General features: G+C 40.0%; 2 protein-coding genes across 2 annotated transcripts; one reads left to right on the top strand and one right to left on the bottom strand.

Annotated features, from left to right (window-relative positions):
- The first annotated feature begins 23,672 nt into the window (after positions 1–23,672).
- LOC121050932 (dixin-like) lies at positions 23,673–26,255 on the top strand. The gene is made up of 5 exons (XM_040512456.1): positions 23,673–23,788; positions 24,748–24,803; positions 24,935–25,488; positions 25,801–25,869; positions 26,009–26,255. Exons 2-5 carry the CDS (start codon positions 24,770–24,772, stop codon positions 26,141–26,143), a joined length of 792 nt encoding a protein of 263 aa, XP_040368390.1. The 5' UTR covers positions 23,673–23,788; positions 24,748–24,769; the 3' UTR covers positions 26,144–26,255.
- Positions 26,256–52,202: 25,947 nt separating this feature from the next.
- Positions 52,203–56,062, bottom strand: LOC121051066. The gene is made up of 6 exons (XM_040512972.1): positions 55,831–56,062; positions 55,475–55,553; positions 55,264–55,388; positions 54,829–54,910; positions 54,597–54,746; positions 52,203–53,104 (listed from the first exon to the last, which is right to left on the bottom strand). The coding sequence occupies exons 1-6, from the start codon at positions 55,841–55,843 to the stop codon at positions 52,957–52,959; spliced, it is 597 nt and encodes a 198-aa protein (XP_040368906.1). The 5' UTR covers positions 55,844–56,062; the 3' UTR covers positions 52,203–52,956.
- Positions 56,063–60,948: the final 4,886 nt, after the last annotated feature.

The following is a 60,948-nucleotide window of genomic DNA, read 5'->3' as shown; positions in this document are numbered from 1 at the left end:
TTTGTATATATATATATATCCCTCTTAATGAAATAATGAGATAAGACCAAGCTATTGTGGTGAGAAGAAGAATTACGAGTGAATAACTTCAAGTGGTCTTCTTTTGATCATAATCAAGAGTTCAACTTCTAGTGGGTTTCATTTGAAAAAGAAAGGACTCTAGCTAGCTTTGAGATTAACAAGGAGGAGTCAAACCCCGTTGAAAATTTAAGGTGGGTCAATTACAAATCTTGCATTTGAAAGTAAGCTTGATCTTCCAAATATTTCAAATACATTGTGGCTTATCCACCGAATGAGATTGGCTCCACCTCTTGGAAATTCAAGATAAGAATTGTGGCAGCTCATAAGTCAGCCATGTTGAAAAGAAAGAAGTCAGCAAGCTCAATCTTCACGCGGAGATATGGAGATTATTTCTGATCAAGTTTCAAATTTGAAACTTACAGTTTCAATTCACATTCAAAAATTGAGATATCCTTATCTCGAGCTGACCGGAGCTGCCTATTTAAAGACACGTTCTCTACAAGAAACAGAGAGGAGGAAGAGAGCAGAAAGACTAGAGAGCAAAACAAAAAAGAGGTGAAAGCTCTACAACATTAATGTACATACATGTGCATTTGCAAGCATAATTAGCTATAATGAGCCACGCTCATTGTACCGCCAGGGGCACCAACGCCCACCATATTAGTGACTGGCGTAAAGACAGCTAGCCGGGTTACCGCCTGAGCCCCGGATCAACCCCAAAGCACCGCCGACGCGCCGCCACGCGCCGTGTCAAGTTAGCATCAGAAGCTACTGAAACTGGGAACTGAAGCACATCAGTCCCACATCGAAAACAAGGAGAAGATCATCCTCTCCCTCACCTATAAAAGGTCCTCTCCTCTCTCCTCATTTATTACGCATTCAATACTTACCTACTGTTACTTTGTCAACATAAATACATTGACTAACTTAGGCATCGGAGAGTTGAAGACCGCCCAGCGCGGTCTCCCTCTGACGCCCATTGTATTTTACTTGACAGGTAACGGGAACCACTAACAACAGAAGTATCGATCCGCCCGCCGGATCAGCGTTAACTAAAGTCCAGTTACCGCTAGACTTTTAAGACATTAACATTGGCGCCGTCTGTGGGAAACCTTGAACAAAAGGTCATCCCATCACAATTACCATGACTAACGGTAGCGGGGGAAATGTCGAGGAGCAGGCAGACCAGTCCGCCGTTCCCCAACCCACCCACCCAGCGGTAAGCATCAACCGCGCACTATTCAGCACTCCAGTCAACCCTGGCGGTGAAACAAATCCAAGCAGCAGCCGCCCCCCAGGTCAGGACCTCACCGCCTTGTATGAGCTGGCGCTGGCGGACCTCCACAAAGCAAACAGAGAGCGCGAGCAGGAGCGCAAGGAAAAGGCTGAGGCCCAAGAGTGGGTGGCCACGCTGATGACACGTTTCGACGAGCTAAAGCGGGCGCTGGACGCAAACGCCAACCCAGCACGAAGTGAGCAGTCACACAGCACCAGACACAGCCGGCCTACCGCTGGTATAGGACCTATTGTGCAAATGCAGGTACCGCTAAACCCACCTGAGCTGGCAGGAATGGGACCACCCCCTATCCCCAACTGTTGGAGCAGGAGGCGGAGTCATCGCTGCGCACCCATCCCTCGAGGACTAGAGCAAGGACTGAGGACAATCTACCCATTCCCGGGCGAGGGTCAGTTCCGCGAAGCGCCCGAGCAGGCCCGCTAGCAACGCAACCGCCCAAATTTTGGAGAGGATACAGCAGTTAGAGCAGCGGCTAATCCTGGCGGAGGCAGGCACCCCGGCGCCAGCCCCAAACCCACTCTTCGCGTCCAGGCCAGGACCATTCACCGCTACAATTTTGCAAGCCGTCAGACCAGCGTTTGCAAAGACCCCAAAAATGTCACATTATAGCGATAGGACTGATCCCTTCGTCCACATGGACACGTTCAAGAAGGTCACCAACAACAAGGGATTTGATGACGCCACCCTGTGCCACTTGTTCAGCGAAACGCTGGATAGTGAGGCAATGAGTTGGTTTTTCGAGTGTCCGCCAGGGTCCATCGGCTCATTCCAGGCGTTATCTCATGCTTTCCTCTCTCGATTCATCTTGTTGTCCGCCGGTCATCACAACACGAGCCAGTTGTTTGGCGTCCGGCAGGGAGAGGACGAATCATTGAAGGCATTCGTCACAAGGCCTCGGCGGCTTTCAAGCAGGGACTCCTCAAGGGACCATTCCTCTATCACCTCAACTACAATCATCCAAACGCGGCGTATGATCACCTTATGAGTGAGGCGGTCATTCATGCCCAGGCAGAGTTTATCACATATGGAGAAACCCCACCGCCACCAGCAACACCAACAAAATCATCTCAACCCTCCTCCAGCCATCAGGAGACCGCCAGCAAGGCCCCACTGCACAGCCAGCTGACAAGAAGAGGGAGTGGCAACAGGGCAGTTATCAAAGCAAGAGGCAGAAAGACAACCACTACAAGGGCAACCGCCCATCCCATGGGGACAATCGCAACAAGCAGACGGAGTCCTCTCAGCGGTATGCGGTATTTACGGTCCTCACAGCCTCGTACGAGGAAATTTACAATCAGTGCAAGGATCAGATACCACCGCCACCCTCACCGAAATTCCCCAAAAAGGGCAAGCCAAGAAACACCGGCATGTGGTGCAAATACCACGAGGACAGCGGTCACAATACCAACAGTTGCAACGCTCTCAAAACGGCCATTGAGACCTTGTACCGTGACGGCAAGATGGATCAATTCAAGGTGCGCCAACCGCCACCTGTAATTGCCAGCATTGAGCCACTGGGCCGCATCAACACCATCGATGGCGGAGCTCTAATCACCAACATGTCTCACAGGGCAAGAAAGCGTTACGCACGCGCCAATCACCCAAAGGAAGTCTGTAACATCCGCTACGAGAGATCCGCCAAACTCCCAAAGTCTGGTTGGGAGCCCATCACCTTCTCAGAGGAGGAGGAGCGCGGAGCACATCTACCCCATGACGACCCATTTCTGATCGATGCCATTCTCGACAGATGGTCAGTGGGAAGAATCCTGGTGGATAGCGGATCTGCTGTCAATGTCATATTCAGCGGTTGTTACAACAACCTTAAGCGGAACAAGAAACTACTACAAGACCATGAGCCATTGCTTAGCTTCTCCGGCGATATCACTCAACCGCTAGGTTCTGACTACATGCGGTTAACCATCGGCTCCAGTCCATGTATGGCGGAGGTACATACTGAGTTTATAATTGTGGATTGTTTCAGTTCATATAACGCCATCGTAGGACGACCAGCACTCAACAAGCTCAAATGCATCATCGCCGGATACATGCTTCTCATGAAGTTCCCCACACCCAACGGCACGGGCTGCGTCAAGGGAAGTCAGCAATTGGCAAGAGAGTGCTACTCAACCACCATTGCGCGGTCAACCCGCCGCCACGAAATCCTAACGGTAGGAAATCAGGCACCGCCACCAGATATCTTCGAGGATCCTAGGGATGAGGAGAAGAAATATGTGAAGAAGGAACCGGTCAATCCAGAAACATCGTTGAAGGTCATCAGCATATCCGACGAGCACCCAGAGCTGACAGTCCGCATAGGAGCTCAGCTAGACCCAGAGGTGGCGGCAGAACTCACTCAATTCCTACGGAACAACGCCGCCGTCTTTGCATGGTCATATGCGGACATGCCAGGTATCTCTCCTGAAATCATCACACACAAGCTAACCATCAAGCCATCCTTCTATCCTATCAAGCAGAAGCGAAGGGCCTTTGACGAGGAGAAATACCGCGCCATAGGGGAGGAGGTCGCCAAGCTCCAGGGCATGGGATTCATCCGCCAGGTAGTCTATCCCTAGTGGATCTCCAACCTGGTCATGGTCAAGAAACCTAGCGGCAAGTGGCGGATGTGTGTCGACTTCAAAAATCTCAACAAGGCGTGCCCAAAGGACAGTTTCCCTCTACCACGCATTGATCAGCTGGTTGACGCAACAGCCGGGCATGAACTCCTCAGCATGATGGACGCTTTCTCCGGCTACAATCAGATCAAGATGCATCCCAGCGATCAGGAGTGTACCACCTTCACCACCGACAAAGGCCTGTACTGCTACAACGTTATGCCTTTCGGTCTGAAGAACGCCGGTGCAACTTATCAGCGGTTGATGAATGCTATGTTCGCTGAACATTTGGGCAAGATAATCGAAGTCTACGTGGACGACATGTTGGTCAAGAGTATAAAGGCCAGCGGACATGTGGCAAACCTCAAGATCATAGTTACCATCCTCCTGGCCTATGGCATGCGTCTCAACCCAGAAAAGTGCTTCTTTGGCGTCACCGCCAGCAAATTTCTGGGTTATATCGTCAGTGAACGAGGAATCGAGGCTAACCCGGACAAAGTACAGGCCATACTCGACCTGGCGGACCCTGAGTATAAGGTACATGTCCAGTGCCTCCAAGGCAAGTTAACCGCCCTTTCTCGATTCATCTCCAGGCTCACTGACAGGTGTGCCCCATTTTTCAAACTCCTCAAAACGACTCACAAGAAAGTCATCAACTGGAACCCAGAATGTCAGACGACATTTCAGGGCTTGAAGGATTACCTAGCGGCAGTCCCACTACTCTCTATCCCTGTGCAAGGAGAGACATTGTTCATATACCTAGCGGTATCGATATCAGCGGTGAGCTGCGCCATTGTCCGGCGGGAGGGACAGGACGAGCTCCCAGTTTTCTACGCCGGCAGAGGCATGAACGGGGCAGAAACAAGATATCCGCCCTTGGAGCAGCTAGCTCTCGCACTCATCGTTGCCGCCAGGCGCCTCCGCCAATATTTTCAAGCGCACACAATCCATGTGCTAACTAATCAACCGCTGAGACAGGTGATGCAGAACCCTGAACATTCAGGGCGCCTCAGCAAGTGGGCCATCGAGCTCAGTGAATTTGACATAGATTACAAGCCAAGAGCCGCCATGAAGGGCCAGGCAGTAGCGGATTTCATCGCTGAACTTACCGAGCGTCAGCCGGAACCCAGTACTCAAACAAAGTCCGCAACAGAAATGGTAGCCAGTGCAGAGGCAACTCCCCCACAGTCCGATTGGAACCTCCACGTGGACGGATCCGCCTGTGCCAAGGCCAGGGGCGCCGGAGTCATCTTAACCGGACCCGGGGGACTGAACGCAGAGTACGCGTTGAAATTCAACTTCAAAGCTTCAAACAATATGGCGGAGTACGAGGCGCTCATAGCCGGTTTACTCCTCGCCATTGACTCCGGAGCTGACAACGTCAACATATTCAGCGACTCCCAACTAGTCGTCAATCAGGTCAACGACAGCTTCCAAGCCAAGGACCAGCAGCTAGCGGCATATTTGGGGTACGTAAAGACGTTGCTAAAGAAGTTCAAATTTCACACAATCACACAAATCCCCAGGGAAAAGAACGCCAAGGCCGATTCACTGGCGAGACTGGCAACCGCCCAACCGCATCAGAGTCCAGCGGATACAAGGGTGGAGTATCTTGATTCTTGACAAGCCAAGTATCACAAAGACCCTGGCGGAAATCTTCAACGTTCAGATCAACCCCAGCTGGATGGACGAGATCATTACATATAAACGCAACGGAACGTTGCCAGAAGACAAGGTACAGGCAAGACAGCTCCAGCGAAGAGCAACCCGCTACAACATCCAGCACGGCAAGCTCTACCGCCAGGGGTTCACCCATCCTAACCTCCGCTGTCTGACCCCAGAGGAAGGAAGGGTTGTCCTAGCAGAAATCCATGGCGGGGAATGCGGAAACCACTCGGGCGCCAGATCCCTGGCCAACCGCACAATGCGACAAGGGTACTTCTGGTCCACACTTGGTGATGACGCCCGGCGGATTTCGAGGTCTTGCCACAAATGCCAACAGTTTGCAGATCTCCCACACGCACCGGCGGAACCACTGTCAGTCATCGTGGGCCCATGGATTCATTCCACGTGGGACCTTGATCTAATGGGAAAATTCCAAACTGCCAAGGGTCAGTTCAAATACATCATTGTTGCCATCGATTACAACAGCAAGTGGATAGAGGCAGAGCCACTGACGGCAATAATTACCGCCAAGGTAATGCGCTTCCTTTGGAAGAATATCTACTGCCGTTACGGTGTCCCACACACAATCATTACAGACAACGGCACACAGTTCAACAATGACGAGCTCATCTCCTTCACCACCAACTTAGGCACCAAGTTGAGGTTTGCATCTGTCGCCCACCCCCAGACCAACGGCCAGGTCGAAGCGGCAAATAAGATAATCAAAAAGTTGTTAAAAAAGAAGCTCGACAACGCCAAGGGTTTATGGGCGGAAAAGCTCCCAGAGGTTCTGTGGGCCATACGAACAACTCCAACCTCCGCCACCGGAGAAACTCCTTTTTGTATGATGTTCGGCACAGAGGCTGTCTTACCCATTGAAGTTACTCAACCTACCGCTAGAGTCGAAGGCTACTGCCCAGAGAACAACAGCGCCGGCGTCAACTTGGACAAGGACCTCCTAGAAGAGAAAAGACGCAGGGCCCACTTACACAATCTACAAAACAAACAACGGGTATCACGTTTCTACAACGCCAGAGTCAAGGCCCGAAACCTCCAGTTGGGGGACTCGGTCATGAAGGAAGTCATTCCGCCGCCGACAAAACTCCGCCCAACTTGGGAAGGCCCGTACAAAATTGTGGAAGTCGTTAGCCCAGGCACCTTCTACTTAATGGACAAGGACGGCGTCACATCGGCCCGCCCTTGGAATACTGAACACCTTCGGTATTACTACAAATAGTCAGAACGCTACCCAGGAGCATCTTGACTTAGCTAAATTTTTTGTTCAAATATTTAGCTAAGGGAAGCTACCCAACGGGTACTACCCCGCTTTTGTACACTGATCAGTCAGCTATCAATGAAACGAGGAATTATTCAAACCATTGTTACCAAGTCTAGCACTGAGGGCAACTGGCAACGCCAGCAATCGTCGGCGGACCTCGTCCACTACGAGGTGCACTTGGACCAATTTTAATTCCTTTAATGTTTCATTGATCGACAAAAGAAAAATATAACTTAAAAACACTACATGGCAAACCAAGTCAGAAATTTATGTTACGCCCCAAAATTCTTTAGAAACTGATATGCCTCAGCGGCTACAAAAAAGCGGAAAGCAAAAAAAAAAAAAAAAACTATGGAAGTCTCAGCTAGCTTCAGCGGTTGGCTTCGACCTCGGCGGCTTCAACAGGCGGCGGCGCGACCGATCGGCTCGCTTGATCGGACCCTCGAGCTGTCGGACTGGGGGTCTCTATGGTACCATCCACCCGGGTGTGTGCCTCCAGAAATCCGGCACGTGACACCTCCGACGGGGTCTGCTGGGGAGTCTGCTGGGACCCTTCCGGCGGATGTGGGCCACTTTCCCCCCTGCCCGAATGAGTACCCGCAGCTGGGGCAGGCACGACGTCTGTCTCCGGCGGGACACTCCCGGCTGCCGGCACGTCAGGCTGTGACGCCTTTGCAAAGTCAATGGCACCTTTCCGCTTCAACATTTCTATATTGGCCCGGGCCCCAGACTTCGCCGCTTCGGTCAGTGTCTTCTTAAATTCTGCCGACTGCTTGAACGCTTCGACAGCGGCGGCCGCAGCGGTACTCCCTTCAGCTCTCAGGCGGGTAACTTCACCCCCCAGCCGCTTCATTTCGGCCATCCTATCGGCAGACTCTCGCTGCACTATAATGAGTTTTTTGTCCTTAGCGGCTATCCGCTCCTGCAGCAATGCGATCTCCTGCTCCAACTGGGAGACGCGTTCATTCCTCTCCAAGTCCCGCCTGATGGCCGCATTAAGCTTGCCGCGGGCGTCCGCATAATCAGACTCCACCTTGACCAGCCCCCGCTCAACCTCCGCCAGTCTCTCCTTTGCCTCCGCCAACTCCCTCTGGAGACCTCCGATTTCTTCCCGGAGCTCTCCCTCAATCCGGGGCTGCTTCGACGCCGCCACGAACATATCATGTAACCCCGCCGATATTTGGCCAAAGGCCGAGCTGAAGGGCGATTGATCAATTGCCGTCGGGCGCGATATGCCCGCCAGACCGCCGAACCCCAGCCGCTCGCACAGGTGGAACAGGAACTCCCGCTCCCCTTCTGTCATAAATGGCGCATACTCGGCGAACGAGTCTAGCTCACCGACGGCGGGCGCCTCTCCCTCCACCACCGCAGTCTTTGAGGGAGCCTGTCGGGCCTTCTTCTGACGACGGGACCCGATCACCACCTCGTCTCCCTCTTCCTCGTCAGGAGACTCAGCCGTCTGGCGCTTTCTCTCCAGCGCCCTCTGACTCCCAGCGACGGCCCTCATCACCCTCACTGGCGGCTCCTCCCTTGTCACAATGACATCTTCCGTCGGTTGCACAACCTTTTGAGGACCCCGCCTGTGAGCAGGCATCCGCTCCATCTCTGGCCCGGCCGCAACACTTCCCCTCTGATCCACGCCGACCGTCTGAGTCCCCGCCTGCACCGTAGGCAGACCATCCTCACCAAGGTGAGACTGGTGCGGCATCGGCATCACCACCGGAACATCGGACTGGCTCAGCGCCAATGTCTCCGGGTTCACCACGGTCTGCTGGGCCGCCAGCCCCTCGGCATACATGGCCTCCAAAAAATTGTCTATCTCCGCCCGATCCATCGCCTTCTCAAATGCGTCGCGACTCGATTTGTTGCCCGGCGGAGTTTCTAAAAAAAAAAAAAAAAAAGCGACAGCCATCAGTCAAACAATTCAAAAGTATAGTACGATATGACAGGGTAGACTCCTCACCAATGGAGCGTGTTAGTCGCAGGTCAACCAACAATTCCCAACCAGTCAGCAGGCGGAAATCAAGCAAGTTTCGGTTCCACCAGCAACCCCTGATCCTCGCCACGCGACACTCTTCTTCACGCGTCAGCGTGTACCGAAGCCCGCTACCAAAAAAAAAAAAAAAAAAAAAAAAACCCGTCGTTAGTAGGAATACAGGTGCAAGTGCGTCAACACGCCAAATACTTTCAGCGGAAACCGGACACCAACCTCGAATAGGTTGGAACTCAGACTTGATCCTAAACGTCGGCCCTTCCTCATTCGATCTGGCGTGGTACTCCCAACCGTCTGTAGCGACGCAGAAGGTTTGCCGCCAGTAGGACATTGAGTCCCTTAGATTCTCAATTAGCTTGGGCGCTCCCTGCCGGCGACTCAAGTTCACTTGCCCTCTGCAGCTTCGGCGCTTCACATACACTAACTCGTAGAAGTAAAGCACTTCCGCCACAGTCGGCCCCTCGCAACCGGATAACCGCCAAAGGGAGTTCAGGGCCAACATTAACCGCCACATATTGGGGCAAATCTGACCAAACGCAAGGCCAAATTCGCACACCAATATCTGGAGGTTGGGCACCAGCGGGAATGTCAGTCCTTGACGGAATATCGCCTCGTGAACGGCAGCAAATCCCGCTGGGAGAATCGAGGCCTTTTCATCCGCTGTCGGTGGGCGCAGCTTCACCGACCCCGGCAACCGAAACGTCTGTTTCATCCGGTTAACGGCAGCGGCGGTCATCCGCCCACCTGCCTCGTCGACGGCGGTGCCATCTGAGAGAAACCACGCTGATTCAGCATTCTGCCCCGCTACTTCCTCTTCGCCAGCAGAGCCGCTAGCAGCACTATTGCTTGACAAGCGCTCGTCGCGCCTAGTTTTGGCGGCAGCGGCCTCACCTGCCCTAGAGCTCTCTGGACGCGAACCACGGCCCATAGCTACGTCCCAGAGGATGGTCTGAAGAGGCTCAACTTCTAGCGGTTCTGGCAGTGAGGTTCCTGCATCGGCAGACGGACGCAACGAATCAATAAAAATCCTATCTGCCGCGCTGAACGACACGTCAGACCCGGAATCCTCACTGCTCGAAATCGCTATAACGTTAGCCATCCCAAACCCTAAAACCCACATCAGTTAGCACAAATACAGATCTAACCTACTCTCGCATCAGATATGGCCAGGGGTATCAACAACAAAACCCAGAAAACTCCAAAGTACAAAACAGACGCACTCAACCCAGATTCGGCTATCTATTCCTTAACCACCAACGCTTAGCCAACCATAATCCAACCCCCCAAAAGAAATCCCATTCACACCTCAAAACACACCCAGCAAAACCAGCAGTCATCTCAGAAAGGCAAAAACAGCAAAACCCAGAAATAAACAGACCCAATAAAACAAAAACAAAAGGGGAAATCCAGGTACCAACCTCAATGGCGCAATCTTCTGCACGGTCGTGCACGGTGACGGTCGACGTCTCTCTGGAAACGGTATACCCACGCTCCGGCAAGCTCTCTCTTCGGTCTCGGACAAACAGAACTCGAAGACGTCGACTAGGTTTTCAAATTTTCGTAAAGTGGCAAATCTCCCAAGGTTCCCCCCCCCCCCCCCCACCCTTTTTATCTCGGCATCAACGCATCCTAAGCCGTCCGCTCCATAACGGCATCACGTACCAGCCGTACACGTGTCATCAGTCTCCACTCACTCTCCGGAGTACCCGAGGCGTTACCTCGGTTATGAAACCCACAATTAATATCATTAAAAGCTAGAAGATGGACAGGCTTATGAGGCAAGCCTACGCACGCTAACCCGCTATAGGTTCGACACGTGTTAAACAGTTGGGATGACTTCGTAAGGAACCGCCTGAAGTCTCCACTGAGCGAAACCCCGCTAGCGGAACTTCTCCCTCGTCATTTCTCGAGACCAGGTCTCCGCTGAGCGAAACTCCGCCAGCAGATCTTCACTTGTCATCCAAGTGACGGAGTCTCCGCTGAGCGAAACCCCGCCAGCGGATCTTCACTTGTCATCCGCCAAGTGACGGACTCTCCGCTGAGCGAAACCCCGCCAGCGGACCTTCACTTGTCATCCGCCAAGTGACGGACTCTCCGCTGAGCGAAACCCCTCCAGCGGATCTTCACTTGTCATCCGCCAAGTGACGGAGTCTCCGCTGAGCGAAACCCCGCCAGCGGATCTTCACTTGTCATCCGCCAAGTGACGGAGTCTCCGCTGAGCGAAACCCCGCCAGCGGATCTTCACTTGTCATCCGCCAAGTGACGGAGTCTCCGCTGAGCGAAACCCCGCCAGCGGATCTTCACTTGTCATCCGCCAAGTAACGGAGTCTCCGCTGAGCGAAACCCCGCCAGCGGATCTTCACTTGTCACCATCTAAGTCTCCAACGGAACTTCTCGTCATTCCGTGAACGGGGCGCCCTCTGCTACACGGCACACCGCTAGCGAACCCCCTTTCTCATCTGACAAACTGCGTACTTTATTCAGCGCAGTACCGCTCAATAAAATACCACCAAGCACGTCTACTTGACGCTGCTTCCTGCTACATCTAGCGGGGGGACTTCCGCCAGCGGTGGATCCCGAGGCCACGCCTCTCTGACAACGCCGCCACGCGGAGTTACGGTCAGAATGTCCCTACGGGACACGGGGACTAGTCAACAGTCTACGACAGCCCTGATCAGGTACGTTGACCCCCGTCACTTGGGTGCTAAGATTGGGCTCGCAACCCAACACCCTCTGCTCCGTGCAGCGCTGCTCCGTGCAGCTCCCCCTCAACAAACAATAATAGCGACCATCCGGAGGTCCATCTTAGCCGGGGAGTGGGGGACTCCCTGGGGGGCCTAGCAGGGGCCCACCCGAAAGGGCACAAAGCGTTTGCTCAGTAAATCCATGGTTGACGACGCACTGACGCTAATTATGCTTCTGCAAAGTCTAGAGGGAGAAACGCTTCAAACCGCCGATCAACTCCCCAACCAAGATTGCCCTCCTTGACTGGGGATTTGGGGGACTTGTACATACATGTGCATTTGCAAGCATAATTAGCTATAATGAGCCACGCTCATTGTACCGCCAGGGGCACCAACGCCCACCATATTAGTGACTGGCGTAAAGACAGCTAGCCGGGTTACCGCCTGAGCCCCGGATCAACCCCAAAGCACCGCCGACGCGCCGCCACGTGCCGTGTCAAGTTAGCATCAGAAGCTACTGAAACTGGGAACTGAAGCACATCAGTCCCACATCGAAAACAAGGAGAAGATCATCCTCTCCCTCACCTATAAAAGGTCCTCTCCTCTCTCCTCATTTATTACGCATTCAATACTTACCTACTGTTACTTTGTCAACATAAATACATTGACTAACTTAGGCATCGGAGAGTTGAAGACCGCCCAGCGCGGTCTCCCTCTGACGCCCATTGTATTTTACTTGACAGGTAACGGGAACCACTAACAACAGAAGTATCGATCCGCCCGCCGGATCAGCGTTAACTAAAGTCCAGTTACCGCTAGACTTTTAAGACATTAACAATTAAAGAGTAAAAGCCAACAACACGGAGGAACACAAAACATGAGAGAAGAAAGGAGAGAGTTCAAACAATAACGTTGAAGCTCTACAGCATTCCATCAGCTTTCCAAGATAAGCCAGACAGGGAACCATGTTGTAATAGAAGAAGCTTCATAAATCACATATATATAATTATAGTTATCACCTGAAGTTACTGAGCTTTCTCTTTCATGTGCAGCCATTGGTAAATGTCATCTTTAACGTCGCCACAATGATGTAGAACGCCTTGCAGAAGAATTCGAAGAGCAGCTTGGGAAACGCATTGATAAACAACGTCGTAAGCAAGCATAAGTTTCCTATAATTCTTAGGTTTATTTTCCTTATCTTCATAGCCTTATACATTTACTATTTCAATAAGGACTTCCAGTCCAGCAAGTTTGTTATTTCCTAGTTCTAAAATAAATAGGATTATGAGTTAGAGCCTATATAAGGCACCCTCTACGTTGTATTAGGCATTCAACAATTCAATAACAATTCAGTTTCTCAGGAATTTATCTCTCTTATTGTTCCATATTCGGTTTGACGCTTGTCTACCATTTTCATCTATCATCCTTTTAGCTTTCACTGCGTTAGTTGGTATCAGAGCATGGTTTCGCCTGTATTGATGGCAAACGACGAAGCGAGAGTTAATATATGAAACAAGATATTGGGAATTTTCATCAAGACACCAGCAGGAATTTGGCAAATCTAACAAATCTTGTGGATCAATTGGCGAATAACGTTCAGTAGCTTACAGTGGCAATGCGAGCCGGAGGAGTTGCCCGAGGCCAACACCGTCAACAAGAACGAAACTACGATTCTGAGGAAGAAGACGAAAGGGGCCCACCAAACAATCAACAACAAAACCACCAAGAAGAAAATTATAGAATGAAAGCTGACATATCTTTCTTCTATGGAAACTTACAGATAGAAGATTTTATTGATTGGCTTTCTGAAGTGGATAGGTTCTTCAGTTTAATGGATGTTCCAGAAAACAAGCAAGTGAAGACAGTTGCTTGGAAGCTAAAAAGCACCGCTGCTTGTTGGTGGGATGATTTGCAGGAGTCACGAATTCGACAAGGAAAAGAGCCTGTCAGAACATGGCGGAAGATGAAAACCCTTCTCAGAGGACGTTTCTTACCTCGAGATTATGAGCAGACTTTATTTGAGAAGTACTACGATTGCGCTCAGCAAAATCGATCTGTATTTGACTATAACCATGAGTTTATGCGACTTAGCGAGCGTAACAGATTGGAAGAAAGGGAAACTCAAAAAGTTGCAAGGTATCTACATGGTTTGAAGCCGGAAATCCGAGACAAGATAGGGTTGCAAGTGATATGGACTCTAGCAGAAGCCATGAACCTAGCATTAAAAGCGGAAACCTTACTAGCAAAAACTAAATTCAATCAACAGACTACCATGGGCTATCGTAAAAATTGGGCTGAGTCATCTACTTCAAAAGGGTTGCAAATTAAAGAACCTTCAAAAGAGTAGTACATTAGAATAGAAACAAGTGGTGGAGACCGAGGAAAGGCTACTGTTCCGTTTCGAAAACAAGGGCAACCAGGTGGTTTAGGAGATTATGCCAAACCAAGGGGTGAAAAGTGTAATCGATGCGGTATTCCTGGTCATACTTCTGATAAATGTACTCAACGAAAATGATTGCATTATGTGGAGGAATATGAAGATGATGAAGAGCAGAATGAAGTGCAACTACTGAAATCGAAGACCAAGATTTTGATGATATCCCACCGTTTCTAGTTTGCCAACGACTTTTGTTAACAAAGCAAGGATTGGAAACTCAAAGGCATAACATATTTCGCTCTGAGTGTATCATTGGAGGCATGGCATGCATTCTAATCATTGACACTGGCAGTTGCGAAAACTTTGTGTCCAAGAAAGTGGTTGACTGTTTTAAGCTTCCAACAACAAAGCATCCGACTCCTTATTCCATGGGTTGGATTAAAAAAGGGCCTGCAGAGCCTGTGACAGAAACTTGCAGAGTTCCTATAATTATAGGACCATACAAGGACAATGTCATATGTGATGTTATAGACATGGATGCCTCACATATTTTACTTTGAAGACCATGGCAGTATGATGTAAGAGTTGGATTTGATGGCTACAAAATTATCTACAGTTTTGTTTGGGATAAAAACAAAATTGTCTTGAAGCCTACTAGCCCACGTGAGAATAAATATGTTGAGAAATTGGAGGCAACAAACTTTCTCACTCTATCAAGGTCAGAACGTGAACTAGAAGTTGAAATTAGGGAAGCACTAGCTTGTTGTCCTATTGTGATGAAAGGTATCTTAACCACTGAACAAGAATTAAAGGAGACACAAATTCCAGAAAAGGTTCAGCCTATAATTTGTGCTTTCCAAAAGTTGGTGTCAGAAGACTTGCCAGATGAACTACCACCTATGAGAAACATTCAACATCGAATTGATTTAATTCCTGGAGCTAGCTTGCCCAATCTTCCAAAGCATGAGTCCGAAAGAGAATGAAATCTTGAGGGAGAAAATTGAAGACTTACTACGAAAAGGGTTTATTCGCGAAAGCATAAGTCCTTGTGCAGTGCCAGTATTGTTGGTACCAAAGAAAGATGGCAGCTGGCGTATGTGTGTTGATAGTCGAGCCATTAATAAAATCACCATCAGGTACAGATTTCCAATTCCGCGCTTAGAAGACATGCTTGATGTTCTGGGGGGGGGGGGGGGGGGGTCTAAGTTTTTCTCTAAAATTGATTTGCGGAGTGGATACCACCAAATTCGAATTAGACCCGGAGATGAATGGAAGACAGCTTTCAAGAGCAAGGATGGTCTGTATGAGTGGATGGTGATGCCGTTTGGGCTTTCCAATGCCCCAAGTACTTTTATGCATCTTATGAATCAAGTGTTACGCCCATTTATTGGTACGTTCGTGGTCGTCTACTTTGATGATATTCTCATATATAGTAGGTCCGAGGAAGAACACCTAGATCATCTAAGACAAGTCTTTGAAGTTTTACAAGAGAATCAATTATACATCAATTTGAAGAAGTGTACCTTCCTCACCGACAAGTTATTATTCTTGGGTTATGTTGTCAACTCCGAAGGAATACATGTTGATGAAGATAAAGTCAAAGCAATCAGGGAATGGCCTACTCCAAAAACTGTTAGTGATGTGCGAAGCTTTCATGGATTAGCAACTTTTTATCGACGATTTGTTCCAAATTTCAGTACCATTACGGCACCTCTTACCGAGTGTTTAAAGAAAGGAAAATTTCAATGGGGAGAAGAGCAAGTGAAAAGTTTTGCCTTGATCAAGCAAAAATTGTGCACTGCTCTAGTATTGGCCTTACCAAATTTTGATAAAGTTTTTGAGGTAGAGTGTGATGCTTGTGGAATAGGAGTTGGTGCTGTCTTATCTCAAGAACGGAAGCTGGTAGCATATTTCAGTGAAAAGCTCAGCGAAGCTCGACAAAAGTGGAGTACCTATGATCAAGAATTCTATGCCGTGGTTCGAGCATTGAAGCAATGGGAGCATTACTTAGTGCAACGAGAATTTGTTCTCTACACCGATCATCAAGCTTTGAAGTACATTAATAGCCAAAAGAGTGTGAGTAAGATGCATGTTCGTTGGGCTACTTTTCTACAAAAATTTCCTTTCGTGATTAAGCACAAATCCGGGACCCTAAATCATGTGGCCGATGCATTAAGTCGAAGAAGCCAATTATTGGTTACTTTGTCTCACGAAGTTATAGGGTTTGAATTTTTGAAGGAGTTATATGAGGAGGATGATGATTTCAAAGAAATTTGGGGCAAGTGCATGAAACAAGAGCCATGCAGTGACTTTTTTGTGAATGAAGGATATCTTTTTAGAGGCAATACATTATGTATACCACAATCATCATTAAGAGAGATGTTAGTACGTGATATGCATGGGGGAGGGCTAAGTGGTCATCTTGGAAGAGACAAGACAATTGCAAGCTTGGAAGAAAGATATTACTGGCCCCAATTAAAGAAAGATGTTGGCAACATTATTCGAAAGTGCTATATTTGTCAAGCCTCAAAAGGGCAAACGCAAAACACTGGTCTTTATATGCCTCTACCGGTTCCTAACGGCATTTGGGAAGATCTTAGCATGGACTTCATTCTTGGGTTACCTCGAACACAACGTGGGGTCGACTCCGTCTTCGTGGTGGTTGATAGGTTTTCTAAAATGGCACACTTCATTCCTTGCAGAAAGACCTCCAACTCTTCTCACATTGCCAAGTTGTTTTTTCGAGAAGTTGTTCGTTTGCATGGAGTACCTCATAGTATCACCTCCGATCGAGATACTAAGTTTCTGAGTCATTTTTGGATTACCTTGTGGAAGATGTTTGGAACTTCTCTTAACCGTAGTAGCACTGCTCACCCACAAACCGATGGCCAAACCGAGGTTACGAATAGAACATTAGGAAATATGATTCAGAGTACTTGTGGAGATAACCGAAGCAATGGGACTATGTCTTGCCACAAGTTGAGTTTGCCTACTGTTTCCGTACATCGATCCGTTGGAAGGACTCTATTTTCTGTGGTATATGTCTCTCCGCCAAAGCATGTTGTAGACTTAACAAATATTCCAAAAGACAAAGGCTTTAGTGTGGCTGCAGAATCTATGGCTAAAGAAGTGCATGGAGTTCATGAAGAGGTCAAGAAGAAGCTAGAATCAAGCAATGCAAAATATAAGGCCCATGCAGATTCTGATAGACGAGAGAAAGTATTCAAAGAAGGAGATTATGTTATGATCTACTTGCGCAAAGAAAGGTTTCCCATTGGCACTTATAACAAGCTTCAACCCCGCAAGTATGGTCCATACAAAGTGCTACAAAAGATAAATGATAATGCCTATGTCATTGACTTGCCCGAATCCATGGGAATTTCAAAGACTTTCAATGTGAGTGATATGCATGAGTTTCGGGCCAATGACCACGCTTCTTATCCTGATGTAAACTCGAGGACGAGTTCTTTTCAAGTGGGGGAGACTGATGTAGAACACCTTGCAGAAGAATTCGAAGAGCAGCTTGAGAAACGCATTGATGAACAACGTCGTAAGCAAGCATAAGTTTCCTATAATTCTTAGGTTTATTTTCCTTATCTTCATAGCCTTAGCATACATTTACTATTTCAATAAGGACTTCCAGTCTAGCAAGTTTGTTATTTCCTAGTTCTAAAATAAATAGGATTATGAGTTAGAGCCTATATAAGGCACCCTCTACGTTGTATTAGGCATTCAACAATTCAATAACAATTCAGTTTCTCAGGAATTGATCTCTCTTATTGTTCCATATTCAGTTCGACGCTTGTCTACCGTTTTCATCTATCATCCTTTTAGCTTTCACTGCGTTACACAAATACAATAATCCATGAAGCATGGCCAAAATCTCTATGGAGTGTTTGTTGTTGAGCTCACACGCTCTCATAATCTCCTGCTGGTGACCAACGCAATTACCACATTAGCGATAACGGAGTCGTCAAGCTGCTGCCCACAATAGTCGTGATGCGTCCTGCGTATGATGGTGCTCTCCTGGCGAATAAATGCAGCATCTTTTTTACTTGTCTCATCATGGAGCTGTGGAGATCCCCGAGCGGTCGCAATCTCGTTTACGGTACATTATGTATCAACGAGTGTGTGACCAATCCGGTGAAATTTTTTAAGCCTTGTTTGCAGTACTCTAGAGTATCAACAAGTGCCTTGCAATAGCAAATAAAGGGTCGACATAGCTCTAAACAGTGTGGAAATAAGGCTAGCTCCAATGCCTTTCTACTTCCACAAGAACTCTCATATGTTCTGAAAACCAACAACAATCAGCGTCGAAAGCCTTCTACCACTGTAACAAAACAAATGGCCTTGCATCATTTGCAAAACAAACAACACGAAAGCATATGTCTCTCCCTCAAAAAGCACATGAAGCCTGCTAGTAGCATGATCATCACAGAAAGCCAAGCATACACAGTGATCAACAAAGCCGAGGCAAGCTGAAAGAATGTAGCGGTGAGTTGTCATCAAATGAATGTTTGACTCGGCTCACCTTCAATCACTACATGGCAGCCACGAAAATGGGTACCTGCACAAAATGAAAGATACATTGTCATCATCAAACCCAAATAGTTGCAGAGGTGCTTAAGCGGTGGAGGCAGCAAATATCAATGCTAACAACCTGCCGCAAATGGAGTAGCCCAGTTGGCACAGAGGATGGAACAAGCTCGATCAATCCCAAAAGTTATGTCAAAGCTTCAATAGTCGTGACTGCCTCTTGTGGAAAGATAGTTTGTATGATGTCTGCAAGTCAACATTATAGTCAAAAGCAAAAAAGGAAAAAATAAAGCCTTCGCTATTGGTTTCATATTGTTGGCTTAATTATATTCAAACCTGCACATAAGGACAGAAGCAACAAAACATATATCATTGAAAGTGTGATTGTCAAAGTGTGCCTTGCTACATGGTTCTTTCTCAATCAAAAGGAAGCCATGCAAAATCAATATTCAAGGCTTAGTACAACATTAATGCTCAATATGTGGCTTGAATTTATGTCTGCATAACTGAACAACGTAATAATTAATCTTGGTTGATAAAACCTTTGGGGCAAAGAGACAAAGATCAATGGAAAGAAAGGAGACTAACAATAAAATTCCTTGGCTTTTCTACTCTTTGGTGGTGACACAGACAAGTATAACCAAGCTAATCAATTGGTCTTGACAAAATAAATCTCAAGACATACATGACAGCAAGAACTCAACCTGATGATCACGCCAAAGCTACTCCCTAGAAAAAGCTTATCAATTCTTTCAAAATGTTCAGAGGATGTTATCAGATGGCATCGGGGACTGAGGCAGAGATATAAGCCAAAAAAAATTGATGATGTCCAAATTAGCTACACATTCCTTTTTGGAGTTTCGGGCTTCATCATATTACTTGCAGCCAACTTCAAAGCATAAAATAGAACAATGCAAGGCCTATTCTCAAGTCTCAAGGCCCAATTGCAAAGCACGGCAACCTTGCCTATGAGTTTATAAGAGTTTGGGTCACTCCATCTATTGCCAATTAGTTTTGGATGTGAACTCCTGATTACTTTATCATGGTATCAGAGCATATTATCCCACGTGTGCATGTCTCATGGCCACACGAGCTCCACTTCACCCAAAGTTGTCCACATGTATGGCTTGAAAATTCACCACACGTGCGGGAGCGTGTTGAGGGTATATACATCCCATATGGGAAAAATGAGACCTTGCTAGTGGGTTTATAAGGGTTTGGGTCACTCCATCCATTGCCAATTGGTTTTGCATGTGAACCCCAGATTACTTTATCATGGTATCAGAGCGGGTTATCCCACGTGTGCATGTTTCACGGCCACAAGTCACCCAAAGTTGTCCACAAGTATGGCTTGAAAATTTTCCACACGTGCGGGGGCGTGTTGAGAATATATAGATCCCACATGGGAAAAATGGGATTTTGTTAGTGAGTATATAAGGGTTTGGACCACTCCATCCCTTGCCAAATAGTTTTAGATGTTAACCCCAGATTACTTTATCATGGTATCAGAGCGGGTTATCCCACATGTGCACGACTCATGGCTACAGGGGCTCCACGTCACCCAAAGTTGTCCAAGTATATGGCTTGAAAATTCGCCACACGTGCGGGGACATATTGAGAATATATAAATCCCACACGGGAAAAATGGGACCTTGTTAGTGAGTTTATAAGGGTTTAGGCCACTTCATCCATTGCCAATTGATTTTGGATGTGAACCCCAAATTACTTTATCATGCGGGTGCCCAAATCAAATCAATGGACACTCTACCAAATTGAGTGTCCACCTAAAGAAAAAAGTTTATTTGACGGATTCAAATTATGTATACATCTGTCTAACCCAAAGTCAGTACAAAACCGAAAATTTAAATCTTGAACTATGAGTGACTTGATCCCTCTCTAAGGGTATGTAGGCAACCCATTCAAATATCCGAGTGCAGCCGCAAAAACAAACAGACACACATCCCTCATTTAGCTTCTTCATAAATGGAATAAGAGGGTAAATCTTGAACTACGAGTGACTTGATCCCTCTCCAAGGGTACATAGGCAACCCATTCAAATATCCGAGTGCAGCCGCAAAAACAAACAGACACACATCCCTCATTTGGCTTCTTCATAAATGGAAATGGAATAAGAGGGTGTTTCCTGTAATAAGGGATTGTAATTAAGAGACACATTCGGTCTTGAATGGGTCTAATTTTTTTTCTTTTCTTTTTTCTCTTTTTTAAAAGATGATCAAAGGGTTTCACTCATGCCCCCATGGTGACTCGAATCCATGACTTCGTACATAGGTAGTGGGTGCTCTAACCACTAAGCTAACACCACTTCGTCTTGAATAGGTCGAATCTAAAATAATAAAAACTCTATTTACTAAATGAATACGAGTGAAATTATATTGAATGACATTTTCGCTCGTTGTGTGCAATTTTTACTCAACAAACATTAATAAATTTTTCTGCAAATGAAGCCAAAACGTGTTTCTCAGTAAAAACACGTCAATTTTCAAAATGCATAGTTTTGTTCTTCTTTTTAATAGATCTTACAAGCTTGTAGCTACAACTCTCTCTCTCTCTCTCTCTCTCTCTCTCTCTCTCTCTCTCTCTCTGTGAAATCCCTTCTACTCTCCCAATCTCCTCATTCACTTCGATGCAATTAAAAGTTGATAGATTGATGGATGATTGTAAGTCATATTTGACGTCTTTTCACTCTTTTCAGATTAGACACATCTTCTGTGATCGAAGCAAATGGTGCTGCAAATAGATTGACGCACCTTGCTAGTTTTAATTATCTTTCTGATGTTTGGTTAGATGAGTCTCCTATTATTATTCGGGATGTACTCTACGAGGACTTTTGTACTGATGCTCGAGGTCAAGGTGTTATGTCCCCCTCGACGCATTCTAATTATTCTAATATAATAAATTAGGCGTGGGGATGAGCCTCCCAACTTGGCTGAGTTACAAACCCCTTTCTCAAAAAAAAAAAAAAACGTTGATATATAGAATGAGATATAGTTCAGAGATATCCAAATCTCTCGAATTTGACATATAGAAAGCTAGGATCAGAAATCAGAGCATTGAAAAATGTCGGTACAGATGATGATGGTTAGCGAGGCAGAAGTTCCTTTTATGTACCACCGTCCTCTAGTCCCTTTTGCAGCGAATTTCGTCTTTACAACCCTATGGTCCCTCGTATTTAATTTCAGAGGCCTACTCTAACTCCTAATTCTGATCATGTTAAGGTTCGACAGGTTTGCCGCTACAATCTGAAAAAAAAAAATAGCCTATTTCATACTATGTTGAGGAGATGGTATTGTTTCGCTTCCGTTATACAGAATTTGCCGGCACAATTTTTCCATCCATAATTGAAAGGAAGCTTCTTTCACAAGCTCTCCTTGATGATATTTACCAAATGATGAAGGAAAATGTTAACAAAATGCACATTATCCAACTGGGTCTCACTGTCAGACCCAAATGAATATATACCTGCCCATTCGTAACCGTGCTCATCAGTGGCGGACTGGTGCAAGATAAAAAATTCCTTACAAGTCTTGAAACTTTGTGTAAGATTGCATATCATCAATATAAATCTCAAGCTGAGACTCTGTAACAACTTTGATGTCTTGATAAAATTGAGCAAGAAGCATCAAACATTGCTTGTTGAAAGCAGCAAAAGAATGATGTGGACTTCATGTCAAACAAAGGAGTAGCTCAGTATTAGCCTCATTGAAACAATTGCTTAGCTCCTGAAGTTGGAGAATTATCACATCACAAAAAAAAAAAGCGATAATAGGGCAGATTTGTGATTTCGATCTGGACTTCTGCGTTTTTATTTCCATTGACCTAGATGCTAATCACTCATGTTGGGAGCCATAATATTTTCTTTGCCACAAAAAAACAATAACTTGCTATAAGATGAGCAACTACTCGCACCTTGTGGAATTCAACCACCAAAGCTCTTACCTCCTCCACAAGAACTCCCTCCACTGCAAAGCCAGCCAATTTGGTTTCTAGTGTCGATACAATCATACAAGCATAACGAGTAGAATCCTTCCATCGATCTTTAATTAGTTCCAGACTCACCTTAGATTCTTAAAAGCATGCAGCTCCACGTACAGTTGACAATGACAAACCAATAACAAGCTGCTACCCGCCTACCCCAGCAAGGCAAATAATTAAAACCATCCCACATCACCTATACTAGCATCACCTTGTGCTGCTAAACTTGCATACCGGTGGCTTTCACAATGCAAACCTATATAATGCCAGCTAATTAACTAGCTAGCTCGCTTTCTCATATAAATTCATTGCAGTCAGAGATGAAAGACTCATGCATGATATCAATCATTTCAGTCCAGATATACCTACTGATAACCACCACTAATTGGAGCTCCGATTGAGATAAAATTGCCACTGCCTTATCAAACCAAGCAATAAAATTGTGGAAATTCTACTACCTCAGCCAGCATTTTTGGAAATGAAGGATAGCTTCTCCTTTTTTTTTTTTTTTTCCTTCTCTCTGTGTATGTCCTGACCATAGGCTTTCCCGACAAAAACTTAGCACTATATTATTTAGAGTACGTAGTCTTGTCCAAAAGATTTGTGCAGTGAACCCAAAGAAAGAGCTAATGAAGGTTGTTAATAGGTATTGTCCTACGTGTTGGGTTCAGATCGTGTCAATGTATTAAACGTGTCAAAATACGCAAATTCAAATTTGACCCAATTAATAATCATCTTGGAGATTCAAAACCAAATTTGACCTTATTTGGCGACCCGCATAACCCATTTAGTAAAAAAGAATTGTGCCCGTATTAATTATAGCAGACTAATTTCACACATATAAAGAATTTGGTTGACCCATTTAATACATTTTAGGGTACGAGAATGCACAAAATATGAGTTTACAAGAATCATCATTAAAGATTTTTGTGTATAACTTCGAGTAGGAAAAAAAAACAAAATAAGCGTGTCTTGAATTTTGGCATAGTCTAATAAAATAAAGGGGTTATTTACAAAAAAAAAAAAAAAAGATAAATAAATAAACTGGTTAGGCGGGTCATTCTCCGAAACACGTACACTGATAATGAAGGTACGTATGAGGTTTTCTAATTTGAAATTTGCGTGAATTTCATAAAAGTGAGATCCGCAAAATTTTCCTAATTTTTCTATTGGGCTGATTGTCTCAACGTAGGTCGGCTAGGAAAAAAGAAAGGGTTAAATGTCCAAGTTAAAAAGAAAAGTGATATCTTTGTCGCCAAAAACCTAGCTCTCTCTCCATTCAAAGCCAAGAAGAAGGGGAAAACCCAAGATTTGCGTCTCTTCTTTCTACTGTAAGTGAAGTCCCTCCTCTCTATGTGTGTATTTCATGTTTGGCTGTATTATTTCATGCATAAAATCATGTATTGCTTGTAATCAATAGAAGCTAGCAGTTCTTGCTGTAGAATTAAATCTGAGGAATAGGTGAATATTGTTGTCTGCAATTTTTCTTATCTATTCCAGCCATGAATCTCAAAATGGGAGCTATTCATTAATATAGAATCGTTATACTATTTACTTGATAGGATGAGAAACTAAAGAGAGTTCAGAATCTTTAAGATGAATTCAGATATTTTCTTCTGGGTGATTCGATGCCTTTATTTTTATCATATGTAATTGCCTAGTTTTTATCAAGTTCATGAGGGCTTTTCCTCCCTCGGTAGGTATTATGGCTCTGCAAGTTTGATAGCACAAAAAACTAATGTGATGTTGCCATATCACGTTGACCTTAACTTTGACGAGCCAAGGGCCTAAACCATAGAACCCTAAACCCTCCATTTTGGTGTAATACAACTTTTTTACCATATTTCTGTAACAACAACTTATGTCGCTTAGTAGTACAATATTGGCCTGTAGATAGTATATTTGTAGGGATGTGAGATTTCCCATGTTGATAAATGATATCCTTGAGATGATAAAAATTAGGGTTTAGGATTTGCAGGCCATGTTGATGGCTGAAATCGTCTTTGTACAAAAAAGTGATGATCATTGTACTAGTTATCATGATAAGCATGAACTTTACTTGATGATGATAGATAGATTACTGAACACGAGACTCATTCTGTATATATTTCAAAAAGATTGATTTGCTGTTGCTAAGTTGTAATATGTATTGTTTGGAAATTAAACATCAGCAATAAGAAAGTCAGTGGTTCTGATAGTCATGTATACACATGTACCATTCCCTGTTTAGTTAGTTGTTCGTTGAATTTGAATCTTATTATGATTTATTTATTTTTATTTTTTTCTTCAGTTTTTCAGGTTTCAAGTCTGACATGCAGTATCATAGCCCAGAAGAAATGGAAATTGGTGAGTTTGACCTCTTTTCTTAATTTAATCAAGTTTAAAAGTTTGGTATGAACTCTAAGATTGCTTTTTCCTTAAAAGAGGTGGCAAGATAGTCGACTTATTTTCTTTCTCATGCTATGTTGTGAAAATAGGAAATTTAACACAAAGTGTGCCAAGAAGTCTAGGCTTGTTAAAATATGTAGCTCAAAGGAAAGAGCTTGAGAGGATAGAAGCCAAGAGGAATGAACTTACGAAATTGTACCATCAGACTGAAGCAAAGCTTTTGGCTAAAATCTTAGACCTCAAGATCAGTGAAGGAAAGCTCTTGGCTAAAACTGAAGACCTCAAGAAGAGTGAAGCAAATCTCTTGGCTAAAACCGAAGAGCTCAAGAAGAGTGTAGCAGAGAACTTGGCTAAAAACGAAGAGCTCATGATCAGTGAAGCTCAGAAGGAGGAGCTTTCAAATTTGCTTCGGCAAAGTGAAAGTCGAAACAAACAACTTGAGAAAGTTCTTGAGCAGATCATTGGGGATGAAGTGGAAGATCTGAAGAGAGCACATGCACACTGTGAACAAGTCAAAAAGTTTGAGCTTGAGCAGACTAGAGCTGTAAGGAAAGATCTTGAGGAAAAGCTTACACAAAGTGAAGCTCAAGTGGAAGATCTTAAGGAGGCACTTGGCAAGAGTGAAGCCGAGAAAATAGAGATGGTATTCTTCTATCCCCGACTCAAATGAATATTCTTAGGTTTTCTTCTTGTTTAATTAAGTGGTTAACTAGTGTTATATTTCAGTGGAGGAAAATGATGGTACATTATATGTACGTGTGTGTGTGTGTAAATGTATATATTGTCTTGGACCGTTAATGACTTGGTTTGATAATCTAGTTGTCTCCTAATTTGCGAATTAGACATAATTTGCTTGTTTGACATTATCATGGAAATTAATCTATGTTAATTGGAGCTCTCTGGCCCAAAAAATAACGTAGTGGTAGCTGATGTATTGATCTTGTATGTGTTTCAGAAGGAGAGGGTTATTTTAGAGCAAAAGAAAGCTGATGAATTAGTGGCATGGTTAGCAGAAGCGCGCAAGGTTTGATTTAATTCCATTATTATTGCTGTTATTATTATTTGTAATTATCTTGAAGGTTTGGATCGATCAAATATATGAATATGAATATATATGCATGAACCTTTAAATTAGTGTATTCTTTTATCTCTTTTCACTACAGAAATGGGAGAGTGAAAAAGAAAGACTTCGCTGTATAAACACCGAACTAGCGAAGCAGCTTGAAGATGCCAAGATGAAAAGCATTGATGATGAGTTCGAAGTTGTTGATGATGAGTTTGATGTTAAAGTGATTTAATTCAATAAGATAATTGTAAGTATTGGATTTGGTACACATACCAACTACAAAAATTATTTGTCATATTCTTTCTTTTTGAACAGGAAATAATTGTTATATTGATTTTATATATTGTTTGATGACTGATCAATTTATCAGTGGATGTACATTACATATATATTTTCATTTTTCCAATCTTTGAAGAGAAGAAATTTAATTCTTTTATGCCATTGAATGAATAATCATCTTGGTGTGAAAACGATCATGACCAAAAATAAATTTTACTATACAAATTGTTCTATACAACTATGCGCAGCCTGTTTAAGAGGTACAGGCATTCCTAGTGTCAATTGCTGCTTGTTCATCCACAATTCCGTGCCATCATCTGCAGCCTCTTACCTCTATATTTAAGCATGTAAATATTAAGCTTCACAATAGCTAGCATTTGACTGTCAACTCTCTATCTCCAGCTAATCTGCATTGTATTGTACGTAGGACTTTGACCTAAGCCACGTATGTAGTTGATTGCATGCAGAACCCCGAAGGGCGAAGGTCCCTTCTTCGATCCATACAACGTACCCTTTTACTTGCTATTGAAACCAAAAAATTCACATATCCGATTATTTTGAGGCCCGTCTCATTGAGCCAAAATGTGAGTGCTTTATTTGTTAAAAATATTTTTAAAAAAAATGTTGTAAATATTACTATCTATGTGGTTGTCCACGGAAATACTCATTAGTTATGTACTTTGATATAAACTCTACTTTTATATAAAGGAAGCTAATAAGACTGAATGAGAACACTTCTACTTCCTCCTAACTATTCTCTCTTTATATTTTCTCTACTTTATAACACGTTATCAACACATTTTTCCTTCTTTTTTCTTAAAAACTCAATGATGATCTAAGACGTCTTGGCGCAACATTGTTGCTTTTGACCATGATTTATGATCTATGAGTTTAATTTTCATAATTATAGCGGTTGATTTTGTTTAACCTATATTGGCAAGTTATGTAATTATGCAAACAAATTGTTTTAATTTGGATATACTACCATGTTTCCTAACATATCTTGATTTAGGGACGGCTAGCTGCAGACTTGCTATCAAATAATCATTTGGTTCGATTGGATTTAGCAACCCTTTGTTAAGGGTAGTCAAAGCAATTACATCTGGCAAATATATTATTGTATTCCTTATTTTGTGTCTGCATGACTGCATACATATCGCAAAGCACGCTCTATCAAACATTTCATATATATCAATACATTTTTGTCTTCTATTATGGAAGCATTGAGGTATGCACAAACGCAGATATATGTTTATCGCAAGCATAATTTTCACTACTACAGAAATTGAATCAGACAACACCTTTCAGACGACAGTATGCAATTTTCTGTCGTGTGATTGAATTTTTTTTTCCAGACGTCATTTTTGTAAGAGCCGTTGTGTGATAAGGACTTAGAAATTAGTTTAGAAGATGTTTAAGATAAAAAATGTTGTGTGACGCTCAAAAAAATTGAGCGGCAAGTTTCCCACCGTGTTAGTGGTGCCATACCCCATATGAAACCCAAAATTTTCTCCAACATGTATTGATCAGAAGATGAGAAATAATATAACTGTGGTCTAATCAGATAGTTTGACAAAAAGGAGGGAGATTTCCTATCACCATTTTTCTCCAACTCCCCAAATGGAGAAGTCAAGTTAACACTAGACAAATCCCAAATTTAAAACTCATGCATTCAGACTACATTGTTTTTAATTTCTGTTGTGTAAGTCCTTGTAGGGCTTGTCCAAATTGATATGGCCGGACTTGAAACCCTACACTTAAAGCGAAAAAAATTAACAAAAATAACAAAACAGATCGACCCAAACCAAAATCGTCACTCCTCACTCTCTCGAACAAAAACTTACAGCCAAAATCAATCTTCGCTCGCGCCTCACCTTAAAACCAAAACCAGTCTCTCTTCCTCAAACCTCTAGAAGCCAACAACCCCAATTTTCTCGATACCCTTTTGGCGAAACTGAAGCACTTTCTTTCCCTTGCACTTGTTCACTTCTACCAGCTCGCAGGTCAAGAAAGAACAAGACCCTCATCTCTACTTCGTCTATGTGGATTGCAGCAATATCCTCGGAGTTTGACAGCTTGATGCCCTAAATCCAAAACGAGTTGTCGTCCGATGTCCCTTCCAGATCCCCATCACACTCTGCTGAATTCAAAATTCCTAGTTTTCTAGGGTTTCAATTTTCAATCTCAAGAGGAAAATTTTGAAGCGGAAGGCGTCACAGAAGAAGATGTTCTCCCCCATCATCTCCGGTACGAGCCCCTCAAGGCCATCACCGACCATAAAACAGAAGAACAAAAAATCACAATCCATAAAGCTGCAGCCGAACACATTGAGAGAGTGAAATCTAGAAAGCAAAGGTCGCAACTTTCTGCAATCATGTTGAGAGTGAAAACTCCCCAGAAGGCCAGGGCCAGAAGAGCGCTCGAGAAGCGTTCCCCCAAGCTCGTAAGTATTCCCCATCCCCATATGTTCAAAACCAAAGCTTTAATTTCATTGTGCCTTTTGGGGTATGATTTCTACGAATTGGGGTTTTGTTTTATTTTTGAAGATCGAGACCGGGAAGAAGACTCTGATACTTCACGGCATGAGAACCAGTGCCGTCTTGAACGCGTTTAAAGAAGGAGAGTTATGTGAAGTTCAGTCGGAGGAATAAGGATGTCTGCCCTTTCGAAAATGGTGGTGAGACCTCGCTTGAGTTCTTTTCGCATCAAACCGATTGCAGTCTTTTTGTTGTAAGTACAAAACCCACTCAGCCTTTTTGCTTCTTCTACCTTTCCTTTTCATTTAGGTTTATATATGTATATGTTGTGCAATTGTTTCTATTTGGGCTATGAAAGATGATCGGAGTTCAGTTGTGCTGACAATTTGTATAATTTTACAAGCTGAGAGTGTGTGAGGTTTGTATATAGATACAAACAAAGAGGGACAGTGAGGTAGAGAGAGAAGGGAGGTTTGGGGAGAGACTAGCTAGAAGCGGAGAAAGAGGAGCTTTATGTAGGAAACGAGCATGTGTGTTACTGAAAATGTGTCTGTTTTTGTGAATGAAGTGTTATGCATTGATTTTTCAGTACAATTTGTACTGACTCGCATTCCTTATAGTTTGGCATTTATGGTCATTTTGCTCTTGTCATTGTATGATGATGCTGTTCTTGGTTTTCATGTGCATATTAGTCATGTTCTAGAATTTTACAACTGGGCAATTGATTCAGTGCCGCAGACTGTAACAAAATAGGTTTACCAATCCTTCCAAAGTATCTTGGTGGATAGTGGGGACGCTTAGAGTTTCTGGTTTTGACTAGTTTCTGTTGGATTATGTGCTTTGTTGTGATGGTTTGTTCTTGTAATTTTTGGGTGTCATTTGAGCCAGAGCATATTGGCACTCAAATTGTTGCTCGTATATTTTGGTTAAGGTTTGCATTTCAATCTTGAAAAGCTTTCGACTTTTGATTTAGATTGTTATTGATTAAGTGGTGGAATAAGAAATTTGTTTGAAGTTTTCTGTATGTTAATGTGTGGGCATTGATGGCAATGCCTGCTCCCAATTTCAACCTTTGTCTCTTCCTAATTCCAGAAAGAGTGGTATTGTTCTATTCTCTACCGATTTACAATTTAATTGTTTCCATGAACAATTGAGTAGTGCACTAGTTGTTTGTAACTCATTAGTGGTGGAATTTCTTCTGCAATTGTGGTTGGATTTCTCTTCTGCAATTGATTATGGTGTTTTATTTTCTTCTCTTAGTGAATGATAACTCATTAGTGGGATGTTGATTTGATTAAAATAAGGTCCGTTTCTTCGAGTAGTATATGTGTGTGCATACATATGTATGTGTTATATATATATATAAGAGACCAGCTGGTGGTTCTTACTTTCAAGGCTTAACAATTGTTACTTATGTAACTAAAGAAGGTGGTAAATTTATTGTGAAGATATTCCATGGAAAAGATACTAGTCTTCTTTATTGTCAGGTAGCTTTGGAGCTCCCAAATTTGGGTGCCTAATAAACTTGTTACAAATTATATTTCTGCATGTTATTGTGGTGAGAACTACATTTTGAATCCAATTCCCTTTTGTTGCAGCTGAAAGTATTTTTCCCCATTGTGACTCTTGCAAAACCAAAAACCAGCCGCAATTCCAGCATAGGTATTATATTGGTCTTCATTCTTTGCCTTAGCAGCTTATATACTCTTTCCTTCTCTATCTGTATGTGTGCTACTATTTTAGTAAGTTAAACCATGGAATAGAAATAGTTTCACGATCAACTTGCTATAGCCTTCTTTTTCTTGACTTTTCTTTGGTTGGTATTTGCAAATGAGTTTGAAGCCATTCTGGAAGAGTGTTTTAGCCTATCATGGTTATAATTTCTCATACAAAAAAGAAAAAAAGAAATGAAAGGGGGAATGACAGCTGACCTAGGTTTTCAATTACTGAACCTTATATATGCAAAAGAGAAGGCCGATTTGGAAAAAACAAAAGTTTTAAGAGATTGCAATCTTGTGTTGTACTCCTTATGAATGTAGTAAGTGACACTATATTCAAATGATACTTTTCTTTGTGCCTATTGGTCAAATAAGCAATGTCCTATTTAATTTCAGATGCTTATAGATATGTTGGTGGCTTGGTGCCCTGGTTGTCTTGGTCTTTCAAATGAACCATGTTGTTCCTATCATCATCTGTTTGGGAAATGTATATTGTAGAATGTAGACCATGCTGACAAGTGATAATTGAGATGATGAATGTGTAGTAGAGAAGACTGATAATCAGTGTTCTAAAAAACGGCCGCTCAGGCCGCCTAGGCGCTGGGCGGTAGCAGGCCGACTCGAGTAATCGGTAATCGGAGGCATTGGGCGGACAGGATTTAGGCGGGCGCCTAGGCGGCTAGGCGCTAGGCGGGTTGGGCGAGCGCCTGGGCGGGTTGGGGGGGCTGGGCGGGTGCCTAGGCCGGCTGGGCGGCCTAGGCGGCTAGGCGGTTTTAGGCATTGAAATTCATCAAATGATTTAGATCTGAGATCTTAATGATTTTCGAAGCAAATGGAATTCATCTTTACATCTACATTTGAGATCTCATTGAAACTTTGAATTCTGAAACACTTAATGACCACATGTTTAATGATCAAAAGATCTCAATGATCAATGCTTAGGACGATGAGGAGGTAGATAGAATGAAAGAGAAGATAGACGAATTGAATTTTGTCTTTTAAAAAAAGAAAAAGAAATAGAAATTCTAGTAAATATAAACTCTTCTAAGTAGTTTTTTAAACTCTTTTTAAGTCTTTATATATATTTTATATATAATTATATGATATAAAAATTAAGAAAATAAAAACCGCCTAGGCGCCGCCTGGACGTCCGCCTGGGCGCTAGTCCCCTGGCCACCGCCCGACTAGCGCCTAGCGATTTTTCGAACCTTGCTGATAATAAGGATTTTTGTTTAGAATGAATTATTGAGCAAGTGGCATACTGGACTTTATTTAATCTAGTCAAAAGAGATTAATGACCATTTTTATTGGTCCTTTCAATTGTTAGTGCATTTGTAACATGGGTTAGATTCTCTAGTTCAGGAGAAATGTATGACAGGTCTTAAAACACATTTAATATTTACAATAATCTTTTTGGTGTTCTATGTGCACTTATGGGGGCATGCACCCAATGTTTGTGTGTTTCTTGTAAGCAAATTCTGAAGCTTGATAACTACTTCATATTCCAGATTAGCCTTTTAGTGAGGCTGTATATAGTTATACACTAAACTCATTCATGCATTATTCTTAGTGATATGTTTTTAAGTACTGTGATGTTATCCGGCACAAGAAATGAAAGGACATAGCTCAGGTTCTGTGATGTTTTTAAGATGGTTTCAAGTTCTGATGTTCTAGATGTGCTCAGGTGTATATTTTCCACCCAGAGCTCTGTTCAATGGAAGAACATGGCAGTATGTGTTCGACATAGTTATTTCTTTTTTAATAATGTTTCAGTCTATAATTAGTAGTATATGTATGCTGTTGATTGATGGTGCGCTCTATCTATTGTTTAGGGTATTCCATCACAGCCAAACGACAAATAGTGTGGTTATTTTATGATGAGATATATGAGAGATATCATCCATGATACAAACTTGTCATTTGCAGATAAGGTAACTGAAACTTCTTAATTTGGATGTTTTCTGTTTGTTTATCAAATGGCATTTCTTTCATTGTTATTTTCAAACTATTACAATGGGCTAGGAGAGCCAACCATGTTTATGGTCAAGTGGAAATTGATGAAGGGCATAATGAGCTCGCAAGTTATGTGATGAAGAACATCCTCAAGCTGTAAAGTATGCAGTTGCTCATGCCCTAGAAGCTGTGAAGTGAAATAGGCTAGAAATGTATTTTTGTGCTCCGAAGTGACAATTTAAAATACATTTCTTCACTTATTTTGCTAGTGGAGTAGTATAGATGTGCTCCATATTTTGGTGTTGGAGTAGTATAGAGGTGCTCCTTTTTTGCAATATTGTCTAATCCAGTTCGATACAATTATGTGGATTGTAACAATATTAAATATATATTGGTAATTACTGTTCATTTGGTGATTTTTTTATTTCATTTTCTGTTGTACGTACACAATGTTCACTATAGCCATACAATAAAAACTGTTGTGTGAGAGTAATACAGATCACGGATGCTATCAATGTTTTAGTTGTGTAAATAACAGTCACACAACAGTTATAAAAAAAAAACTTCTAAATCACAATCACACAACGGGTTCTTAAGTTGCTCGTTGTCTGAGTGACGTTCACACGACAGTTAATTATGTCAACAAGCTATCGACAGCCTGTCGATATGCTGTCGATATGGATGCCGAGTTCTTCAGACGACAGTTCTCTAAATCATGTTTCATCAGACGGCAGCGAAATATACGACAGTCAGCTCCGCATCAGATGATAGTTTTTAGCCGTCGTCTGATTCAATTTTTGTACTAGTGTTGGTATCTCAATTACCACATGTAATTCTTTTGAAATCCAGGTATATTTTTTAATCTATTATTTGGATTTCATTCATTTGAGAAATTGATATAATAAACCCACATTTATCTAGTTGTGGATCAAAATCGATCGAGACCTGAAGTTTCTTGATCCAATAACATCAGGGCCTAGAGTTTCTAGAGGGTTATATAATCAAAATTGTGACATGAAGTTTCTCAGAGCCTATACATTTAACGGGGGCCAAAAGTTCCTCAAAGTTATACAATGACCACATGTCGTGATCCCTGGTCATATGGGGACCTGAAGTTCCTCAAGGGTCATGAAATGTAAATTGGAAAATTGTGACATGAAGCTTCGTGTACAAAATAAAAACTGGCTATAAAGTGAACTTGAAACTTCACTTTAGTTGCCTCGAGCCTGAAATTTCGAGCACCAAATTTTATCTGAACCTGAAGTTCAACATACAAAATCTTAGAACCAGCAGTTATAATAGTACAAATTCGAACCTGAAGCTTCGATTACACATGATTTATTTAAAATTTATTTTGACTTTATGTCAACTCACAATAGAAGTTTCGAGTGTATTTTCGTATGCCGATTGATACATTCTTGATTCTTCTACTTACAACCTTCTTACTATTTTCTTACATTAATTACTATACCATAAGTTCACTGCAAATTAGAACCTGAAGTTCTGACTGTGCAAACTCGAGCTGTAAGTTTTGAGTATATGGACAATTTAACGAAGAGCTTTAATCTCGGTCAACCTCAAACCTGAAGTTTTGGGGGAATTGTATTGACACCAATTTATACGTAAGCAGATATTCAATCATTGGTTTATGACGAATGAGTATGAGTATACCCTTTGAATTCAGGTACGTCATTTCATTAATTTAATTATGTCAGTATCAATTTTTTCCTTATCATAAGTTTTGAGAAAGTGACCATTAAACCCAAATTCGTGATTGAGAATTTTGTAATTAAAAGAGATCAGAACCTGTAGTTTCTGGATCCTTAATTACATGAGGACTTGAAGTTCCTCAATGATCATACTCACTAGATGATAATCTAAAGTCCCTCTCTTATAAGGTATGATCGTGAAGCTAATCATCTCAGATCTTACATATCTGATTGCTAGCTCCAGAAGAGTACATAATATTATTACCAAAGATGTACAATCTCGTGTTCTCATGGTCTCATTGTATAGTAAGAAAGCCGATTGACATGGCTACCATGAAATGTCACCAGAAGTGAATCATGGCAAGAGAAAAATCAGGAGTCAATGTAAATATTGCCCCAACATCCACACATGTGAGGAAATTAAAAATTGGGTGTGTGTCGCCTATGGTACACAATATGGTGGATGTTTATCAAGCTATTTTCAAAATGGCACTAGTCAAATTAAATTGCATTAACTAATAAGAACATTGAGATTATCACACATCCCTGATGTCTATTGCTTATAATAAGCAAAGTTGAAAGCATTATTGTGTTATTCCTCAAATTTATTGTAACTTCTTGAGCTCCCATTGAAACTAAATGTTTCTTAATCCGATTATCTAGGAACCTGATGTTCCTTGAGAGGTTGTTATAAATTGAAAAAAAAATTGAAATCTCAAGTTTCTTGGATCTCCAATTATATGAGGGCATGAAGTCCCTCCTCTTTATGACTACACATTTATATGTGACACAGAACTTGAGGTTCTCCACTTGATATAGTTACTCTATTATTATGGATTATAGTCTTCAACTTAAAATTTTCGAGTGTATCATTTTGGCCAGCAGTTCAAAATGAATTCGGTCCATTCCAATTATCAGTATTTCACAATTAATGTTTACTGAAGCTAAGGTAACAACTCTTATCAAGAGTTGTAGATCTTGATCTATGGCTCTGAATGAGCTACTATCATGTTACCAAATTTGAAATATTGACTCACTAAGTACATTCAATATGGTTGGAGAAGATTTTTTTGCTATCTGATATATACTGTGTCAAATTTTTACAGTAAATTGAGGCATATATATTATAATGTCATGAACCAGAAGTTCATTGAACCAAATAAACTATTTGGCATGATCGATTACATCATCTTTTGTCCATCATGTTGCGTGGAATCACTTACAAGTTTGATGACTACTAATCTTACTCACAAGCAAATTGTTTATTTACCGCATATTTGCGAGTTGTCACTTTAATGAGACAATCCTCCTGCCATGAGGGGGAGAAAGATTGTTCATGAAGAACGATATGAATTGGTGTGAGATATTTATCCACCATCTTATTTTGACTTCAAGAAATATCAAAACTAGTGAATTGATAAAAGAAAGTGACAAAATCATATGCTAAATGCAAAGGCATTTTCATGGGTTAAAGTCCCTAAAACCAAACATACTATCACAAACAATCTAGACCCCATTTGATTTGTGGTATACATGTATCCAAATGACATGGTTCTCCCGAAGAGAATGTCATAAAACAATGTCAAAGCACCTAATATGGCTACACATATAAAAGGTTGTAAGTACGCCATTAGGGAATAATGTATTGGTGATATAATAATACATCAATATGGTTAATGCTCATGAATTAAATGTTTTAATCTAAATCTTAGTTTGGGTTCGCCACGAACCAATGAAGATCTTCACTCCAAAGAAAGTGTTAGATACTTGCACACATCTTTTCCTCATGGTCATAGTAAGACAGTCTTCCCACCGTTAGGGGGAGGAAAGACTACTGTCATTTGAATAACGGCATGAATTTGTGTGGATTATATCCACCAGGTCTAAAGTTTTAAGCTCCCAAAAAGAAAAGATTATACAAGCCCTATAATGCTCTACATGAGATTATAAGTAAAAAGATCCACATTCGCTACATGATTCATCTATGAGAGATGATTGTCCTAGAAGTGACAATGTATGCCCCAGAAGTGGCATGGGTACCCAATATCAATAAGCTTATTATAGCTAATGCATGCATATAAGAATGTGTGAGATCTATAATTATTCATCATCGATAATAATTTACATCTGATAGCTACCATTAATCATTGAGGGCTGTATTTACGCTATACTACGTTTCACCATGAAGGTCGACAAAATATATTATTGGCCAAAATTAGAAAGAGGCTATTCCAATGAAATTAAATATTGGGAACGTGATGAAAGACTTTTACCTTTAACCCTACAAGTTACAAAAGGGTATTTATTAAAGTGAAGGAGTGAAATCACTATGACACAATCTCTATTTATAAAGACATGAGATTATGAATGTCTTCCTTTATATGAATGACAATTTTCTATAAAGTATAGTGTTACATGTAGCTGTTATATTGACAAGAGATTTATGGCATGTTGTCATCGTATATTATGAAGATCTTAAAGACACATTGCTAAAAGTAAAATCTCAAAAGTTAAAGTGTCATTATAAGCGTATTGCTTATCAAATCCTCAAGTAAGGGATTCAAATACAGGAATAATTCAAATACAAGTCCATGAAAAGTCCAAAGAGCCTGAAACTCACTCATGGAATCAAAGAGTCTTAAGCTAGCTTATTGTACTCATTTCGTTATAGTTAACGTGACCAAAATTGCCTCGATGAGTACAAAGACAAGACTACGAAATTGAATTCGAATTATGATTATAGTACGTGTTGCAACATTTTCTAACTTTCGCAAAGTTATGAATTACTTAAAGCTCTTCAATACACAAAGATATTGATGCCTATGACTAGGTATGCCATGATGATTTTCAATGTTTTAAACTATACAAAGTAAATGTGACAAATTCTTTATATTGTTTAGCTATTACTTAGTGTATGAATTTGAGCATATAAGATTGTTTCTAACCTTATCATATGAGGTAAGGCTTATTGAAAATTGTCTAGCTTTGTTGGTGTTTCTTAAACTTAATTTGCAGGTATGAAAATTTGTGATGAGCCCCTACATGCAAAGCACACATGGTCTCACTTCAATGATAGACACATCAAACTACTATACATGGTACATGTAGCATATCACATACATGAATGAGGATTGCAACAATCAAGGGGAGCATCCAGAAGTATGCTACCTAGGACATATGAGTATTGTGCTCTTTTTGTCCTTCGACCAGAGTTATTTTTATCACACTGGGTTTTTATTACCTGGCAAGGTTTTTAATGAGGCAACAATAAGCACGTCCAATACCATCGTTCATTGGTGGACATCCAAGAGAGTGTTGTAAATATTATTATCTATGTGGTTGTCCACGTAAATACTCATTAGTTATCTTCTTTGATGTAAACCCTACCTCTATGTAAAGGAGGCTAATAAGACTGAATGAGAACACTTCTACTTCCTCCCAACTATTCTCTCTTTATCTTTTCTCTACTTTATAACAAACAAAAAAAAGAGAATTATGAATTAAAGGCTAAACCCCACGTTAAGATAATTGTGATATGCACAATTCAAGGTTGTTGGAATTTGACTACAACGATAAGACTAATAAAATTGTCTTGTCGGTGTTTCGATTTACAACAGACACAAGTAGTTCATTTGAACTTAATTTTGTTAGCAGTGCACTGTATAAGAAGGCCATGCTAACATAAAGAAAAGGAGATAACATAAAGAAACAGAGCCCTGCAACAATATATCAGAAGAAATTCTCAGAGAAGGAGAAGTTCATTTTTCAAAGGTTTGAGTCCTTCTGGGTCGACTTTCTTTTCTTTTATGAGGTCTTGTTCTGTTATCTTGATGAAGGCTATGGAGGCTCTTGAGTTGCAACAGCAAATCAAACTGGCATAGGCCCTTGTAGCAGACATGATGGGGTCCTTGTACTGTAGCAGCCCCGATGGTTCCTTTGATTCTTTGTTATTGTAGCAGTTCTCACAGAGTCCATGTATTGTAGCAGCTCTGCTGGAGTCTTTATTTGTCACTGTAACAGCTCTTCGAGGTGGTCTAATGGAGGCTTTTATATTGTGCATTCGCATAACAGTTTGATGCTCCTCTACAAGGTTCTCCTGATGACAAAACCATGCAAACCCCGATGAGCCTCTTTTCCCACAAAGTCGTTGTACATTGGTGACGAAAAATTTTGTAGAGGATTTTGACTCACCAATGAATGCGGACTGGAGCAAGAGCTGACCAGGATTGATCAAAAAGCTTTCTTTGAGTGTTGACTCGAAAGTTTGACAGTCAGCTCGAAGAGAATGGGGGTACCTGCAGAAAACTCTTCGATGCCTAAGTCAGTACGTTTCTGAGAGTGTAGTAAGAAAAATCAGAATGGGATGTCTTACCTAGCTGGCGAGTCCCCTATTTATATATGGAGGATTACTTGGTCGGTAAATCATCATCATTGCCACACTTATGACCGTCATGATTACTGCATTTACTACTGTAATTATAACCGTAATTATGGATACAATCATTACGTCATTTACGGCGATCATCATTACCATACTACTGGCCGCAATCAATATTGCATTAACGACTATCATCAATTCTACACTTATGACTGCAATTATTTCCGTATTTTTAGCATTCATAGCCAATTATTTGTCATAATTGCATGTCAAAAATGGTTGACTACTCCCACAATGCCCCCTTTTTCCCTTGCCGTGCGTACTCAAATACGGGCACGAGAAGGGAAAAACTATTACTTTTAACAACCTATCACACTCGAGTTACTCATCACGAATTTGTTAGGACAATTAGGCAATTAAATCTGCAATATTCACATGTCCCTACCGGGAATAAATACATTCAACCATATATAAAACAAAGACAGGTATGGACCCATGCGGTATTTTGGGTATCTGTTTAATCAATTGTGTTATCCATATTATTTCAGGTGTACCGTGTTTATGTGCAGGTGGATTGCTCATCTCTACATTCTATAAGAAATCTCAGTATAATATTGATGTGAGTACCATAATTGCGTGCCTGGCAAACAGTGCTACTTGTGCTGGGACGAATATAGTTTTGATTGGTCTATCGATCTCTTGTATACCCAAATTGCAGATTCTGATGGTTTCGTCTCCAAATCTCAAGGTTGTGGCAATAGTCTCATTGTTGGTAATTATCTTGAGGAGGTTGGGAATTTACCCTCAGTTGTTTGCTAGTTTCTCTATAAGTGATTCAGAGCAATACTTTATTGTACATGAACCTGTTGGTGTAGTACATCTTCTGGTTTGTTCTAGCTTCAAGCCATTTATGGCTTGTGTCTGCTTTTAAGATTTTTTGGGATGCCATTCTGAACTATTGTAATCATTAAATTTTCAATGAATTCATTGTTCAAAGCAAAGACATTTAGCGATATTAAGAGCGAGTAATTAAACCATATAAGATGAACCAATCCCTAAGACTGCCCTACTTGAAAAACCAGCTCATACAAATCAAACGCAACTGTCTTACTCGAGGAACCAGTCTCAAAGCTTAAAGGGAACTGTCCTACTCAAGGAACCCTCTCCTACGAATCAAACCCAACTGTCCTACTCAAGGAACCTGCCTCTACGAATTAAATGCAACTGTCCTTCTCGAGGAACCAGTCTCGAAGCTTCAAGGGAATTGTCTTACTTGAGGAACCAACTCTTACGAATCAAACGCAATTGTCCTACTCAAGGAACCAGTCTTAACAACATTATAAATGCAAGGAATGCACCAAAAATAATTTCGACAGTCTCTTGAATGGGAAAATCAACATGCACCAAAAATTACTAAACAATCACCAAATGCTTTTATTTTCTCACCCGATTTTTGTAGAGTTATACTGATCTTTTTGTCAAGATATATAAAGTCATGATATCATCATACCTTCTCTATTGCTCGATTTTAAGTCCCTAACTAGATTCGAGCCACCTCCGTTTGGGGTTTGTATTCCATCACTCTCAGTCCTTAGCAATGTTCTAAAAAATGGCCTAGGCGGCCACCTAGGAGCTAGGCGGTAAGGAATCGATCGGATTGGGTGGTGCTAGGCGGGGACTAGGCGGTGCCGCTTGGGTGGTGCTAGGCGGGGACTAGGCGGCCCTAAACCCTAATTTATTCTATATTTTGACTATTTTTATATTTATAATTAATTTTTAGACTTTAAATATTTTTATTTTTATTATTATAGGTCATAAAAATAATTTAAAAATTGAGGTGCAGCTCCCGCCATCACTTTTTAGAGAAAAGTACTTCCCACAGACGGCTCCACTTGTTGGTGACGAAAAATTTCGTAGAGGATTTTGACTCACCAATGAATGCGGATTGGAGCGAGAGTTGACCAGGATTGATCGAGAAGATTCTTTTGAGCGTTGACTCAAAAGTTTGACCGTCGGCTCAAAGAGGAGGAGGTACCTGCAGAAAACCCTCTGATGCCTAAGTCAGTACGTTTCTGAAAGTGTAGTAAGAAGAATCAGAATGGGATGTCTTACCTAGCTAGTGAGTCCTCTATTTATATGTGGAGGCATACTTGGTCGATAAGTCGTCATCATTTCCGCACTTATGACTGTCATGATTACCGCATTTACTGCTGTAATTATCATCATAATTATGGATACAATCATTACTTCATGTATGGCGATCATCATTATTGTACTAATGGCCGCAATCAATACTGCATTAACTGCTGTCATCAATTCTACACTTATGACTGCAATTATTTCTGTATTTATTTCCGCATTCATAGCCGATTATTTGTCATAATTGCATGTAAAAAATGGTTGACTACTCCCGCAATCGCTTTGTAATACCCTACATATATTATCAAGATGCCTAAGAATTTGTTTAATGATTTAAAATCAAATATCAATTTTTAAGGGATTTACTTTACCGTGAATTCGTAGGAATTTGGAAGAATTTTCAAATACTCAGGTTATATATATTATGATTAAAAAAGAATAAGAATAATAATTAAAAATAAATACATTAAAATAAGGAATTAATCAAAATTTAAGATGGTGCAATTTGGGCCTTTCATCCCAACACCACCTGAACTGAACCGTCCATCTTAGGTATATATAACCATATAAAGGGGAGAAAGGGGAGTCTCCATTTTCTCTCGGCCTCTCTAGAACCCTCTTGAAAAATCTCTCTCTCTCTCTCTCTCTCTCTCTCTCTCTCTCTCTCTCTCTCTCTCTCTCTCTCTCTCTCTCTCTCTCTCTCTCTCTCTTTCTCTCTCTCTCTCTCTCTCTTCTCTCTCTCTCCCTCTCCTCTTACTTGTTGGTGTTGCAAGGTTTTCTTTAGATCATCAGCAAGCAATATAACAGGAGGATAGGTTTTAATTAAGGAAGTCCATTATCATACCAATCACAGCTACAAGAAGGGAAGTTTTCGTCATCTTTGAAAACTCTCTCACTGACTTTCTAAATCGCCTATCCTCTTGGTTCTCAATGAAACAAGCACCATAGTTCATCGCCACCTCTAACAAAATTGATCGAAGTTTGCTGACAAATTAAGATATGATCTTTTATTCTAAGGTAAGATTCGTGACTCTTGTTAGTACTGAATTCCGACTAAGAAAGAAATCAGTTGATAGTAGATTGATTAATTTGGGTCAGGGTGTTACACGCTTGCTAGTGACTCAAGAGCTCACTGCCTTTAACCCTTGTGGATTATTACTATGGTTCTCTAGTTACTCTGGATACTTTGATTACATGGTTACTCTGATTACTATGGTTTCTCTAGCTACTTTGGGTTACTATGGTTACTCTTGTTACTACACCAATTCCACAACAAAAGGCTACAACTGTCTCTACTCTCTGTCAACCGTCATAGCCAAACAGTCTGCCTCTTCATATCTTCTTTCCAAAGCACCAATTCACTCTCTGTCAACCACCACAGCCAAATAGCCAGTCCCAAATTCTATAGTTTCTTTTCAAAAGCACCAATTCAAATAACAGAAAATTGATGCAAAGAAACTAGAAGAAATAGACAGAGGACTCACCCTCGAATTAAAACTCTAGAACTTTGACAATTTTTGACACTGCAGCTGTTGTCCTTGTTTTGTACTTGCACAAAAGGGGTTTTCTCAAATCAATAAAGTCCTTGAAGTTTTTGAGTAAGTAATTAATACAAGTCGGATGCAATAGAGTCATGTTCACAAAGAACGTGATGCAATGTTTTCATGCGCACAAAGAATCAAAAGCATTCTAATGTGTGAACAAATTGTTTCCAGTAGTTGACAAAGCACAAAAAATAAAAAATAAATGAATGCCTTGATTGTCACGCCCTGAATTTTGAATAAAGGAATTCAAATCCAAAACACGAAAACTCAACAAGCACAAGAAAAAAACTTAGAAAATTTTTCATTTTAAACTAAGCCATAAAGCAACTGAGCACACCTACAGTAATACAAACTCGTTCTTTAGAGTCATATATTAATTACAAAGAGTTTACAAATTAAACTGAATTACAATTCAATGAGTAAACACGCTCACCAACTCTCTACACAACGGAAGACTAAAACCAATACACTTCTACATCCAAGCTACAACAGCTATAAAACCTCAGCTTCGATGACTGTAACTCTGACCTGCACAATAACCCTTACACCATAGAATAGTGCACCGGGTTGAAATAACAAACCTGGTAAGCTTTTGCAAGCCCGTATGAATAAACTCAAATAACCACGTAACACATGCTTAAAACATCTTAGTCTAACAAAATCAATATGCAATTATCACAACAAAAACATCAAGTTGATATCCTACAATATCATTCTCACGTAACTTAACTCAAACTAAACCCACATGCAATGTCTCTCGATTCATTTATCTAATTACCCACAACTTCAATTATACAATTAAACTCCAACAACATTTTAAATAAATACTATTTAGTACCCTGTGGTATGGGTTCAACATCGATTCAGTCCCTCGACTTTCAATTTCATCAAAAACGCCCCTACTATATCATTTTCTCATCCAATAGGTCATTCTGTCGGGATTCAGTCAATTTCAGACGTTAACTGCTGACGTGGCATTCCAACTGAGCAGAAGTGGGCCCACATGGAAGTCAAATTCCCAAAATGACCCTGCGGCTGAGTTGGGAATTTGACTTCCATGTGGGCCCCACTTCTACTGAGTTGGAATGTCACGTCAGCAATTAACGTCTGAAATTGACGGAATCTCGACGGAATGACCTATTGGATGAGAAAATGATATTGTAAGAGTGTTTTTGATGAAATTGAAAGTTGAAGGATTGAATCGATGTTGGACCCATACCACAGGGTATTAAATAGTATTTAGCCCTTTTAAATATTTTTAATCACCACAATCTATCATATCATCCTTCATTTGCCTCAACGACACAACTATGAAATCTCACTCATTGCCTCCCAACATAAAGTATTTGCCAAAATTATGACATCACAACTCATTTCACACTCATTGCAGATCACAAACCACAACTGTACTCATAATAAGAATTAAGTAAAATCTGTAATCTCTACATTGAAACTTAGTTCAGGAGATCACATTAAAACAATCAATAACATCATAGTAATCCCTGCATAGAGTTTAGTTAAGGGAATTACATTAAAACAATCAATAAAAATCATAGTAATCCCTACATAGCGTTTAGTTCAGGGAATTACGTTAAAACCAATCAATTCAGAAAACAGTAATTCCTGCATATAATTTAGTTCAGGAGATTACCAAGAAAACAAAAATTCAATGATAGAAATAAATAGAAAACAATACTAAAAACATCCATTAATAACGCCAATCACCACAACATCAATCACTCACAACAACCCACATCATTACACAAAATCATCGCGCATATCATCACACAGATCACCACACAGGTTACCACATAGATTATCACACAGATCACCACACTGGTCATCACACATATTATCACACCGATCACCACACAGGTTGTCACATAATATTGTTTCCTCATCTCCAACAGCCTCAAACAATAATGAAATCATTTTCCGATTATTGTTTCTTCAGCTCAAAACCATCACCAAAATCACACCTATTTCTTTCAAAACTCAAAGCCAACAAAACCATCATTTCTTTCCAAAATCATTTATTTTCCTCAATATCACATTGCACAACAATAGTAAACTACACCCTCAACTCCACCAAGATATATATATATATATATATATATTTCACGTAAATACACACACACACAGTCATCCACTTAGGTATGCCACTAATACTAACTATAGTTTTACAAATTATACTTCTCAAAAATCATTTTATATCAAAACCTGTTTTAACTTACCCATGAACCTTTGTCGATCAAGTTCATATATTTTAAAACAAATAATTTGTTTCCATAAATACGATTTTTCATGCTAACAATTAAATCTACTAAATTAAAAAATAACTAATTTATCAACCGAAACACCGTGAGATTTACTCACCTCCAAATCCCGTTGCGTCTTCACACATAACCGAGACAAGCATAAAATCATCAAACTCCATCAATCACCTAATCACATCAATGTCACACTCAATATGACACAAAGTACATAAGAATTTAAGTTCGAAACACGTGAATTATAAATCGAATAATACGTCAATCAAGACAAAACCTCATAAGAGACCACCTAGGTAAAATAGGTTTCAACTTAGTACACGAATCACCAAAAACAATTACATTCAGAAACTCCCGAAACAATCCAAAAATCCGAAAGTGACGCCGATCAAGGCAAACCTCATCCGAGACCACCCAAAGTCTCCGGAACACTTCTACCGTCAATGCATCAAAACTACAAGTCGATTGGACATTAGGATCCTAATGAATCAAGAACCGAGCAAACTGAAAACACTAATACCCTAACAAGCTCATACGATCTCCAAAAATTACAAACCATATATCAAAATACTCTTATCGACGAGTAGATCGTAATTAGAACCAGAAACTGTCCCAGAAGCCGCCGAAAAACGCCACCACAAAAAGTGGCAGCAGTTGTCGACCTTCGAATTGGGCTGCGAAACCTATGCCAAACTCTTCCTCTCAACATGCACATCAACATTCATACTAGCACAAAGTTTGAACTAAAGTCATTTGGTCGAAATTTACCTCGAAATATTTTAAATCCGATGAACCCTAGATTCCCAATCTTCAAAATTTGATCTCCACACGTTGAATCGTTGCAAGCCACCTCGGGAGAAAACTTATGCGTCCTCTGGGTTCCAAAAGCCCAAAAATAGCCGGCTATGGTGACCGGAATCGTGAGTTCCAAGTTGGCCAATAATTGCAACACCGCCACCTCTTTCTGGCGTCGCTATGCATTCCACAGCCCCCCAGGTGGTGAAACTTCCACAGACTTAGAGAGGGAACTGAGGCGAAGAGAATGGAATAAGTGGCGCTCTGATTGGTGGCTAGAGGAAGGAGAACAGACCGATCGAAAATCTGTCCTCGATAGGGGCTTGGGAACGAAGAGAGAAAAAAGTTTCTCTTTTTGGAAACTTTTGATTTTTCTGATTTTTTCCGGATTTTGTCATATTTAACCAAAATAGAAACTTTTCTGTTAATCGTAACTTCTTCATACAAACTCCGATTTTTGCGTTTTGCATATCCACAAACTCGTATCGACGGGCTCTACAAGTTACATGAATGAACTTTTCATAGAATTTTAACGTATAAAAAGTCAACCCTTGACCCCTCGAAAATAAAACGTTTCGAGTAATTATTCGTCTAAAATATTTTTGCTCCACCCTCGAACCACGAAATCATCCCAACAATCAACTTAATAATTTCCAAAAAATCATCAGAAATTAATAATGAATTTCCGGGGTATTACATTGATGGTGTTGCAGATTGAAGGAGGAAAGTTAATTAATACGAGAAATGGTGCCCGCTTTATCGCGGGTTTTGGAGGTATCAGAATGTTACTTAATGACTAAATTCAAAAGGATAGAAAATATAGGTAAGGGTTATGAGCCAAAATTTAGAAATAATTATGCAAGATTCGATATTGTTGGTGGTGAAAGGATTTTATCCGACAGTTAAACGTGCAAAGCAATGGTTATGAGGGAAAATTTACAAACAATTTACATTAAAAATGGTAATCTTGTGTTTGGATACCATATTTGTTTACAGGTGGATCATACACAGGCAGGAGTTTAGCCAAAATTCGTTTGTGTAGGGTACTGTAACAAAATCAGAGGAAAAGATGGTTAAATGAGATAAGTTTACCAACATTAGGAAGGAGAAGATTAGGTTTGAAATATGGAGGAGGAGAATGAGTACGATTTAGTAGTTGGTAAAAGAATTGCGAATTTGTATCAATTTTGCAACTGAAAATGTGAAGTGGTTTGGAGGTGTACCAGGAACTACCCAACCAAAATTTGTCATGTGAAGTCCTACAAAAAGAATTGGAGAAATTTGCAAGGAAATTCAAACAAAGTTATGTTGGCAATGCTGTTTATTTGCAACGAAAATTTGATTCTGTCTGAAAGGAGTCAAAACCGTTGTAAATATGTATACCTGAATATAGATAAACATCATTGCCAACTGAACTTTTCTTGAACTTTGTTGTAAATTTGTTGAATTCCCTCTGCAATTTCTGCTTTTGGTAGGTGCTAAAACATTTTCAGACAATTTGGCTGTGCATGCGTCAACGTTATTATGATGGTAGAACCTAGGTGGAACAAAGAAGAAAATAGTTGGGGTAAAGACAGAAAGGAATAGATGTTGGAACTCAATGAAGAGAAGATTAGATACAAAAGCACATGGACCTTGTGTACAGAATGTTTACATCTTCCCACAGCACTGGAGTTTCAAATCATATCTAGGGAATTAATTCTTTTTGGAAGAAGGTACTATGATCTTGTTCTTGAAGGCAATCAACAGCTACGAATCAATATACAATGAAAACCACATGTTAAAATGGAAGAGTGAATATGAATTACTTGAATTATGAGGATAAATTGAATGGAAATTACTAAAATGATATTAAAGATGATAAATACATATTTCTTTAAACTTAATGAATCCTTTTTTTATTTTAATTTTTGACAAAGTGCACTGAGTTGATGAATTTGAGCTGAGTGCAAGCAGTTTGTATTCAGAAAGATAATGTAATTGAATCTCATAAACTCACCAGAATATGCAAAGCACTGTAGTGTTTAATGGATTTGTTTGTGTAAAAGATTTGGTGGGTTTGATTATATTGTTATCATAAATGGTTGTATTTGCTAGTGTCGAGAAGCATTCCATCCAAGCCAGCCAACAAAATTTTAGTAGGACTCTTTGATAATCATAGGCAAATTTTTCTAGCTAGCTTGGATGGACTGGTTCTCGACTACCGGAGATACTACTATTGATGACAACGATAATGTCATTACTTGTAAATGACATGAAGTAGAATATAAGTCAATTAAAACTAACAAAAGCAATATGAGGAAAAAATAGAAAACTCACAATTAACACAAAGAAGAGGATATATGAGCTTGTGATGGTAATTGCTATACGCTCAAAAGCATCAATTTATCATTTCCTTCTCAGAAATATGTACAACTGTTCTAAACCTCAAATCAAAACTTCAAACGATTGATAACAAAACCATAAAGAACAGAAAACCTCAAAATTCTAATTTCTCAAAGGATTAAATACTTGTTACTTCTCAAACATTTCACTGAAAAACAGTTTAGTCCCTCACCTTCTAAATTAAACTGGATAGTCCTTATTCTCTCCAATTCTCACACAAAATGTCCATAACAGGTCTAAATGACTCTTATACCCTCACTTTCTCTTTTTTATATTTTTAAAATTATTTTCTCTCTTTTTCTATTTTTCTCTCTCTTTTCATTTCTTATTTTTTTATGCTTCTCTCTCTCAGCTTTCTCTCTCTCCCCGCTCCAAGCAACAAGCTGATCAAAATCCGAGCCTTCTTTCAGTCAAATTCATCATCTGGGTATTAATCTTCTCCTTCTTTTCAGCAAAAATTGCATTCTAGATATTCAATTTTCTCAATCAAGAATTGGGATTTTTAAAAAGGGCTATAAATCCATCTATGGCTACAAATTTGTGTTCCCTCTTCCAGTTTGGTGAGATAGGCGACCAGCCTACTGCCACCGTCTCAATCGACTCACACATTCGACTGAGACAGATGATCGAAACCAGAACGGCAATGGGAGCTTCGAGTTCAGAAACAAGAAGATCAAATCGAAGAGGGCAACAACGATGAAGAGAATGCGATCGAAGTGGATTTCAAATTCGAAAATTGACAAGGGAAGAAAGTGGATAATCTGGAAACGTTTTGGTTCAATGGTGGAAGAAAGTGGAATAGTGATTTGAGTGATGGAGTAGTGATTTGAGCAGCGGCAGCGACCCTACTGTGGCCGAAGACCTCGCCGATTGAGCAGGAGAGAGAGAGAGAGAGAGAGAGAGAGAGAGAGAGAGAGAGAGAGAGAGAAGCAAAAAAGAAAAGAAGAGAAAAATAATATAAAAAAAGAGAGGGTATAATAGTCATTTTAGACTTGTTGTGGACCTTTTGTGTGAGAACTAAGACTATCCAGTTTAATTTAAAAGGCGATGGACTAAACTATTATTCAGGGAAAAGTTTGAGGAGTAACAAGTATTTAATCCTTAGCAAATAAAGGAAAATAGAGTGAATAAATATACTAATCTAAGGCACCAAGCCTTAGCAATGCTCGGCCTTGATTTTCATCAAAGCCTAATCAAAACTAAGAGTCCAGTGATGACTATTTACAATGAGGTCGGAGTTCAATATTTTGAGAGATGATTTTAGATTAACAAAAATGTAATAAAACGCATGTAAAGCAATTAATTAAAATGCAAAGAAATTAATAAAAGCGTAAACTAAATAGATGGGAATGTCGGGTGCTAGGGAGGTTCCTTCACCCAAATCTCATGTGTCAGAAGCCAATATAATGTAGATGCAAATTTCCTACTTTGGCGGTAGTAGTATCCAAGGCGGTTCAAGGCTCAAGGACCGAAATTCCATTTCATAGTCTTTCTACTCCGGTTCAAGGGTTGTAGGAACTCACTTGACATGAATTAGAGCCGGTTCAAGGGTCCCTAATTCACATCAAGAGGCCTAGAGATCGAGGAATTAGACTACTATGCGACCCGCCCGCACAATCACGCAACGGGTGTAAATCACCATGCTTATAACCCTCCGAATACGAAATTGAAGGTTTCTAGCTTAGGAATTAGAGGGGGTCAAGTCTCTAACTCCGTCCTAGACATGCTCAAAATACACATCCTAGAGTTGACTAGGCTCCTAAACATGCATTTCAACCCAACAATAATTGATATAAGCATCCATCATATGAAAATTGCATCATTACATTAAATTAAATATCTTTTACACAAAATTTGGGTTAGGACATACAATCCTAACCCCCAACAAGGAAATTACTCACAACCCATAATCATAGACATTAATATTACAAAATTCAAAGAGAAAAGAGTATAGAAGTGTAGGAGAAAACAAGGGTAGCCATAAATAGCTAGAAAGCTAGCATGACTATCCTTGAATTACAACTCCCACAATTATCCAGGTCTTGAATCTTGTAGAGATAGAAGCCTTTAATGAATCATTGAAGCTTTGGGTGAGTAATCCTTCAAATTCATAAAATAAAACTAAAAAAAATATGGAAAATGGTGGAGAAGGATGGGGAAGAGAGCAGCCGAAAGAGCTGCCTCTGTTTTGTGGTGCCGCTACTGTTCGGTGTATTGAATGGGATTAATAGAGTAAGTTTTATAGAATAGGGTTAGCTGCACATGTGTGAAGGGTTAATGAGGAGTGGGTGAGCATGTAAGAGAAGAGTGTGTGTGTTGAACCAAGAGTCCAAAGGAAGAATAACGGTGGGTTGTGGCCATTTAAGAGAAATGAAGATAATGAGTTGCCATGTGTCACGTAGTCAATGGTGGAGTTGACAAATTAATCAATAATCCATTGCTATCTTCTTTTTGCTTCCTCACAGAACCCACGTGACCACATCTTGGTTAAACAAACATTTTGTTTAATTAACATTTCTTTCCTCTATCTAATTAATTCTTTTCTTTCTTTGTTGGAGTTGACTATAATTGACCACATCGAAACTTTTGTCCTTTTATCGAACTCTAATTGGCTCCATTTTTGTACTATTTTCTTTCGGTCTCCCCAACTCCTCTTATTCCCTACAAACAAATAAAATTGGATTAATTACATAATAATTGGTCTAGAGATTAACATAATTCTAGTATTTAGAATGCAATTACGCGTATAAAAATGCGTGTAATCACTATATAAAGATCTTTCAAGTTTTCTATAGATAAATTGCTATCTTTCAAATGATGAGTTTATTTGAATGAGCCATCTAGCATACTCCCTTGTAGTACACAATTCATCAGCCTTCACATCATCTTCAATGATCCGCATATATTAATTATAGTTCAGAGATTCATGGTTAGAACTGGACCGAATACTTCAGTTTGCACTATATTAAGTTGTTCAAAATTGGAAGTATGTAACAAATATGAATTAAAATCTTTTAGTCTTTCAAAGTATTATTATAACTCTATGTCCCTATGGTGAAATTATTATGAGTGAGTATGCAACTCATATTTTGGTCCAAGTGTTTAGCACTATTTGTTCATTTATTTCCAGATTTGGGTTAAGAGTAAGAAACATAAGCTTGTTGCAATCCTACTTGAGAGATGCTATAGATGGAAATAATAAACTGAGTAAAAAGATGTTGTATAAACATAGCTTCAGTTTCTTCAAAACAGAATGTTGAAATATAGAATCTAAAGCAACTAGGATTGAAATTCTATCATGCTTCATTGTAGATGCTGAAATATACAAAAGAGTAAGAAATTAATTAGCAAAAACACATTTAGGAATCCTTTCTTGGAATATGTTGAGGGAAAAAAAATAGACAACAAAGCTTAACAATAAGAGAATATTGAATTTGATATACCTGGAGCAAGAGTTTTCCTATTGGCAATAGGTATAGTCTTTATCCTGGTCTAAGAGACTTGTCCATCCTCATCAAATGCTTGATTGTTTGTAGTTTGAGTGTTAAGTGGCCTTAATATCCTGTGTAGAACATGGAATTCAGTGATGTCAGTAATAGATATGTTTTTCAACATATGCAGCATTGCATATATCTGTTTATTTCAATCCGAATTGAGTCTTAGCAACTTGTTAAATCATTAAACAAACCAGTGAACATGGATGGAGTGGAGGACAAAGAAATAAAAAACTCAAGTGAAAACTTACCTATATAAAAATTAAGTAACATGTGTTAAGAAAAGCTTAGAATTACAATTGTGAATCATGTCGGAACGAATGGTTAAAAGGATATACCTGAATCTTGAGGAAGTCTTGTTTATGGATTACTTACATATTGAAGTATTGTTTTCTTGTTGCAAGATATAAAAACAAAGATATACATTTGAATGTGACGGTTAGTTTTAACTGAGTGCATACAGAAATAGATGATGTAATGAATAATAAATGTATTAGAGAATCGCTGACACAACAATGCAACATCAATATTGGTAACTATGAAATAAATTGTACATTGAATAGAAGTAGTAACATCACCAACAAAGTTTGAAATGTAGTGTGCAATGAAGTTAGAGAGATGAAATGAGAGGGAGAAATTATCATACATTGTTGATGGAGTAAAAGAGTTTTTACACACATATATTACATTGAGTTTCAAGTTTGTTTAATTGGAGTTGTGACAAAAAGTGCTAGTCTTGTAACATTAGTTAAAGTTAGGCTAGCAATAACTCCAATTGTACAAAATATTTTGACTGATCAATTAGCTGCATTTGTCCAAAAAGTTAAATTACAATAGTCACAGCTAGACAAAATACATTAAATGATGTTCATTAAGATGTATTCAAAACTTATCAGTTAGCTGCGTTTGTCCAAAAAGTTAAATTACAATAATCGCATCTAGACAAAATACACAAAAGAGAGTAAATTAGATTCACGCAGTTGTTTTTTTTTCATATTGTTCTTTCCCTGGCAGTGACGATGTTGATGATGACAATATTGTGGTTGTGTGCTTGGTGTGCTCATCACTTTAAATCAGAAGAAGACTAGATGGACATGTATAGTTAGAAGTATAAGCAAGGAAATTAAGGAAATTGTTTTTAATGTTCACAATAAGCTGCGTTTTTGGTCAATTGACATTTGTTGTTATATAATGTAAGTAAAGTATTAATCTAAAATCTGTTGTAAACATGGAACACGTGAAGGAATAATAAAATTAATAAGAGAAGCCACAAAATGAGTTGTTTGAAATGTGAAATTGCAAGTAAGATTGAATATGTATCTCTTCACCATTTTTTCAGAATTTGAAATGAACAATGTTTTGCTGGTTCCTACAATGATTCTCTTTCTCTGATATGAGAGATGTTCTGGTGTGGCACTACTTGGATCAGGTTATGTTGATGATGCAGAAGCTTGCACATTTGGGAAGATGTTCCTCACCAGTAACTCACTGTTGGGATTGACCTTGATTTCAAATAGGTAGGTTTGTCAAATAAATTTTTCTATTTCTTCTGATGCAATTTCGTGTGTCAGGTAGAACCGTTTATTGACCAAATCAACACAGGTGATTCCAAATAGCCGCTCCGCTTGTTCTCCCATGATGAGAACAATAACTTGATTAGTGTTATCACAAATTGTCATATGAACTTTGTACATGTAAACAAAGCAAAAAAATTATTTGTGAATAACAAATGAAGGAAAAAAAAAAAAAAGGAAAGAGAAAGAAATTTGTAATATTTATACCATTGAAGGAATTGTGGATAATGGAGTCATACCCACTGTTCTTGAACAAGTTGGTAGCTACCATGAAAGAGGAATCTGTATATCATGGTCAGGACGGCTCAATTTAGTGACATCCTTTTTTTTTCAACTGTTTATGATAGGTGGCGCAAGATTTGTACCACCACCCATTGTGCATTGGAAATCTACGGATAGAAGTGGTACAATAGACAATATCATTGCGCAATATAAGGCGTAGATTAGAATTTGTATGGTTGATGATATGAGGAGAAATAAAAAGGGGCCGTGACCACTTACCCAATTTCAGCATGAACATTGCCCACTTACTCCACTAAGAGTTTTTTAACCCCCTTTACCCAATCTAACCTATAGTGACAGTTTTGCCCCCTATTAAACTCTTTCCTCTCAGACTCTCTCTCTCTCTCTCTCTCTCTCTCTCTCTCTCTCTCTCTCTCTCTCTCTCTCTCACACACACCCGCTTCTGGGTTCCCAAATAACTGCACTTAAATCCCCTCAAACTAAACTCCGATCAGAAATGGAGTCGGACGTGAGCATCGAAACCAGCTCCATGATCCACGTGGAGGTCCTCCCCATCGGCCACGTCCCCCCGGTCGATCCACTCTCTGCCGTCAGCTCCATCTACACCGAGCACCAGAAGTCGCCCTTCGCTCACCAGCCCTGGGACTCCGGCAGCCTCAACTTCTAGTTCGTCCTCGGCGGCGCCCCTCCCAGCCCCTGGGAGGACTTCCAGTCCAACCGCAAAACCCTCGCCATCATCGGAATCTGCCACTGCCCTTCCTCCCCAGATCTCGACTCCGTCATGGATCAATTCGATTCCACCTGTAGAGCCTACCCTGTCGCCCACATCGAACTCTGCTGTGCCTTCTGCCCCGCCGATTCTCAGGTGTGCTGGTTTGGAGGAGCAAACCAATAGTTGAATCGGTGGACGACCGGAAATTTTCGATCTGCAGACATGGAGAGAGAGAGAGATCTGCAGACATGGAGAGAGAGAGAGAGAGAGAGAGAGAGAGAGAGAGAGAGAGATCAGTTTCTGGTTTTTTTTTTTTTTTTTTTTTTTGCTACCCAATACATTTCCTGGCTACTGGGGGCAGTAGACACATTATTGGCCCCCAGTAGACTTTGATACGAGGGACAGGGATCACTATAGTGTGGTATTTTGATAAATTATCTGTGAATCCTACAAAAAGGTGTATTTTTGGTGGTCTATTGGGAGACAGTAGAGACATTGGACTTTGTATTGGGGGGCAATAATATGATTATTGGGAGCCAATAATATGATTATAAATTGATCAATTGTTTTCGTAGTGTATTCATTTTGGTTTTGGGAGTTCATACAATTCACTGGACGGCAATAATATGATTTTTGGGAGGCTATAATATGATTACTGGGGGTAGTAATATGATTACTGGGGGCAATAATAGCCGGATTCCGGATTCCGGATTCCGAATTCCGGATTCCAGTCATCGGTCGCCGGATTTCGGTTACCGGTTCCCGGAATCCGGTCGCCAGAGACCGCGCCGGCCACTGGTCACCGGAGCACAGCAAGGTGGAAGGTGACTTCTCTCTCTAAGTGAGAAAGAAGGAGAGGGCAAAAAAGTCTAAAAAAAAAAAGAAAAAAGAATTAATTGGGTAAAGGGGAAATAATCCCTTAGAGTATTTTGGGTAAATGGGGTTAAAAAACAGTTGGTGGAGCAAGTGGGCAATTTTTAGCCTAAAATCGGGTAAATGATCATTTTCCCAAATAAAAAAATGTTTTTTCATATCGTATATAAATCTGGATCCAATGCATTCAGTTCTGACACTGTCTTCGTTGTGTTTTTTTTTTAATTGTTTTGGTTTGAGTCGCTTGCCTGGACCAGGAACTGTCTTTACTTTGTCTCCTGTCTTGGAGAATCTGAAATTTAATTTTTTTTAGTTAAAGCACTATTGTTTTTGTGTGATAAACATAGGAATTTAGCTCTAGTAAAACAACTTACTCAGCTTGGTATTCCTGTGTCTGATGAATCTGTTGATTTATGAGTATGCAAGAGTGATTTGTAGTTGATGCTTGAATTTGTTCTGCACATTGTGAAAAGTAATTGTTTATAAAGAAATTGAAACACTATTACCAATTGAACAACACTAAAGGTAAAGAAATTTAAAGAAAGCACATGAACATAAATTGTGAAAGAAAGTTGAAATGAGTCCAAGAACTATGCGAAAAATTGAAATGAAACTGTTCATATATATTGATGAATGGAAGATATCTGAATTAAGAAACAAAGACATAATTGTTTTGAAGATGGAGGACAAAAGTTTTTTTTTTTTTCATCATGCAAGATAAGCAAAAGTCACAAATGATGTTATGTTGTTTAAAATTAATTCAGTTGTACTCTAATAAAGAAAAGTAGCCTGCTATGTGAAACTCTTACGTTGAAATTTCGTCACTCTTAAACTTGTGATCACAATAAGTATTGCTGAACCTGATGCTTCAATACTTTGCAAATTGAGTTTCCTTGTAGTGTTGCCCCATAGGGTGATTTTGAGATCTTCCCTCCTACATTTTTTAAAAACCTAAAGTTTAGATATGCAATGAGACAGTTAATACATTGTATTATGGAAAAGAATTTGGATACATTATACCTCAGGTTTTTTACAATGAGTTCAAGCTTTGACTCCATCCTGTTTGTGTCCTTTATAGGGACTTCATATTCTGGAGTGGCTGATTTTATGCAACCATAGACATCTAGAATTAAAACAAAGAAAAAAAAGAAAAAGAAAAAAAGAGTTGTTGGTGTGCTTTGAATTTTTTTACAGTGTATTAATATAAAATAAAATTCAAGATTTAGAATTTGCCTATAAGCAGTGTTTGCTATTGAGCTTGTGCTGGCATGTAAGATCATAAAAATAAATATGAACATGTCATAATCTGCATAGAGATAGAGATACAAATACAAAACATTTGGATGACTATAAATATTCGTAGATAGAATGAATACCTATAGAGTCCATCGTCTTCAAGCAAGGATTCGGTAAGACAAAGTCTTCTGCTCTCTCAAACAGTGATTTGTTTTATCTCTCAATAGGGCGAGATTACTTGTAAACTGGGTAGAATTGGGAGAACAGGGACCTTGACTTATATAGGTGCCAGGTGATAGAATCCACCCATTAAAGAGAATCTATCACTTACCATATGAACCTCCTTAGTGGTTAAGTCACTTGATTTCATATCCTTTAAGACATATATAATATCTTTTATTAAGCTCATAATCTATAACATTAATCACAACATTATAGCCACTGATTTTTGCATATATATCATTTGATTTATTTGAAAGACATCACATATAATTATTGTGTAAACTTGATTATTAGATGATATGTCCAATTGGGTTCTTACATTCTCCCACTTGGACTATCATATAATACACAATAAAAATATCAATCCAAAACCAAATTAAACCAATCTTTAGTAGACATGGACAATACATATAGTATAACCCAACTTCAAGACTCTGTCAAACACAACCACTCAAACCATATCATAAGAAATCTGATGCAACAATTTGCATAGCACCTTATGTCCATAACATCAGAACTTGTATTCACATGGGCCACCACAAGATATGAAAATATTTGATATAGAGTAACTAAATGTGATTACTTAACGTCTCATATCATGGTCTCACTTTATGGCTTCGTAGAAAAGTCATTTATGCTTCCAATAAAGCTGATGTGTTTCCAGAATGAAAAACACATTTCAATTCATTGTGATCAAATACTTGAAGACAATGATCTTTCAAATAGCTATTCAAGACTTGAGCTGCAACAATAAATTGTCAGATACTAGCAATCAAATAATCTTTTAACAATTGCAGAAGTGACAATACATTCCAATATTAATGAGAAACAACCAATTGTATCAAATTGCAGCAATCAATATAAACCAAAGGACAAAATACTGTTTACTCCCTATACTTATAGGGTCTCGATGTTTCAGTCCCTGACGTTTCAATTTCACCTAAAAAGTCCCTAAACTTTCCAATTTCATTTAAAAAGTCCCTGCCGTCAATTTTCCGTTAAAAAATCTGTTATCTTGCTGACGTGTCACTATTTCAACAGTAAAATGACTATTTTACCCTTATTGATCCCAAAAAAAAATTTACTCTTTTTTTTTCTTTTTTCAACTCTTTTTTCTCTATTTTTTTAATTTGTTCTTTTTTACTCCTACTTTTTTTTAACTCTTTTTTCTCTATTTTTTTAATTTGTTCTTTTTATTCCTACTTTTTTTTTAACTCTTTTTCTCTTTTTTTTTAATTTGTTCTCTTTTTTTTTTCTTACTCTTTTTTTTTAACTCTCTTTTCTCTTTTTTTATTTATTTATTTGTTCTCTTTTTTTTTTTAACCCTCTTTTCTCTTTTTTTTTCCTACTCTTTTTTCTTTAACTCTTTTTTCTCTTTTTTTTTTAAAAACTTTTTTCCTCTTTTTTTATTTGTTCTCTCTCTTTTGTTTTTTTTTTTTTTATTTCTTTCTCTTTTCTGTTTACCTCTTCTTCCTCTTCCTCCTCTCTGCTCTTCGGCCTTCTTTTCCTCCTCCCTGATCGCAGCTCCAGTTTTCGGTGAGCATCACCACCTCTCCTAATCACCGTTGGCGTGCCTGCGCTCCAAGCAAGTGCTGGCCATTCCACCATCCATCCATCATCCCCGTCATGCCAGCAAGCATCACCACCTCTCCGAATCACCCATCTCCATACAGTGGTTCCAAACAAAATCGGAGCACACCCAAATCAAATCAATTCACGTTCCACCTCCCTTTCTTCGGTGCCAAAACAGTTCAAACATTTCTCTCTAAAGTTACGATCAGAAACAGTCAAATAGACCAAAACATGGAAACTCGCAGGAAAACTCAAATATCTTATCTCTTCAAATCTCTATTGGCTCATCATCTCAGCAAACCAACACCAAAGAAAGGTTATTGACGTCGAGAGAAACCTTCTGATATAGCTCCGACACAACGAAGGGGCCGGAATCTGAAGGGAAGAGAACCCGACCATTCTGGCTTCCAAGCGTGGCCGAAAACTGGAGCTGCAATCAGGGAGGAGAAAAATAAGGCCGAAGAGCCGAGAGGAAGAAGAGGTAAATAGAAAAGAGAAAGAAATATATATATATATATATATATATATAAAAAAAGGAGAGAGAGAACAAATAAAAAAAAAAGAGAAAAGAGAGAAAAAAGAGTAGGAAAAAAAAGAGAACAAATTAAAAAAAATAGAGAAAAAAGAGTTAAAAAAGAGAAAAGAGAGTATTTTTTTTTTTTGGTCAGTAAGGGTAAAATAGTCATTTTACTGTTGAAATAGTGCCACGTCAGCAAGATAACAGACTTTATAACGGAAAATTGACGGCAGGGACTTTTTAGGTGAAATTGGAAAGTTCAGGGACTTTTTAGGTGAAATTGAAACGTCGAGACCCTATAAGTATATGGAGTAAACAGTATTTTGTCCTAAACCAAATCTGCAGACAAAAGGAAGCAAACAGACAAACATTTGGAGATATGCTCCCACTATTCTATGGAATTAAAGCTATCAACTAATCCCATATTTTTAACATGCTTGTTAAATACTGAAACTGACACAGGTTTAGTGAGGGGATCAGCAATTATTTTTGTTGTCCTGATGTCTTCAACAACCACCTTTAGCTCTTCAGTTTTCTTCCTTACATGAAGAAATTACAGTTCTATTTGTTTTGAGCCAGAAGACCTCTTGTTGTTCTTTGCAAAGAAAACTGCAGCAGAATTGTCGCAATAGATAGGTATCGGTCTTTCTATGGTTGGAACAACCTAAGTGCAGCGAATAAGATCTCTTAACCAAACTGCATGAGTAGTGGCATGACTCAATGCAATAAATTCAGATTGCATGGTAGATAAGGTAGTCTCAGTTTGCTTTAAACTACTCCATGATATTGCTCCACGTACCAGCCATGAGGAAAACAAAACCAGAAGTAGACTTCATGTCATCCTTATCACCTACATGATCTGAGTCAGAATACCCAACCACATCTAATGATTAACCTTTCCTGTACACTAGCTTGTAGTCTCTAGTTTTCTTCAGGTATCTCAAAACTTTCTTGCTTGCTGTCCAGTGAATCTCTCCTAGATTAACTTGATACCTACCAAGCATGCTAACAACAAAGGCTATATCCGGGCGAGTACAAACCTAGGCATACATCAAACTTCCTACGAGTGAAGCGTACGACTTGTTCTTCATGGAATTCTTCTCAAAATCTTTCTTCGGACACTGTGACTTATTGAATTTGTCACCTTTGCTCATAGGTAAATCTCCACCAGCACAATTTTCCATTGAAAAACACCTCAGCACTTTGTCTATGTAACTCTCTTGAGAAATTCTCAGCATTCCCCGTTTTCTATCTCTTGTGATTTTGATTCCCAACACAAAAGATGCTTCCCCTAAGTCCTTCATCTCAAAAGACTTGGATAAGAATGCTTTAGTCTCTAAGAGCATTTTCATATATGTTCTAGCCAATAAAATGTCGTCAACATACAGTATCAAGACAATGAACCTTCTCCTACAAACCTTAAAATAAATGCATTCATCTAGAGGATTCTCCACAAAACCATTTTCAATTACAACCAAATCAAACTTCTAGTACCACTGCCTTGAAACTTGCTTTAAGCCATAAATTGACCTTTTGAGCCTACAAACCATGTGCTCACTTCCTTGTTCCTCAAAACCTTATGGCTGCTTCACATAGATTTCTTCTTCCAACTCTCCGTTAAGGAAAGCTGTCTTAACATCCATCTGATGTAGCTCCATATCATAATGAGCTACTAATGCCATAATCATCCGAAAAGAATCTTTGGTTGAAACCGACGAAAAAGTTTCATGGTAGTCTACTCCTTCTCTTTGAGTAAAACCCTTTGCCACCAACCTAGCTTTATACCTTTCTATTCTTCCATCTGAGTTCTTCTTTGTTTTGAAAACCCACTTGCACACAATTGGCTTGACATTTGGGGCTAGTTCAACTAGCTCCCATACTTGAGTATCTCTCATGGACTCTAACTCTGCATACATTGCTTCTGTCCATAAAGCTAATTGGGAACTATTGATGGCTTGGTTATAAGTGATTGTATCATTTTCTTCGCCGATATCAAAATCGACCTTTTGAAGGTAGGTACTAAACTTTTCAAGTTCTACTTCTTGAAGAAATAACACATAATCATCGGAAATTGCAGACTTACGAACTCTTTCAGACCTCCTTATTGGAATAGCTTCTAGTTGTGCTATAGCTGCTTGATTAGGAGGAAGATCTTGGTGTTCGAAATCAATGGGATGCTCAACAATCTGATTATCAAGAACATGAGGATCTTCTGGTACTAAAGGGTATACTATGGTTGGAATGGATGGAGTGTTTTTTACTGGATTTCGAACAGCTTCTTCACCCTCTTCCTCTAAAACAAAATCCTGAACAGTGGATGGCATATTATTCTCAAGGAACTTGGCTTTATTAGTTACAATTATCCTAGTGGAGTGACTAGGACAATAAAACTTAAAGCCTTTAGATTTATCAAGATAGCCAATAAAATGGCAAGTAATGCATGGTTTTTAGATCTAGCTTTTTCTCTTCTGGATTGTAAGGACGAGCCTCTGCTGGACATCCCCAGGTATGAAAATGCATAAGACTCAATTTTTGACCATTCCAGATTTCAAATGGTGTTTTATCAACGACTTTGCTAGGTACACGGTTAGAAATATAATTTACAGTCTTGAGTGCTTCACCCCACAAAAAAATTGGTAAACTGCTTCTGCTGATCATGCTTCGGACCATGTTTAACAACGTACCATATCTACGTTCTGCAACCCCATTCTGTTCTGGTGTACTTGGTGTTGTGTATTGTGCAATGATTCCACATTCCTCCAAATATTTCGCAAACGGACCCTTATCTTGTCCTGCCTCATCATATTTGCCATAGTATTCTCCTCCTCTATCATATCGAACCAGTTTAATGGATTTCTCCAACTGTTTTTCAACTTCAGTTTTGTAAATTTTAAATGCTTCGAGACTTTGAGATTTTTCAAAAAGTAGGTAGATATGGCAATACCGT

This window comes from Rosa chinensis, chromosome 1, assembly GCF_002994745.2.
Source record: "Rosa chinensis cultivar Old Blush chromosome 1, RchiOBHm-V2, whole genome shotgun sequence".
NCBI lineage: Eukaryota > Viridiplantae > Streptophyta > Magnoliopsida > Rosales > Rosaceae > Rosa > Rosa chinensis.
The sequence above is the reverse complement of the archived record's forward strand: the minus strand, read 5'-3'. Positions and strand labels throughout refer to the sequence as shown.

Coding starts and splice junctions, on each gene's coding strand:
- LOC121050932 (XM_040512456.1), top strand. CDS start 24,770: ATGCAGTATCATAGCCCAGAAGAAATGGAAATTG. Junction 24,804..24,934: donor CCCAGAAGAAATGGAAATTG/GTGAGTTTGACC, acceptor TTGTGAAAATAG/GAAATTTAACACAAAGTGTG. Junction 25,489..25,800: donor AAGCCGAGAAAATAGAGATG/GTATTCTTCTAT, acceptor TATGTGTTTCAG/AAGGAGAGGGTTATTTTAGA.
- LOC121051066 (XM_040512972.1), bottom strand. Junction 54,911..55,263: donor AAGAGTGACGAAATTTCAAC/GTAAGAGTTTCA, acceptor CACAATGTGCAG/AACAAATTCAAGCATCAACT. Junction 53,105..54,596: donor GATATGAAAAAACATTTTTT/TATTTGGGAAAA, acceptor CGGCCCCTTTTT/ATTTCTCCTCATATCATCAA.